The 72089-nt window shown below is 42.0% G+C and overlaps 2 protein-coding genes across 2 annotated transcripts in view; both read left to right on the top strand.

Annotated features, from left to right (window-relative positions):
- Positions 1–1247, top strand: part of hs2st1b (heparan sulfate 2-O-sulfotransferase 1b) — an 11829-nt gene extending 10582 nt beyond the window's left edge. The window contains exon 7 of the mRNA XM_079157646.1: positions 155–1247. Coding sequence (XP_079013772.1) covers positions 155–381 — 227 coding nt within the window. The 3' untranslated portion in view covers positions 382–1247. The remainder of the gene's footprint in view (positions 1–154) is intronic.
- A 32818-nt stretch (positions 1248–34065) lies between these two features.
- lmo4b (LIM domain only 4b) lies at positions 34066–45272 on the top strand. The gene is made up of 5 exons (XM_079157316.1): positions 34066–34525; positions 36239–36479; positions 41189–41285; positions 41925–42080; positions 44371–45272. Exons 2-5 carry the CDS (start codon positions 36244–36246, stop codon positions 44377–44379), a joined length of 498 nt encoding a protein of 165 aa, XP_079013442.1. The 5' UTR covers positions 34066–34525; positions 36239–36243; the 3' UTR covers positions 44380–45272.
- Positions 45273–72089: the final 26817 nt, after the last annotated feature.

Genomic DNA, 72089 nt, shown 5'->3' with positions numbered 1-72089 from the left:
TTTTTCAAAATAAAACTTCCAAAAAAACGGAAATAATATTTACTCTTTCTGCGCGGCCCGATACCAGATGACCCACGGCCCGGTACCGGTCCGCGGCCCGGTGGTTGGGGACCACTGGTCTAGACTGGCATTAAACCTCCTTCTGTTCCTCCAGGAAAGAAGTCCCATCTGCGAAAGACCACGGACAAAAAGCCCCCCACCAAAGAGACGATAGCTAAGCTGCAGCAGTCCGACATCTGGAAAATTGAAAATGAGTTTTACGAGTTTGCACTCGAGCAGTTTCAGTTTGTGCGCGCCCACGCTGTCAGGGAGAAAGATGGAGAACTCTACGTCCTGGCTCAGAGCTTCTTCTATGAAAAGATCTACCCCAAAGTCAACTAAAAACAGGAAGCCGGGAAAGAGACCACTAAGACTCATTTACACTGGGAGGAAGTTCATCAAGTGATGCTGCTGAAAGCCTGTTCTCACCCTGTTTCAGTGGAGGAAACCCCTCTCACCGTACTGTGGACTCTCTATGAGGAATGTGTCTACCTTTCTTCTTTTTTTTTTTACTGCGGGAGCAGCTGTTGAGAGAACTTAACATGGATATAAACAGTCAGTCTGAACGGTGAGAAAGAATTCAAACCCAGATGAGGGTGAAATGAGAGACTTCTCAAAAGCCAAACCCAAGCAGCCTTTTGATTCGTGCAGTTCTGTGTTCGCTTTCTGATTGAAGCGTCAAGATAAAAGCTTCAAACCTCAACTAGTTTTAAAACCATCGTTAAATGGGTTTTTCTGTAACCAAAAAAAAACTAATCAGAGCTGCGTTTGTACATCCTGTATTACATGTTTTGTGACCAATTGGTAGAAAAAGAAAGAAACATTGGACCATTGCATCCTTTTGGTGCGTGACAAGTATTTTTTATCCCTCTGAGATGTTCGCAACTTTTAGACACAAGTATTTAATCACGGAGGCAGTGACGTGCGTCTTTGATAGAACGGATAGCTGCTGTTGTAGCCGGTGAAGAGAGCACAGCGGGAGCAGCAGAAAGGTGCTAATGTAAAACAAATGCAATGTTTGGAGTGCAGGGCTGAGCTTTGACGTGGTCACAGGGTCAGAGGTGGAGGTCGAGCTGAGTGCCTTTATTACAATGTTGTGGACTTTTTGTTAGTGTTCTTTTTCCAGTGATCCCACAATCATGTTCTCTCTGTTTGTATTCAAGTGTTCTGTTTCACACCTCATTAACAATCTAAACATAAATGCATAACTGTAACTTTCCTGGCTCATGTTGTCCTTACTGTATTTGACTCTGTCTAATGTGTGTACTACTGATGAGGAGGAAGTAGCTCGTAACGTTGATATCCCGCCATAGTTATTACTGATTAAGAACTGTTCTTCCATTTAAAGCTGCAGTAGCAGAGACTCGTATGGATAAAGCACATAGACTCTACATAATGATGATCAAGCTTTAAAATCACTGCTTTCTACATTTCCCATTTTTTACGTTTTATTTAGTATGGACAAATACATAAACAGGGAATAGCACAACATTATCCAACGCAGTGTATCGCAGCATATTTAGCTACTGCTCATTCCCTAGAAGGGCCTTTACAATAACAAATAATAGACTATTTGGCATATTTTGTTATCCTGTTGGGATCAAAATCACAACTTGTAGACCTACTCATACAGTATGCACTCATACAGACATGTACGCTCACTATGAATTTATTAGCTCAATGTTTTAGCTCTTAAAAAGGACGTCTGGCCAAAGGAGGTATTTCGGTACAATACTCTGCAGTAGTATTCCTAGTGGACCTTCCCTGCCTGTAAGTTGGCGTCTATGGAATGTTTGTTCAGCGTAAATATTATCATTCTGTCCAAACACTAAGCAGTTACTGCAGAACCACCACATACAGTATGGCTATTAATCACCTAATTATAGAAAATATCCTGATGAGACTGATACAAATTTGACTTTACAGTCAAGTCCTATGATGAGGTCTGTCTGAGAAATATATTGCGCCCCTCAAAGGTTTATCAGACAGAAACCCTGAAAAAGATAATCTATCCTATTTTATAGCTGGCTTAAATTCTTCATGCAGATATACTCACCTCAACGTCTACTAACGTCTATGGAAAACAACAAAGTGTGTTATAATTATGATACGACACACAAATCTACATGACTATATCACCAGGGGACTATAATCCCATACGAGGGCTGCATTGAACATATCAACAACTGGATGTGCCAGAATCTTCTTCAATTAAACAGATAAAACAGAAGTCATTGTTTTTGGTACCAAGGACGAACGATTGAAAGTCAGCGCTCGGCTTCTATCGCTGACATTAAAAACCACAAACCAAGCCAGAAATCTAGTTGTAGTTCTGGATTCAGACCTCAACCTGAACAGCCAAACCAAGACAATTCCAACATGAGCCTCCTATCACCTGAAGAACACATCAAGGACTAGAGGACTTATGTCTCAACAGGATTTGGTGAAACTTGTCCTTCAGTAGACTGGACTCCTGTAACGCTGTGTTTACAGGTCTCTGTAACAAGTCAGTCAGAACGCTGCAGCTGGAGTCCTCAATAAGACCAAGAAAGTGGATCACATCACTCCAGGTCTGAGGTCTTCGCACTGGCTTCCTGTCCAACAAAGAATTGACTTTCCAATGCTGCTGTTGGTTTATAAAGCACTGAATGGTACGCCTCTGATCTGCTGCTACCTCATGAACCATCCCGACCCCTTAGGTGGTCTGGGACCGGTCTACTTCCTGTTCCCAGAGTCACAACTAAACTTTTAGAAGCAGCGTTCAGTTGTTCTGCTCCACAGATCTGGAACAGAGTCCCAGAAAGCTGCAGGTCTGCTGAGACCCTCAGCTCCTTTACATACAGACTGAAGACTTCTCTGTTTGCTGCCTTTAATTCAACCACATTCAAGGATGATAATCAATTTCTGCATTTTACTACTGCATTTTATTTCTTACACTGCTTTTTAGTGTTTTAATGACTGTTTTTAATGTTTCAATCAATGTTCTTAATTGTTTTTACATTTCCTTTGCCTTATGTTTTGATGCTTTTAATGGTTTTATGTGAAGCACTTTGAATTACCTTGTTGTTGAAATGTGCTATACAAATAAACTCGCCTTGCCTATTAGTGCTTTGAGCTAAATGCTAATACCAGCATGCTATGGTAACATGCTAACGTGCTGATGCTAAGCAGATGTAATGTTTAATATGTTAACCATCTTCATTTAGCATGTTTGCATGCTATTATCTGCTAGACACAAACTACAGCAGAGGCCTGATGTCATATTTGGTAAGCATTTCATCTTAAAACCAATTGAAGTATTGGAATATTGACCTGATGATGGCGCAAGAGGAAATATAAATGGAACAACAAAGTAATCACAGTTCACACTGATGTGTGTAGGAAATGTCACGGCAATCCATCTGACAGCTGCTGAAACATCTCACTAGAACCAGAAATGTCAACGTCGGGGCGGCACCGGAGAAAACGGCAGCAAAAAGGCAAACATAGAAACATCTCAATTAATCTCATACCAAAATAACACAATATGTATAATATATTATTATATATATATGCCTGTCACACTTTCATGAAGCCCATGACGACATCTTCAGATTGCTTGTTTAGCCCGAAACAAAAGATATTCAGTTTAGAATCATTTGAAATGACAAAAGACATGAACCCGGGAACGTTTTTGCCATTTTTGCTCGTAGAAATGACTGCAACGATAAATTGATTATCAACATAGGTGCCGATTAATTCTCCGTCAATCGACTAAACAAACAATTGTAAAGTCTCCTGTTGATTACGTCGGGATAGAAGCTTTTATTTTGTATAAAGTGGCTCCGGCTACAATCAGGCTTGTTTTTGCACCCTCGTCGGGCCTCCTGCAGTGACTCCCATTCCTCCCAGTAGCTCTTGACTTCCACTTCTCCTCTTTTGGCTCCATAATTACAGATTAATTGCCCCGCTATATCTCACTCAACATGGAGTACTTAACCACTGAAACCGTGAAATAACAGACTGGGACGGGATGATCTGTAGTCGGCGGTATTAACCAACTCCTGCCTCCTCTCTGACGGCAGCGCAGACGGGAGGGAGGGGTGTCTGCGGGGAGACGCTGCTAGCACGCTCCACCCGTCCACAGCCTGTTCTTGTGTCGACACAGAGACGAGCACAAAGGCCCCAAACCATATTTGACGCTTTGTGGCCATGGACACAAGGAGAGAGGCTGCCAGTCTCAGAAAATAGAAACTCAATTAACAGTTTAGCTGCAGGCCTATTGGAACATTGTTTCATTAACGAGATGAATACAGTCTGATAATTACTTCATCTCAATTAGAAAAAAAAAAAAAGGCCCACACTCTATATCGATTGTGGCTGATGAGCTTGAAGGTTAATTAGGAACACAATAATTCAAAAGTCTATTCTGCTTTGTTGTTCTTTGACAGTTCTGGGATCTTTTTTTTTAAGGACTCTGCAGGTGTTCCTGTCCACAATAAGAGACTTGATTTCATCTATTCAACAAAAGGGTTGCCTTTTGTTTCCTGCTTCTCTCCTAACCTTGACTCCAGCCAGTAAACACTTTTTGGTTTCTGCCCCTGAGCCACAAGAGGGAGCCGTGGTCCTTCCTAAAAGCCTCGACAGAGCAGCGAGGGAGCGTGGACCGACTGAAACGGTTCACCAAGCCCCCATTAATGCACCTGTGCAAAGCCAAATGGAACAAACTAATAGCGCATTACCATTAACAATACAAATGACACCATTAGGCACACTTGGCTCTCAGGCCTTGTGATAGCTATAAATAGTTTCACTTGGTCTTGGACAATTTGTGCTGTACTTGCATAATGACAGCACTCAAATTAATTCAGGGTGTGCGAATGGAGAACCCAAATTGCTGCATGTTTTGAAAGGGGACATTTTGGACTTTTTTTTTCTTTTTAAATGATGTGCCTCTTCCTGTACAGCCATCTCTACAAGAGGCCAGCAGCCCTAACATGAGCAAAATGTCTCCATTACAGCCCCATCCAGAGCATTTGATCCAGTTATTGCTGTAACTGTGCACAGAGTAATGACCTCTTTTTGTCAATGAAAGTTGGCTGGATGACTAGGAATGGCCCTCTGGATCGGTTTTGGACCCGTTTCCGGGCAGATCATAGGAGACCCAGCACAGTTTTTTGCAGCTAGCTGACCCCAAAGTGGTTTCACTTTCTGCTCCATAAAACAAACAGAGCAGAGCAGAGGCAGCTTGACTGCCCCTCACTGGGACTGTGGACAGGACCTTAAAGCGCTTGGCCGAAGGGAACTATTATGTGTACTATACTTTTCGCTGTGTTTTATGTAAATGAACCACACTCAAATGGAAGGTAAAATTAAGCCACCATGTCAGAGGCACTGAGACGTTTGATTTGATGAAGTGAAGAGGATAGTTAGCCAAGACTAAGGATCTACAGCCGTGCTAGAAGCTCGATGAGGCTTTTCTTAGGCGCAATGTTGCTCCAGTTTCTGACTCTACATTTAAAGCCTTTATTTCTCTAAACTATAAATACCCGCTAATGTTTGAAAATGCCTAAATGTCATCTAACATGACTTATTGCTGCTCTGAAAGGATATCTGGGATCCTCAAAGACTCTCCAAACCATCTGGATGAGTACATCGTCTGTCCACTGCATGATAAACTCCTAATCCAAACTAAATGTGTAGCCCTTGGAAATGATTTAAAATAATTTTATATCATGCAGCGGATTGGACTTTTTTCTTCTTAGCCAGATTCTTAGAAGAGTCTTCCCATCCAATTGTTATCAAGACATTTCACTCAAATTTACAAACGTGAACTCATGTCGGTCAGGGAATTGCCGCAAACAATAGGATTCACCCTCAGGGGGCCATGAATATCACATTTTCACAGAAATCCATTCAATGGTTGTCAAGACATTTCCCTAAAAATGCAATAATGTTAACCTCATGGTGGCGCTAGAAGAAAAGCCAGTGGATCCTCAAAAGTTATTGCAGTTCATCCTCCAGGGACCATGCACTTCTGTTTCAAATTGTCATAGCAGTCCATCAAATAGTCGTTGCCATATTTCAGTTTGGACCAAAGTGTTGGAGCGACCGACAAACCTCAGACAGCGCTTAACCTGAGCAGTAATCCATGCATATACATACTGCTTGTCAAACAACTACGCTCTTATCAATTAAAGAATAATGTGGACGGGGGGAGATCACAGCATCACATCCATCATTTACATGTAGGAGTACATGATGTAATACATAATGGGCATTATGAGCCTGTGCGCACAACAGGGAGGATGACCCTGTACAGGAAACTCTCCGATACTCTTAATTAGATTGCTGTATTGTAGTTTGACCTTGGTGGGAGACACTCTACACGGCTCTGCCTCTCTCTCTCTCTCTCTCTCTCTCCCTCTCTGTCTTTCTCTTGCTCTTGGTTGTTCTGGCAGGCTGAAAGCGCATAGTGGAGCATGGGCATTTTCTCCTGGAGGGTAGGAGAGAAATGCAATCAGCAATTCAATCGTGGCCATTGTGTAGCAGTGCTGATGAGCTTTGCAGAGTAGATAATGGATTAAATTATTTATCCCCCCCCCTCTCCTCCTCAGTGCTTATTGTTGCCCCCTCTTTGTGCTGCTACAGCGGTACACAGACGTAGGTTGAAGGCCTAGATCACTTGCTGCCTTTCATAGATCTAATTTTTCCAATTAGCGCTTCAATGCAGAACGTTCTCTCCCCCTTTACCCCCTGCCTCCGCCGCAGCGTTCATTGTCAGACGCGTCCCATGAGGTGAGCGTTTGAACCTATCAGCATCCAATTCAATGACGGAGAATACCTCTGTTTCACCACATCGCTGTCACTCCTCCCCGTACTTCTCTCACCGAAACGCTAAATGGTCTTGATAATAACGTAATCAAGGACACTTTCTTCAAATGAGTGCTATTAGACTGCAGCAGCTGTGCACAGGACTGGCTGATCCGGGATCAGGAGCACAGTGACCAAAATGTCACTCCTCTTAAGTGTTTTCAATTATGTGGTGACCATATGGGGGGAAGTAGGAAAGCTGCTGGCTCCAGATTATGGTGAAAACATGTGAAATCCATACATGATATTGATTTTGGAGGCCGTCAGTCAGAAGCTCTGTATACAGTATGACTGAGATTCATTCACGTTGCTGCAGCAGCTGTCAGCATCATTATCGGTGGATTCATCAGGAGTTCTTTTGTTGTAACGTCCTATAGTGATTATTTCAGGTTCAAGAACACTTTGTCAACCTTACAAAGGTAACGACAGCAGAGAAGAAGCAACAGCCGAGCATTTCAGAGTCACAATTCAAATTGTGAGCGTATACTTTATATGATCGGGCTTGGGTGCTGGAGATACACCTGTACTGTAAATGAATCAGTGTTTTGCTAAATCGAAAATCAAGCGGCCTAGAAGCTGAAACAAGTGATACGTTTCAGTTATTAGTTTGCAAAAAAACAAAAAAAATGGAATAAAAAACTGACAAAAAGCAGTTACAGCTTATTAGATGAGTCAGATATGTAATCAACTAAATCAATAAATAACACTGTTGAAAGTTCAAAGTAAAGTGAGTAACTCAAAGTGTTTCTAGAAATGAATACAGTTTTAAAAAGTCTAAAATAAAGTTTTAATTTTATTTATTTATTTACTGATACAAGGCTTTATATTCATTTTTACACGGTATTATTCAATGATGTATTCTGTTATATGTTTCACTTTCGGGGCTGTAACATGTAGTTTGATCCTTTTATTTCCCTGAAGAAGCTTTAAGGTTAAAATCTGCATCATCTTGGTCCAACTCTTTGTTGAAGCCGTCTGATGTTCAAACCAAAACGTTTTATGGCTGCATGATGCCATCTAATGGAAATATTATCACCCGGACATATGTGTTCTCTTTGGAAGCTTTGCGACCTCTGCATTTAGAATAAAGTTATGTGGGTTTGAAAAAGGTATGTTTATAATGACCGAGCCACAGTGGATCAGTTAAGTTTAAAACAGCATTAAGCAAGTTTAGATTTATAATCTTTTGACTAAAATATGTTGTAATGATTAGACCCTACCTTCAAAAACATTTATTTTATTTTTTATAAGCAATGAAAACAAATCCAATAAAAACAAGAACTTTCTGATTTCTCTACCATGTTATTTGCACTCAGTCCCAAGTCACAAACATATTTTTATCTGACGACTCAGCAATTTACTAAAACAGCTGGGCCCTGTAGTTTTCAGCAAACGTTTCTCAGACATAAGTAAATTGGGACTATTTTCCGCTGCGGATTAACACACGTTTAGTGAGAACATCTACAGCAGCAGGACAGTGTGCGTGGGACTGATTCAGAATAAGCTACGGTGTGTGTTTTCATAGTGCTGAAGTAACATGTCACCCGGTGCAACAGTGTGGCTCATTCATGTGTTTTTAATAGTTTTTGGAGAGCAGTGAAGCTCTGTGGCAAAGAGGAATATAGCAGGCGTTTGGAGTGGGATCAATTCAGTGTTGGTTTTGGTCAGATTCATGTTGACAATATGGAAAAAATAGAAAACCACCAGACCTATGCTATAAGATATGTATATATTTCAAATTCCTACTAAATTCTAATAGTTGTAAATATTCTCTGGACTTTTTAAGAGCCTGGAAGACACAAAGAGACACTGTTCACTTCTCAGAAGGGTCTTGTAATATATCGGAGTAAAACCGTTGGAGACCATGTGTTACATGTATTAGTAGCACCAGCACAAGTAGTATACCAGCGCCTTGTACATTTGCATATTTGCCTTGTGTCTCAGTGAGCACGCAAACAAGCAAAACCCCTTTTTCCACAGGTGGTTTGAGGCCTGTGTGGCAGAACCCTGTTCCTCTCTCCAAACAGCTACTACTGGCCCACTTTAGAGTGTTGACAGTCGAGGCAACTGTTGTGGTCACATCCGAAAAAAGATTGTCAACAGTGTCTCACATGCAGACCGGAGTGTTACACAGACTCCGTGTCTACAAAGACTATTATTCTTGTGGTGGTCGACGGAGGCTTGCATGTACTGTAAGTTCCAGAGCAATGTGGCCTGCTTGTGTTACATACTTTTGTGGGCCGCCTCCCTAACAACTGGCAACAAAGGATCCATTGAGTAGAGGCAGCGACGAGGGGCTTTGATGGGTAATCTGCATGCGTTTGTAGAGGGAAACTGGAGCTGGGTTAAAGGAAACAGGTGCAACTAATTTCAATATCCCCAGTCCTCTTCCCTCTGGATTTCCTCCTGCCTTCTCTCCCTAGTTTTTTTTCTTTATCATCCTTGTTTTCCGTATTGCCACCTCTTTTGCAGAGGTAACATTCCCTAGTGAGAATCAACTTTATCTACACACACACACACACACACACACACTCGCTGCAATGATACAGAACATGCAGCTTTACTCACAGGTCAAACAAGATGTAAAATCTACGAGGGCAACAGGAAGGTGTTTTAGTTTTGGTACAACACACCGCACGTGTTCTAGCTGTGGTCGTTGCACAGAATGAATGAGCTTCACAACACAGGGCAGGATGACACACTTCTCCGTACACTGTGGCATCTTTTTTGTCAAAGTGCACTTATTCTGTGTGCTTGAAGGCGCAGTGTGCAGTGCAAAAATAATGGATATGTGGGAGGTTTCTAAAGCACCTGGCACTCAGCATTACCTCTACAGTAGATGTGATTTCCAATTATTTATGTCAGGCTCTATTTCTGAGTCTAGCCCCAGCTCTCCAATCCATGAGATCATTCTGTGTAGACACACAGGATATAAATAAAAAAACACGATCCATGGTCAGACCTTTTCCTCCGTTTTCCTCAGAGCTTGATTTGAGCAGAGGGCGATTGGCCAAATCCATACAGATAAATTATAAAAAATAAGCGGCTCAATACACGTGACATGTTTGGCACCGTCTGTGGTATTTCAAAATCATAAGCAGATATTTTTTTTTAAGGGAGTTATAGGATGATCTTGAATTTGGCAGCATGTACAGCAGAAGCCATTTCCATATTGATAGTTTAGCCTGATATGAAATTCACATAAATTGACTATTTGCTTGCTATCTTAGAAACTGTGATTAAACGGGAGGTCTGCCATATGTTGGATATCTCTGAAGGCCGATGTGGTGTGAATGTGACTTTGGTGCTTTATGTTATAAAAGATTTCATAACATTTTAAAATAGTTTAGTGTGTCATAATACATTTAGTATAGAAAGTCGAAAGAAGTATGAAAGATCATAGTATAGTTTATAGTCTTAAAAATGGTGTAGTATAGTGTAGTATACAGTGTAGTGTATTGAAAAGGGTAATACAAAGTTGTATTATAGTATGTTGCAAAAAGTCATTAAAATGCATTGTATAGAATGTCCAAAAAGAAAAATGAACTGTCGTATTATATGTTGAAAAAAATGTGTAAAAAGAAAATACAGAATATCAAAACAATCAAAGTGTGCAGAAAAAAAAGTAAGCGAAAAGTAATATTATGGCATAAACACTCCTAATGCCAGGTGTATGTAGGTGCGTTTATATAAAACAATAATGTATGTGGAAAAAAGTCATATTAGAGTTTGTCAATATAGTAATAAAAAATAGTATAGTATGTTAAAAAATACAAAACCCCACAAAATAGTATATGGAAAAAAACCAGAGTAAAGTATGTCTAAAGACGTCATACAGTACATGAAACATATCATATAAAGTTGTGAAACAATTCATAATAATGTAAAAAAATAATAATTTAAAGTCTCATTATCGTTGACAAGTAATAAAAAAGCCAAGGTATATGATGTTGAAAAATATAACATATTGAGTTATACTATATTATATTAGTATAGTATGTAGTATAGCCATGTGATTAGCATGTAGAAAAGTCATTTGTCAAAAAAGTCATCATATAGTTTGCTGAAAAGAGTCACAATGAAATTCATCTAATGAAAAAAAGTCTTAGTATAGTATGTCGAAAAAGAAAAAGTGACAGCATATTATGTCATACTATATTATATTAAATAAAAGAAGAAAAGAAGAAGCCTTAGTATAGGCAATGAAAACAAGTAATAAATAATCCTTGTAAAGTCAAATAAAATCATAGAAAGTCAGAGTGGAGTGTGTTGAAAAAGTCTTAATTTTGTGTCAGATAAAGTAATAAAAATCCTTTGTATATTAGTAAAAGGTCAACAAAGTACTGAAAAGTCACAGTATAGTGTGTCGAAAAAAGTGATTGTATATTATGTCAGAAAGACTCAAAAATAAGTCATCTGTCGAAAAAAGTCACAGTATAGCATGTCGTAAACATTCTTATAAAGTCATAGTATAGTATGTTGAAATAAGAATACAAAAGTCAAAGTATGATATATATTGTGGCACCTTGCATGGCAGCCCCTGTTATCGGTGTGGTGATGGGCGTGTCGTGTTCGAGCGGTTTGAGTGGTCGGAAGACTAAACACTATGCAAGTACAGTCCATTTACCCTCGTATCTCTAACTAAATAAAAACATCAACTTTTTAAACACAAATTGAAGTTGTCTGTTAACATAATATCACAAATAAAAATGTATTAGAAGCCAGAATTGAGCTCAGAACCTTGTCATTACCAGACGACTGCTCTACCTCCTGAGTCCAAAAGAACAAAATGTCAAAGATAAAATGAATCCGTGTTAATAGTTTGCAAAACCAACAATTGCAAGTCAAGTGTCTAAGCCTCCCTCCTGCGTACCTAAGACCTTTGCATCTGACAGAAGCTTCACTCAGCAGTTCTTCAGAAAAATCAACATTTCTGCTTTCTCAGGTAACAGACAGGCCCACTTCTGGCTGATAGTAGAACTCGTCTGCTCTGAGGGTGTGGATGATGCTTGCACACAAAGATACCCGCTTGTCAAGTCTGAAAGTCTCGGCAGAGTGTCTGCCATGTTCCACCACCAGGTCACTGGACTCACTGAGGTTAGAAATATATCTCTTCCTGAACCTTCTCTGTGGGCCTGACAATGTCCTTTGTTCTCATTTCAATTGTCACGTCCTCCTCAGCAACACAGCTCCTCATGGGCGCAGAACTTTGGCTGCTTCTGCGAACAAAAGAGAAAAGGAAAAAATGGATGTGTGTATATTTTATTTTACCGGTGTTGCTTCTGCAGCTGTTCCGTCTTCATCAGATGAGTCGCCATCACGGTCGCCCGCTGTCTCTTCACGGTCTTCTTCCATCTACTGGGCTCTATTCTGTATTCAATAGACTATGGGAGTCACATTGATCGACAACGGAAGATGAGCAAAAGATTACCATTAAAGACAAACTCTTGTTGTGAGGTCCTACTCATCAACTCTTCCTCTCGCCTGCTCCACACTGCCACCTTCGTCTTGAACCTTCGGTCCGAGGCTGTGCCCTCCTCTGAGAACTGCCTGATGCTCTCATCCAAAAACACAGAATCGTCTCTGAGTCCACCTCATGAAAACAACCGAGTAATCAAAAGGATTACCCACAGTGGCCTGGCTGTACGTGTTCATATAGATCTCTTCAGCTCTGTAGAGAATACATGTGGATGTGGGTATTCTGGTTGCAAATACTCAAGGTGTCCTGGGGCCTTGGGGTATCTTTTCTTTATTTGGCTGAACTAACCCGAACAACCGCCATCACGCTAAACGGGCCCTCAACGTTATCGACTCGGTTATCAACTCGGCGAGTTTCTCGATCTGGCCATGAGCGCGTTCACATAAAAGGGACCAATCACAATATATGTTCCACATGAGGCGTAAACCATAATATTAGATGAATGCGAAGAGGTTCAACAGATAATCAAGGCTAAAACGCAATGCAGTTGCAGCTGTTAAATGCAGGAAGAACAGCTGGTAATGAATCACCGACTGTGTGAATGTGTAAATTAGACTTACAATATCTCTAGATATAGATCAGTAGATCAGACTATAATTACATTTGTGTATGCCATAGAATAATCCTAATCTGTCATCGGCTGCACGCATAACGGTGTGACTCAGACTTGGAAGCAAATAAAGAAATAGCATGAATATAAAATCATAATTCAGAGTAATGAGGAAGGCTTACTTTAAATCACCCACAGCATACATAAAAGTACAGGAAGCAAAGTAACGCAAGGCGATGCATACGGTGTGTGGGACCGTGAGCGTACGACCCCGATGTGGTGCAACACAAATAAGTGGATATGATATACATATAGAAGAACATTTATACAGATTTTAAGTTGAGTTTTTTTTTTTTACCTTAGTAAAATATGGATTGAAGCAGCATATTTCTTTATAAAAAATCCTGTTGTGAATTTTGGAAATTATCTATCATTTTACAGTAAAACGTGACTTTTTTTTAAGATTTACAATTTCTGCAGTTATTGGAATCACACCTATAATCCTACAAGTTCTTAGATGTTATTGTTGTATGGAAAAAATAAAACATTTGTGAAAAACTAAAAAAAAGAAAAATTCAGAACATATCCTGTAAAATGTGCACTGAGCATAATATAATTGACCTCTATGCTTTAATACAATTTTATTTCAATACTGCTTAATAATATTGACTCAGAGACAGGATCAGGCTTTTAATTAACACTCTTACATCTCCGTCTCTTGTTCTACTATAACTTGTATGTCTAGTCCTTGAGCTCTCCTTTATATCAGCGCACAATCAAAATATGGAGTCATTCATTTGCGGTTCTGTGTCATGTGGTTTTAATTTGCCACAACTACAGTCAAAGACATTCAATTAAACAGGGTGCTGAACTTTCTCTTGTGTTGGTTGGAGAGCTCATATGTTGATTCTTACAGAAAGGTGACGCCCTAAAGGAAGAAAATCTGTTATTTAATGATCCATCAAATTCACGATGAGCGTCTCACATTCAGACAACTCGAAGCCTGCTATCTTGCAACAACACATTCCACAGTATGTTTCATGTATGGTGCAATATCTTCTCCTGCGCTGCCACACCTCCAGCACAGATTATCTCCATCTAAATGTGTGCAAGGGGGGGAGGAAAGGAAAACAGTCTTGCACTAACAAAACCATTATTAGTTCATTATGAATTAGAGAGCCACATCTGCAACCAATATACGGCCAGGTGGGATTTGTAGAGAGAGTACAGTGTAGAGTTTGTTCCACTAATACATTATAAGCACCGTGAATACATGTGGCCTTTGAGGTTATCGTTACACTGAATATGGAGCTTGATGTTTCTCAAATATAACGTTTCTCACATGGGTCAATGTTTTCCAATAAAACAATCTGGGATAAAATGAAGCGGTGCCCTTGTTTTTGCTCACAGGCAGCTTTTATTTCAGCGCTTCATTCTCACTCTGTCCACTTTTCAGGGAATTGTAGATCCTGAATGTTCTCCTTTTTCGGTGTGCTTTTTGTGGCAGACTTTGTCTTTTGTCTTCATTTGTGAATGAATAGTGCACGAATCAAATCCAGTGATGAAGGCAGAGAAATGACCACAGCTAAAAGACTCCTGATGAGTTTTTGTCATCCAGGCAAACTAGACAAAAATATGTCTATGAAGCAATCAGGAGCCTATTCATCGCAACTAGAATTAAGACACACGCAGTTTATTTAGTCTCAACATTCATCTGAATTCAATTTAGCTCTTACTCGTCTTCTCATCTCTGTGACAAGGAAGGTGAGTAAAAAGCCATTTTCCCAGGCTGCTCAACCAGATTTGGGCTTGAAAGAGAAGCGCCGCAATGAGAGAAAAGGGACATCAAAATTGGCCTCTTGTCATCAGGCCGCGGTATGATCCCCATTTGCCTTTCTCCGGGCGATCCGTCAGCAAGCCTTGATCAAAAAGGGATACGTCTTCCAGCATTACCCCCCCTCCCCCTTCCAAGAGATGAGTGTCCCTCACTGTCCCACTGCAATCACTTCCTGTGAGCCAGGAAGCCCCCAAACAAAGGCCTGCCTCTTTCCCCCTACCAGCATGAGTGCAGAAAAAGAAATACAACACATATTTATGAGATTATCCGACATCTCATGTTTCATTTTAATGAAAGAAAGAATTGTTTCTGCCTCACAGAGTTGAAACATGTGAGACCAGGAAATGGTTTAGTGCTTGTCTTGTCTGTGAGGAGTGTCATTTCTGTTCTTCCTAGTGAAGAGGGGTACATGATGATGCTCCTGGTTGGACTGTATGGAATCAGCAGGGGAGAAAGGCAACATGCTGTTTGGAGAACTTACTGCAGATACAATATATGTCTTCAACTGTATATCCCACAAATAGGAGCAATAATGCTGTTATCTTAACACAAAGTATATTTTGGACGAGTTAAGTGAACTTTTACAAAGGCAGCAGTAGCCTGAAAGTGAGAGAATCAAGTTTGTATCTGTTGGACTCCCCACACCAGCTGGGACATTCTCGGTACTGAAAAGGAATGAGTAATGTGTTCGCCTCCAAAAACAACCGCTTTTTGCTCCCATTTGTTCCGCTAATGCTGCTCAAAGGCCAACATCTAGATGTCTGCGGTTACAAGAAAGGGACATGCACGCTTAGCAAAACCTTTCCTAAGATAAATAAAAGGTAAAACATCAACAGCCGCAGGGACAGTTGCTCCGTCTGTGTTTGCTCTGGGCGTTTCAGTGGGATTCTGAGGCAAAATCCTAGAGGCACAGGGCAAATAAAATGTCATGGAAATGTCCCTATTTCGACTTTGCTCTAAAGTTCAAACTGATACTTTTGATGCTAGTAGTAGCATCTACAGTGTGTGCTGATACTGCTATACGAGGACCATCTTTTGCACTTAATTCTTGGACTTTATATATTTACCTTTGATAAGGTGACTCAAATAGCAGCTCCACCATATGCCTAATTTATACTTCCGTGGAAAAGCTTGTGCAGAGCTTCCGCAGAGCCACAGAGATGGTTTGCTGAGCTCGCAGAGAGCTGCAGAGATGTGCACCTCCTGACAAATGGGCCTGCTCACCAGGCAGCATGCGGACGCTGAAGAACTTTGATTCAGACCCCGGAGATGGGTTTTCCAGACAAGTACCTCGCAACCTGTTACAACAACAGCAACAACTGCCTAATTAATTCCAAGGAAAGGAGCGCCTCCTCGTCATCCAACCCTTCCATTGTTTCTTTTCTCCAGCCATCATATTGCGTTGGGCCAAACCACTGAATCAGGCCTATCAAATAAATCAAAGAGCACCTGACAAAGGATTTAAAAACCACGGGTCCAAATCAAAAATAAATGACATCCACCATGTATGGCTGAGAGATGCCCGCACGAGCATGCACAGGATGCATATGCACAACCACAGGTATTTCAATCAGGCATTAGAAGTCGAGTTAGGATTGTCCTCCTGTCATCACAGACGTCCTGATGTTGTTGAATCAGTGATGGAGTTCTTTGCTTGTCATCTTGCTGACAGACCTAACAAAGCATGAATTAAGGCTTTTTATAAATCTGCATCATTTTTGTGATTTTGGCATCCCTTTTTATTCGTTTCTTGCAATGAAATCACAGCGAATCTGTTTATTTTGTGTTCATACAGCTGTAGTAAACCAGCCAACGTGTGGCGTTCTACATGCAGTGACTACAGCTCTCTGAAATTCTCCGAGCGCCTCCAGATGATGTTATGAACCCAGACAAGGACGGCGTTTGGTTTCCCGGCATATCTAGGACTTCCAGAAAATGTACAAAGCAGCGATAGTGATTATTTCGGCCAAGATTGATGAAACGTTTGCCTTGAAACATTGTAGGTGTCCTGCAAACAGTTGTTCAAAGATCTCTCCTATAATTGTGGTCCAAAGGGGACGTTTGTATCGCAATATTGCAAGTGGCCACTTACACAAATTGACAGAAAGGCTGAGTTGTGTTGTGTTGCGGCCCATAACCAGCTCTCCAAATTATGAATTATGAAAATGATGTCCAAGTTGTGATGAACCAATAGTTGCACCTCTAGTTGTTGTGGTCGCGAAGTATGCAACATCTGTGTCCTGAGTCTCCGGTGGAACTGAGAAGGTTTTCCTTTGACTTCTTGACACAAGTCGGTGCAACACATGTGTTTCCATTTCAACAGTCCATCTAGCAGAAGGTCAATAGTCGAGATTATAGATATAGATCTATAGGCTCTATGAGTGGAAACTACATACACAAAACCATTTCAACAAAATGATTTGAATTTTTTTTCAGTGACCATTACGTCATGCCAGGTGTTTTCTTTATATTTCCATTAAAGATGTTGACTATAGTAGAGGGTTAACTGTGACATTGGAAGTATAACTGCATCTTTACCTAATCTTACATTAGGTCCTTTGGGAGGAGAAATGGTTTGACCAATGGGGGGGCTCCGTTTGGTGTGTTGAGGTAAGATGTTTACTTTCTATAATCAAAAACTTACACTCAGTGCTATTCATTAAGACTCTCATAATAGAATTCCTTTTGTGACTGTGATGTGGCAGACATAAGGTCTCCGTATGTCCCTTGAACACATGTAGTCGAGGTTATTCAGCTCACAGAAAGTAAACTTGACATCCTAAAGATTTACAGGATACAGTATGTTTTAAGTTCAGAATGAAACAGAAATTGAGAAGAGACAATGCAAATCTCTCTGCAGCTGTACTCAGAGAAATATGTTATGGGTACTCACAAGTCACAAACATTAGTGAAAAATAACTTAACACATTTACTCAGTTTTTGCACTTTTTTAGAACATTTTTTGTTACATACTAAACTTAAGTTTTTTTGTTTTTTTTTTTCATTTACAGCGAATTTATACTTTTACCCAATTAAATAGTGTACTTTTTACTCTCCTAAATTTATTCTACAGCGATTTGGACAATCAGACTAGCTGCCTCCCCGGTATGACATTTTTATGCTAAGCTAAGCTAGCCAGCTGCTGGCTGTAGTTTAATGTTTACTGTACTAATATGAGAGTGGTGTCATTCTTCTCATCTAACTCTTGACAAGAACTTGAATAAGGATCTCTCTCAAAAATGTCAAACTATTCCTTTAACATACAAAAATCATCTGATAAAACACGCATTTGTATCAATTAAACTTAAGTAGAACAGGATGTGAGAAGTTAAAGTCAGCTCCACCTCAACCAGCTACAACATTAAAATGTTCCTTGTACATACATTTAATTCACTAATCTAATCGACCAATATGTATAAAGATAACACTCTGAAAGGGGCCTTTCGTCACAGCATGGTAACCTTTAACCTTTGACACTCAAGTACAATTTGATGATAATACTTCCGTACTTTTTACTATAGAGTACAGCCCGCTATATATATAGCGTAATTCTTCCCAATTTGCAGTGTAATTTTTTGTAGGTCATACTGTACCCCTTAATATTAGAATAGGTACTTGTTAGTTAAAAACTTACCTGATACCCGCTTATTACCTAACTTCACATCTAGTTCCTTTGCACCCATTGGAACTGTACTGGTACACCCTCAACAATGACACTGCAGATTGGGATGAATTGCGTTGCACATGTATTCTGTAGCGTGACAGAGCATTCCCACATTATAGTGGCCTATTGCAACTTTGCTTAAGCAAATGATCCGAGTACTTCTTCCACCACTGGTCACAGAGAAGCTGCAAAGCCCACATCCACCAAATCACAGCAACACCTTGTGTTCTGATTGGTTGGTCTGAATCCAACATTCTGTAAACCAATCCTGCTACGATTCACAAGTTGACACATTGTACATTGAATACATGGACTACCACTGATATATTTTTTAATTCTACAAAAGACAAATAGGCTTATACTCTAAATTATAAAAACAAATAGCAGATTTTTCATATCAAATCCATTCACTTTTGAACAATGTCATTCATTAGTTTTGGTAGTTTTTAATCATACAAGGTTGTCTGTTCCTCCATGTAGAGGGAGGGTTATTGTTTTCTGTGTGTGTGTGTGTGTGTGTGTGTGTGTGTGTGTGTGTGTGTGTGTGTGTGTGTGTGTGTGTGTGTGTGTGTGTGTGTGTGTGTGTGTGTGTGTGTGTGTGTGTGTGTGTGTGTGTGTGTGTGTGTGTGACCAGCAGCAACATCTCGGATATAAATTCACCACACAAAAGATGTTTTTCCTCCACTCATTGATTTTCCTTAGAAGCATTAATCTTGCCTCACTTATCCCCATCAGAAATCACACATGAAATAGAATCCTCTCTCGGGTGACTAATTGCACTTTCTGACACGTCGTCTGATTTTCCTACAAATCCGATGGAGCATTAATTTTTGATGTGACACAACAAATAATAGTCCAAGGCTCCCAGAGGATGTTTTCCCTCCATCAGAGGAAAGTGGTGGAAGGGTGAATGTACACTGTTATCAGCTTTTCATCACACGCTATAAATGAGGCAGGGCAGTAGAGCTTTGCAATGGTAAATAGGGTGTCTGATTGAAAGATTGGCCCACCTGGCCGTGACTGTCAGGAGGCCTCATCCAAACGCAGGCAACCACAAAGCTCATGCAGCGTCGTCCTGCACCCACTTCCCACTCGGTGTCGCCCAAATAGCCTGGGAAGGGAGATTGCTTTCGGAGCTATGTGACTGGACCCCGATAGAAGAACACTTATCTCTGGGTAATTACCCTGTGTGCACAATGAATAAAATGAGAGACAGCTCCATAATCTAAGGTCTGGCAAGCTCGGAGATTACACAGCCACTCATATTATTCGCCAAGACTAATATGCAAGAGATGATAAACAAGTGAGATTTTCTTTGGCTTGTCTTGATTTAGAGTGGGAGATTTATTTGACAGTGAAATATATTTTGTGTTAATTAGTGGGGCACACTAAGCACTCTATTACTGGATCTGTTGAGTTCCCTTGGAAACATAAAATGATGTGTTAAGGGAATTGAACCTGCACTGTATAGTTCCGAGTCTAATTTCCACCCAAAAAAGAATGCATCTTTGATTTCACTTACTAGAAAGGGGAGAGTGTTTTCGCAAAGTCACTCCATGCCTATAGATATTTTGAGATCTCCATAGTCTCCCGTCTTTGTGGAGGGTATAAGACTCCCCCACTCTATTGTTGAGCTTTGTAATTGGCTCTGTGTTCATGACAAAAGAGGCTCATGGAGGGACCCTGATGAGAAACTGCCCCAATCCGGCTCTTCTCTTTCTGGATGGGCTTAATTAGAATTGCTGCATAGACCCTAAGGGCCAGAGAGAGAGAGAGAGAGAGAGAGAGAGAGAGAGAGAGACTATTTCATTTTCCTGTTGTCTTTTGTCATCCTCACATCGTCTTCCCTAATTATTTCAGAGCCAAGCAAATCTGCTCGAAGGATTGGGTAAGTGTGTGAAGAGGTCAGTCTGTTAGTTTACCCAAAAATGCACCATTATAACCGGGAGGGAATTCCAATAAGGAATAGAATATACATGTGCAACATGTATGGCTTGATCTATACCTCACAATCCAATCAAAATAATTTAGTGCCAAATATATTCATTTCATACTAGACTTTTGTGGTTAAAGGAATAGTTTGACATTTTGAGAAATATGCTTGTTCGCTTTCTGGTCGAGATTTAGATGAAAAGAGTGATACCCTTTTCATGTCTGTACAGTGAATATTAAGCTACAGCCAGCAGCTAGCTAGATTAGCTTAGCATACTTTTTAAAAACAGGGGGAATCAGCTAGCCTGGCTCAGTCCAAAGGTGGAAAAATCCTGCAAAAGCTGATAAATGAATGTGAGGTACTGTAGATGTTTCATAGCAATCAATATACATATTTCTAGTCTTACTTACTAAGATATTTTTTAATCTTAATGATGCAACCTAATTTAGTCAGTAACCACAAGCTAGTTTGAAGCTAGCAGTAATGAATAAGACCTCAGCAAGGACTCAACACGTACACTCATGGATTTATAGCTGCTGCAACTCAAAAAAGAATTCCTCAGTTCAGTACACAAAGCGTGTTTAGGTAAAACTGTAGACAAGAAGACACAGAGAGCAGTCAGCACAAATCTAGTCACATATGCTACATCTGCACACATGGGGGGGAAAACGCATGCTGGTAGAAATAGTCCCTGACTTTGCAATTTGGATCATAAAATGTCACATTAGATGAAAGGTGGGAAAGAGGCCGCAGTGCCATTACTGTACACAATAAGACTCGTTCAGAGAGACTGTTAATCACTTGACATGAATAGCCTTAAGAGTAACAATTTACCTGTCGAATTGTACATGTAAAGTCAATCACTACTCAACATACTGCCTGTACTGTAAGCTGTTTAGCGGGGATGTTGCGCTGTATGAGGGTGATAGGAGTAATCAAGGAGGGGAGGGGGCTTCTCCATAGGAAGTTCCTGCAAACAGAGTGCACCCACTTTTTAAACCCCATTTGTCTTGTTAATGCTCCCCTCTGATTACCTGATTGCACTGGATGACTGTGGAGAAATCTGATTGCGTAAAATTATATAGAGCAAACTTTTGATTGGGGAGGGATCTGGCGAGCTTTGCCGCCACCATTGACAGGCTTTGTGAAATTTGGCCTCGCTGATTTGAAATCAGCTAAGTGTCACGTCCCGTAATTGTAATCAGAACTTAATTTTTTATCCTTGTTCTCTTTCACGGCACAACTTTTCTCACGCAAACTTTTGAAGCTTGAACAATACCGCAGCTATGTTCTACATACAATAACCAAAAATACAGTCATCCATTCTCAAAGTGACCTCTGAATGGGTCAATGACAATTGATACTCATTATGTTCAGTGTGTGCATAGCTCTATCTTCAACATAGCACATAATAAATTCATTAACTTCTTCACCGCTCTTTAAACATATTACTTTAATCATACACACTGTAGATGTTCCTTGACAATTTCACTTCATTTTGCATTTTAAACCATTTATCAAAGCCTGAACTTCGTCTTGGCCCTTCTATCAATCAAATACTGATCAAAGCTGTTTAAATGTCAGGAATATATACAGAAAAATACCATCTTTATTCATAGCAGTTGAATCATATATTTGAATAAAATGAAGTCAAAAGGCTCGAGATAAATTAATGTTAAATCAGTGATCAGAGATAAATCAGTCATGACATGTCACAACATCGCTCATTTGTTCGTTTCTTCAACTCACAACAATACAATACGTGGTTGGTTGAAGGCAAAACTACATATTTTCCTTTATTAGAATATAAATTGAAGGTAATTTAAAGGTGGGTTTATTTTTTCAGATGTAATGCTGGTGACCTTTCAATAATTGGAACACAATCATAAGCATTCGGAAATCCATACTTCACAACATTGCATGCTCCTCATTAATTAACTTCCTATTGATCGCTGACCTCGCCAATTCAACTTATTTCCATTTCACACTTCATCTTACAATTAAGTCAATTTGTATTCCGGTGAAATACGGTGCACGAGTACAAGAAAGTGGTGAGGGCAAGTGGAAGTGAATTTAATGTCATTATGTTCAGAATAATGTAAGTTTAGCCAGTCTTATCTCCCATTTGGAGATTTCAAATTCCCTTTTTCATTAAAACTGTTGTTGATAATGGATTTTTCAGAAATCTAAAGTGCAGGCTTTAGACTTAGGCTCAAGGACCCACCCAGCAGCAGGCTCAAGAGGCTGGAGGACGTTATGAATTCTTTGCAGGGCTGACACTGTTTATTCACTCATGATCGGAGCTTGATTTTAAAGCTAAACATGTTGAGTTCTATTAGAGCAGGAATCTGGGAAATACAGGTTATGCTACATATATACAGTATGCAGAAATCTCACAATAAGGTTTCACTTTAGATAAATCAACATGGGTTTAAAAAAAAGAAATCAGCAAACATGATAATGTGGTATAAAAACAAACCAAAAAAGTTATTGTAATCATAAGCTATGACATTGTGTGATGAAACAGTATGGGACTCTCTACACTCCACATACCAACATCATGATGAGATTGATTGTCACTGAAGAAATCAGTAGCTTCGACCAGTGACTGAGAGAACTGTTGTCGTTCAGCGTTGACACACAGTACATAACCTCCTCTTTAAAAGCTTACGCAAAGACGGCGAAAGACACTGAAACAACCATCATGTTCTAACTCAAATAGCTGATATAACCTTATTTACAGGGCTTGTGCTGTGTAGGCCTAGTTTTGCACTGGAATGGAAACACACTGAAAATATTCGGCTACTGAAGCAAAGTCAGGCACAATCAGCGCAGAGCTTCGTGGCCTGATGAACGCAGATGCTGTCAGTTAAACTGATACGTACTGAGGTGCACTTGAATTACGATGCAGTCACTCCGCTTACAAAGAAGTGAACAAACTACATAGTCAGCGACAACAAATCTTTGATCTGAAATAAATTTAAAAAATTTAAATTAGCAAAGTACCCCTACGCTCCCGAGCCACTTCCACTGTTTGCACGTTCACGTGGATGATCCGTCATATTGAGTACCATCCCAAAGCAATTAGCAGGGAGTGGAAGTGGGTTATAAAGCTCTCCAACGGGAAGTCTACGTCAATGCTGACTTAGCCAGCTGTCCTTACCGACCATGTGGAAGGCCATTTTGTGTTAGCCATAAATGCTATTTAAACTGCAGCTAATTAGCTATCCAGCCTGTAAAAGTTAGCAGTTAGCAGTGCACTCTTCAACACTTTCGGCTCTTGTGTTGTGATGAGTCTGCTGCCTGGCTCGATGAGACTGTGAGCTCTGCTTATAATACAACTCTGATGTAACTTCTTTACGCAAGATTTGATTGGCTGTATCGAAAAAATTTTCCCATCTACATTGATAATTACCGGAAGAGTATTCTGTTGAATTTATGCAAAACTAGGGGGCGCCATCATGTAACCAAAGAATATAAATTTCTCCCTTTTGGTTTCTAATTTTTTTTCTCAAAGATGAACACAGAACATTTCATTTACAGAGCAGAAATGGTATGCTTTAGCAGACAAAGCTAATTTCAGTCAAATTTTTAAAGCATTAGCATTAGCGGCATCTGGAAACAGGGTTGATAAGAGCGATGGGAGAGAACCAAAACAGTAATGCTGCTACGAGCGAGCACTTTAACATTACAAACATCAGGCTGTTGTCATACACTGTTCGTAGCCATGCCTTCCACAAAGTAATGCACTATAAATCATTTATAACCCACGTAATCAAATTGTATGTAATCCACGTAATTGCGAGCCAGGACAGGTGAAATAGTAAAAAGAGTGACAACGTACGCTTTGGGAGGTTTGAGTGGACAGGTGGTTCAGACAAGACTGGCCTTTCACCAAGGAGACTGTTGTTCATGTCCAGATGTAAAAACATGTAAAACCAGATGTCAAAGTTGACCTATTTGTCACGTAACTTCCATACTTAGATAACCCCCTTCCATTGTTATGTTATCCCAATCTCTTTACCCAATCCGATCTTTTCTTAAACTTAACCAAGCAGTTGTGTTGCGTAAACACTGCAGAGGCCTGCGCATAACTTTTCATAAGGTATCATACGAACTATAACAATATTGACTTGTGCAGCTCTAGGATTACACCTGTACCATAGCTATTGAACCTTACTCTTGAAAGTGTATAAAAAGACAACTCAATAAAATGATATATAATTTTTCTAGCAAATTTCAAATTGAGGGCAGCTTGAATATGTTTTGTAGAAATTCTTGGAATGCCAAAATGGTGATGAAGCTGCTTGCTGTGAGTCCCCAAACTATACTGTGGACACTTTGGCAGCATGTGCAATTTCCTGTATTTAGGATGGAGTTAGCTAGGGCTTACATAAAGTCGTAGCCTCGGAGCCTTTAATCTGGATTTGTTCACACCTTAAAGTCAAACATCTTTGTTGAGTAGATTGCAGCATAGTGGGAGGCAAATGTAGGAGAACAAAAAACTTGTTTTTGTCCAGTGTGCCTTTTCAGCTATTAATAATATGTTAGTTGAGAGTGTCCTAAATATATTGAGCCATACTGCACAGAGGTAACACCACTATGAACTCAACAACTCCTCAACATTTTGGACCATCTCCATGCGGCATTCTTTTTGGCTCCTGAGCCTCCAGCCACCTGCACAACTTGTAATAAAACTGTCACAAATGAATGAAAGTGGGGGGGTTGGGTTGGGTTAACACAGATGTCCAAATAAAGTGTGAATGATTCATTTTGCCAAGATTAGTGGCATTCTCCAGCAGAAACTTTCCCATGGCAAAGGAACTCTGCTGCTTTCATTACTGCCCCGTGGATTGTCATCATAAATTGATTTTCTCTCTGAAAGACAAATTAAATTGCATATGAAATACAACAGAAAGAACAAGAAAGTGTCTGTTTCTCCATTTTCTTCCACAGCTCCCCTTCTCTCCCTTCTCTTTGTTGTCCCCTTTTTGTCAATTTCCCATGTCTCTCACATCTAAGTGATCCAGAGTGTTCAAACTTAAATTAAGATCTCTGGCAAGATAAACAGTTAAAACCAGTTCCCATAGTTACGGCTCACACAGCGTGGTGATTGCATTATAATCCGACAGCAATCAACTCTAAATGAAACAGGGATGATAAGGGTGCTATTTTCTGTGTGTGTGAGCGTGTGGGTGCGTGCGTGCTTGAATGTAGCTTATTTCTTTCCTTTGTTCGACTTAGATTTTTATTACCTTCCAATCAGGTCAGCTCCAAAGCAAGGCTTTTTGGACAAACATGGCCATGATGTGGGCAGAATGAGATTAAGACACTAAAGCAAGGCCTCGGTGAAGGGCCTTCTGCTGCTGTGGAAAAAGTCAGTGTCCTTGATAACTTGATAATACTTCAAATGAAATGTATGAGAGTGAGTTTGCCCTTCAAGCTTGAACTATGTCCGTATACTTAAGAAATTCTAAAATATATATCCACCTGAGAAAACTAGCGGCTAACATTACTGTTTCACACAACTATGATTACTAGATCACCACAAATACACCGTCAGTACAATGTGCCTCTATTGAATCTTATCAGGAAACTAATAACAAATTTGTATGTATGTATTCATTAAAACATTTTATCACAATTGACCCTTCACTTTGCCCCCTGGCTGCTGCTCCATAGAGCTGTCAAAGCAGCCATGGAGCCCAGACTGTCACTAACTCCGCTCCCTGAAGAAATATTATCGAATTTTTGGGAAAAAAACTAAATTCAATTTCATAGAGAAGCATACAAAAAGGTTTACAATATGCAGTTGAAGGATGTATCCAGGATGCCAAACTGATTTAGCAGTGAAAACAGGTTGAACATATAAAGATAAGAGCAAAGGTCCACAGATTACAGTGTAAAAGTGAACCACCACATTACCCGGCGATCGAGACAGAACACAATAAAACACTGTTCCTGTAAAGCTGGGTAGGTCTTTATTCACTGTTACAATCATTAAAAGCAGTGTATATATTCAGTATACCTTCAGTAACTGGATAGCATAGAAGTGCTAACACTAGTTAACGATGTGCTAACGTACTCTGCTAATGTTAGCTACACAGGTTTTGACTTTGAGTATCACTATTGCACAATGTTTAGCCATGTGACTAATTCCAAATCCACAACACCAGCCTGAATATATAAAAAAACCTGAAACAATTACATCAGAGTCTAACTGTTTGTAAGCAGCCACCTCAGGCCCCAGTTTTAACCGTTTTAAGCCAAAATGGCTACCAAAGATGCACTCGGCCATCTGATCTGCATAAACGCAACTTTTGCTGGTCAATCCACCCACCTTGGGCCAAATAGGCATGTATGAAGCCATGGAAATGGCAAGAAAGTGCAAAAAAAAGCCAACTGCCATCAAGTCCATCAAACTAAATCAATGAATATCTAAATTTACCAAAGTCTTGGTTTGATTAGGTTTAGGGCATAAAAAGTGAAAAGTGTGCACAAAAACAGAGACCTTGTAGGTCAAAACATTGAATCAACAAAAAATAATAAACATTACGATTACAATAGGTCCTCCGCTCCGACTACGTCGGTGCTCGGGCCCTAATGACATTTTTTGAATTGTTTGTTAGGGTAAGGCAGAATAGAATATTTTGCACTTGGTCACAGTTATAATTTGCAGAGCCACAAATGGTCTTTGTCGGGTAAACGTAAGGTGTTCTTTAGGCATTTGAATAAACAACCAATACTGTATTTTTTACAACAGTTTGACTGCTACCAATTTGTTTTTGGTGCGTAATCTTCACAGATCCTGTAGCTCGACCAACTCCCAAACCGCCATCGAGTGCCACTCTCCGCCATCAGTTTGGCACTAAACAGAGAGGTCTTCCTGTTCATTCTTCCGTGTCTGAGACTTGGTGTCTCTGTGGGAAGAATGCCGCTCATCTGAGATGTCTGCAGGTTGTCAGAGCAAGAGGGAGAGGAGCGAGGGTAAGGCGAACCCCGAGGCAGCCCCAAGACAAACAAGAGAGGCATCTGTGAGTGGAAGCCATCATCAGTCATCCTAAAGAAATTATCCCCTCCACCGTGTGCCACTGATCAACAAGGAGCTGTATGCTCAGACCATGGCCTCCTCGGAAAAAGACAAAACCCTCTTTCATCATTGGCTCGTTTTAATCTACATTAAAGGGAGCAGATATCATTGCTTCTTACCACTTCTTTCATTGGAAGTTTGAGATGAATCAATGAAGATGGACCAAGTTGATTTGGCACGGTGCCTCACTGACAGAAACATTAGCAAATTCTGAGACAGCGAAGTTGAAGGTATGCCATTTCTGAAATAAACAAAAGAAAAACATCATCTCCCAAACTCTATTGCATTGTTTAACAGCGACTGCATGCACAGTATGCAGCACGTCGCTGTAAATAAAAAAAAGGAAAAGAGCAGTCATTCAGTAAAGTGGGGTTAGAGCTAAATGAAATATGCTCCCAATTATGGCAATGTGTGTAAGGAGCTAATAAAGTGAATGCCCCTACAAGACACTGAACCCTAATGGATCCCAACTAATTTGCTTTGACTGATGAATTTCCCTCTCCAGTTGTGTGGGGTTGAATAATTATGAAATTTATCACAAGACATCGGGACTCGTTAAGGATTCATGACATTTCATTAAAGCAACGTTGTTAGAGGCAGCACATGGTGTTCTGTTTGTGTTTGTACGTGTGCGCACGCAGAGAGTCTGAGATAGTGTGTAGAAGTAATTATCCAACGATTAAAGCACTTAAAGGAAGGGCTGTTTTTTCCTCCTCTGTCATTTAATTTCTGAATTCCATCACTCCAAATCTTTTTCCTTTTTTTTTCCATCGCTGAGATGTTTTCTGGCTCTGTTGTGCACATTCATTGCTGTGAAGGGCTTCTGCTGTGTTTGAAAATGTGCACCCTGATCCATCAAAAACCTACAAAATCCATTACATTTATATGAAACTGTCACAACAGACTAGATGGGTTCATTATACAGGCCTAGCTTTACAGGAAAAGTTTGCCCCTGGAGCCCAAATCATGTGCAGACAGGAGTGTAACTAGTTAACTATGGGGAACAAAAGTCCCTTCTTGTTTAGAATGGTCTCAAATGAGAAGAGCTTTGTGCATTTTTTCAACCGGTTCGAATGTTATCAGCCGATTGACTGGGCGTGAAATCAGTGGTTATCACTACCATTCTAATGCTTCAGAGGGGCTAAACTGCACCAATTTGTAAAATTGAAAGTGAAAGTGAACTAAAACAAAACAACTTATGTAACAAAAGTACAGAAAAATAAGTCTGTGGTCAATTTTGGTTTCACTCAAGACACAAACCGCAGTCTCCTGGGTGAAAGTCCTGTGTTTCGACCCCTCCATTGGTCTTAACCACCACACCTTGTGGCCATGACACTTTTTACACTACATCACCTGACTTCCGTCTTTTGCTCCCGTCATAATTACTACAGCCACTAGAGGTATGTGTCATCTTCTTGTATTCATGTCGATGAAGCATGTGAATAATTAATAACGGCCTTCTGAACCTACTATAGGTGTAACAGGCCCCTTCAAACCCATATCTATCAGGCTGATAATATGCTGATAATGCCCATTCAATCGGCTGATAAGATTTGTAGCGGGTGTAATATGGCAAACCATCTAAAAATGCCACCACATGTAGAAGAAAGAAACATACAGACAGCAATACTCTGATGATTAGCCCATGTGAGAGTTACAATGACCAGTCTTGTCGAAAGCATTGTAACTCTGCCCATTGGACACTTTTTTCCTTTTGAAATCTTGTCGTTTGCCTCACTATAGATATTTGCGTCTTTCTTGCCACAGTAAAGCATTTCAGTTCAGTCCTGTTTCACTAATGGATGCGTCCGAAAATCAGCCCCAAGCGCAGCATATCTAACCCCACACTGCAGTGACGTGCAATCTAAAAACATATTGGAAAAATACGTAAATGATAACAATATTACTTTAAACTGCTGTAACACTGGAAGATGATACTACAAGCAGGCAACTTCAGAACACTTTGTACTTGAAGGAATAGTTCAACAAACAGCAGACACAGAAAAACATTCACATTCATTTGGTATAGTGTTTATTTAGCTCTATTTGAGTGGAAATAACTGGCTCCTAAATGCTAGGTTGTTTTACGGGTTTGGTCCCATTGTGTTTGTCCACCAAAACCAAAACCATATGCTGTTACTATATTCATAACTGTTGTTTATCAAGGAATATTTCTAGCTTTTAACTCCCCTTAAAGTCAGAAATCATCATTTTTACATTTCTATTCATGTGTAGGTTTAACAACTGAAATACACTGTTTAAATAAGACCGCTTTAGAAGTGTTTTTAGATTTTTGAATTCTCGAACAAAGCAAGGCTAGCTGTTTCCCCATGTTTCCAGTCTTAATGCTAAGCTAGGCTTAACGTTTTCCTGACTTCTTGACTCGGAAAGAAAGCAAAATAGAGTATTTCCCTAAATGTTGAACAATGCCTTTGAGGCCAAGAATTGCTGCTAATACTTACTTGCTCTCTGCTGACTAATTTGTATTGTGTGCATGTGATGTGTGTCTCAAACACAGGGCTGTTCTGGATCCAAACATTACTTTATCTCTTGATCTCCAGACACTGTATTGGCCCTGACATATATTTTCAGAGTTGTTGCGTTGCCCGGAGCTTGTGATATCATCCACACAGGCTTTTGAAGAAAGCCACTGCTATACAGGGGTTGTTTATTGAGGTGTTGATTACTATTTACTTAAACTCACTTGTTCTCTGTTTAATTACTAAACAATAAATGAACACGATCAATACCGCCAAGTAAATGAAGTGAGACATATTTTGAGAGGGGAATATTGAGCAAAACACTTTCGGCTGCTTCATTGTTTCGTGACCCAAGTAGAGCTGGAACCACATGGGAAAGTGGCAGGAGTACAGAGAACATACCACAAGAGAACGCGACACCGCCATGAACTCAGATTGAAGGGTTTGATTACACTAATTTGAGTCATTCTGAATGTGCTTATTTTCATGCCATCTCAACTAAACATCACATCTCACTGGGGTGTATTGATATGTATTCAAATGAATGTGGTCTTGCAGCATCTCTCAAATGAGCCAGAAATGTTGTTCTCTGCTTGTTTTAAAATTTACCAGCAGACTTTTACAGAAAAACTGCCATTGTTTTAAGGAGTTGAGATGATTTGCGTACATGTTTTCTTGCCTAGTTACCAAGAGTTAGATGAGAAGATCGATACCCCTCTCATCTCTGTACGGTAAGTTTCAAGCTACCGCCAGTAGACGGCTAGCTTAGCTTAGCATAAAGGCTAGAAACAGGATGAAATCAGCCAGTCTGGCTCTTTCCAAAGGTAACAAAATCTGCCTTCCAATAAATATGAAGCTGTCTAATTAACACAGTTTGGACTATTACCAGGTGACAACCTCCGGATCTTAATTGCCTTAAACTTGCAATTGTTCTACTGGCCATCAGGGGGCGACTCCTGTGGTTGCAAAAAGATGTCAGATTGTATAGAAGTCAATGACAAAATGACCCTACTTCACACTTATTATTGTTACCATTTATTTATGGTCTCAATCTAGTTTCAAGTCTTCTACAATGCAGCATGATGTTCATTTAGTAAATGATGGTCCCATCTAGAGTAAAATAGACATTAAGCAGGGCATGCTTTAGGGGGGGGGCTACCTTGCGTTTGACAGATCGCTATCACGGCGTTGTCCAGTCTGGGAGTTGTCTGTGTTATCATCTTTCATCTTTTACACTTTAACAGTGTGTTTTCACATCATGAAAGTTAATTGTAACATTTTGGTCGCCTAAAAATGTCTTGTTCACTGTTTGGTTGTACTTAGCTCCACCCTCTCTTTTCAATTCTGGTTGCAAAAACCAAGGAGGCCAAAAAGCCTTACTTGAGGCTTCAAAATGGCAGTCCACAAACTAAAGGGTGAAGTCACTGTGACTACGTCCACTTCTTATATACAGTTTACGAGTGTAACCTTTGGACATAGCCAGGCTAATGCTAAGCTACGCTAGCCATGTCCTAGTTTCAGCTCGCACCTCAACACAGACTGAGTCTGATATCAAATAAGCTTTTCACGCCTTTTTCCAGTCTACCCCGGTTTCCACACTTTATGCTAAGCTAGGCTAACTGAAGGTTGTGTTTACATATTTAGCATCGGCTACAGACATAAGAGTGCTATTGACCGTGTCATCTAACTCTAGGCAAGAAAGCAAGTAAGTGTATTTTCCAAAAATGTGAAACTATTCCTAATGTGTTTTCAGGTAAGTAGCCAGTTACTCATTTAGAAGATTTCATTTGGAGATCTTTCTGCCGAGTCCGCCATCCTCCGCTCAGTCATGGAGTGGGTCCTCTCTATCTGTAGATAATCTGAACTCTAATCTTCCCTCATCAGTTGGCTCAGCTAACTGAATATCGCTCTCTAAAAGACAGCGCGCGCGCACACACACACACACACACACACACACACACACACACACACACACACACACACACACATCAAGTAAAGCGAGTGTGACGCTATTTCACAAACAGGAGACAAGGCCAAACTTTGCTGTGGTAAACAATGCAATGTGATCTCGTGAAATGACTGTGAGAGAAAGTGACCTGCATGTTGTTTAGTTTGAAGATTGCCTGTGGTGTGTAAACTTGCAGATTGAAAGCGGCCTCTCAGTGTCATGTTAATAGAATATATAGAGTGTATAGAGTGAAACCCAATCTGAAGTTAACCACCATGTTGAATGTGACTCTCTTGCTTTTTCCCACAGGGCAAGCAGCTTCATTATGAGGCACCGTGGTCTCCTTTTCATCTCGGTGAGATCACCCCTGTGGGGAGTATCAACACAGCGAGCCACGTCTGACGCTCTCTTGTCCCTGTTTAAACAGTGAAATAGTGTTGCGGCACATTGTTGTGTGCCGTTGTGTTTTTTTTTTGTCTTCATCTGGTGGGCTTCATAATGCGGCTGCTTGGAAACTACCACAGGACTGAAAGATCTCAGCGGAGAAAGGAGATGATCAATTTCTGAGGGACCCCCCCCCCCCCTCTCCCCCATGCATGCAGCTCCCTGACCCCTCCACCTCCTCCTCACTTCAGCCAGCCATAATTATTTTGTAAAAGAGCTCCAGAAGAAGAACACACAGTAATTTCTCTTGCCCAGTTATGAAAAGCTCATTAAAATAGGCCTGGAACAAACAAAGCTTTTCCTGTGAGGCCCCTTTTGAAATTCATTTCATAATTTCCCTCTGTTTTAATCATTTATATCAATTAATCATTCCTTGGTGGAAAAGATATTCTTTGCCATCTTCTGTGTTTTTTTGTTCTAGCGAGTGAGAGGCTTGATGAGGATGTCAAGAGAATGTGGCTCAAACCAAGGTGGAGTAGCATCGGCTTTGCCAAAGGGAAATCAGCTTGATGCAGCACAATCTCTTTGGAGCTGCAGGAATAATTAAACAATTAAAGTCAAGAAAAAGATAATCTTTATACATCTGATGTCTTTCTAATGAAGCCAGGGGCATCTTATAATGAAACTGTTTTGTCATGTAAAATCGGTCAACCCGGTGAATCTCAAACAACTTTTCTCTTAGGCAACTTTTCTCCAATAGCAACACTTTTTTTTTTTAGTTTAACCCAAAGACTTCACTTGTTTTTCACAGAACAATCCGAGGCTGCTACACTGCAGCACTTCAGGTTTTTTTTTTTTCCTCGTAAAAGCTGAATATAAAAGAGGAGGATCTCCTTTCTCTTTCAACACCATGTTCAGCAGCATGTCAACACCACATTATTTGTATTAGGAGGTGTTGCCATCGCTTCCAGTTCGTCTCGTCTTTGAAGTCTCACGTGATGGTGGAAACTTAAAACTGTAAGACTCAATGAATCCGAGGATCTCAGCCAAATCGAGGTCTTGCAGATTAGCCTTAATAGGTGTTGAAACCAATGACCCGAGGCTTAATGAGGTTGGACACGACAGCAGGCCTTGCGATTATTTTCAGTGACAGACGATGGCGCCACTACGCAGCTATTAGGCCTGGATATTTCCCAGAGGTTGGAGTCACCCTCGGTAAACTAAGTAGTTATTGAATGTCAACTAATTAAACTCAGACGTGAGATGAATGCAGCTTACTGGGTGCTGCCATGCAGCTCGCATTTATAAAAAATGTTCAGTCTGCCCTGGTATGACACGGATCAAAAAGGAGATCCATCCGTTTTTATTAGGATAACATTCAGCTATCACGGCCAATCATTCCTTTTGTAGTATATACGATAGAAGAAGATAGCCAAATCAGTGACACAATTTATTGTTGCAACTAATTAAACACGTCACACCCTAAGAATGACTGTATTATGTTTATTTTTTTACTGGTGCCTTGCAGCCTCTCCTTCTCCCCGTCAGTGGTTTCAAGTGTGTACATCTGACACTCGTCTTTTCGCCGTTTCTTTCGCACCTCTCCAGCCCGTCTCTGCCATTCACCTCCGTTTCCATCCATCTCTTGCGTGTCCACGAGTCAATCTCAGCCCCCCTCTGATTGGCTGGATTTGTTATTCCTGCTAAATGGACCGGGCGCCGATTGGCTGCGGCGGCGCCTTCGTCACGCGCCTAAAAGGGGTTTTTACTGGAGGTTTCTTCCTGTCAGCGACACATGTAGAACAAGCAGCTAACGGGACCCAGCGAGCAGACCGGAGGACAGTCAATTATAGCCCGTGTGCCAGCCTCGTTATTGCGTCTCCCTTTTTCTTTTTTTGCTAAAGCACGCACTTCTCGCTCTGATGACAGCACGGCATGCGTAGTCCTGTAATTACATCTGGCAATGGACTCCTTTTGTTCGAGCGAAAAAAAGAACACTAAAGCAGCAACAGTAAAACGGGAACCGTCCAGTGGAAATACTATCTGATAACTCCATTTGCTCGGCGCTCCGCTTGTTGCCAGTGAACGTACGAGCTCGAGTCCTCGCTGTCGCGCGGAGCCGGAGGCCGACCGCGCACGATAGTGTATCCGCTTTTTACCTGTACTTTTCTTTTTGGGAGGGGGGGGGACTGTTGCAGCCTACCTGTTTACGCTGCTACCCTGCAAGTCATTAACTTTACAGCCATTACTCTCAAAAGAGACAAACGAGGTAGGTGTCCGCTTCTATTGCCGCTATGTTGCATGGTTAAAAATCCGTCTTTTATCAGTTGTAGTTATAGCTAGTTTACACCATGAAACTAGCCTCGTCTCGTGCCTCTCTCTTAAGAATGCTAGCGGTGATATTTGATAGCCTGTGTTATTCTTGCGACGTTATCCCCCCTCCTCATTATCCCCCGTTCACGCGTTTGCCCCTGCAATAACACCAATGTGATGCTACATTTCTTTATTTTCCCACTAAAAAGCAGCAGCCAGTGAACAGGACCTTTTTAGCACATGGCTGCCTGCTATGTTTTCTCTCTCTCTCTCTCTCTCTCTCTCTCTCTCTCTCTCTCTCTCTCTCTCTCTCTCTCTCTCTCTCTCTCTCTCTCTCTCTCTCTCTCTCTCTCTCTCTCTCTCTCTCTCTCTCTCTCTCTCTCTCTCCCTCCCTCTCTCTATTTCCATGACTTGGTCTCTGCGCCCAAATTGCCTGCCCGTGTAATTACTTGAGTTAGCCCATTTAAGTTAAAAGCCACCCCCCCCCTCCTCCCTCCTCACCCCCTTCCCCTCCTGTCCCCTTCCATCTCTCAGCGAAAAAAAAAAAAGGAAAAAGAAACTCCTCTCTGAATGAAACTTGACGATGGTCCGTCTTGTTTATCCAGGGAGTCACTTCCAGGTCGCTTTTTGATTCATCTCCCTTTAGATTTAATCAGCACTAAGGTACGCTGTGGTTTGTCCCTAAGAGCCATCGCTAATGGGCTTACTGAATGCTTTTCTGTGTGCACCCCCCCCCCCCCCCCCCCCTCTCTCCTCCAAAACTCTAATTAGCCTACCTGCCTTTCAACAAAGATTTGGCTTTATCCAGGCATGTAGTCTGCACGACCAAATTGGAGAGGATTACATTTGAAAGACGCCACATTAATTTTGCGGGTTGAAAACAAATGCCTGCATCGCATTCGATTAGAACAGTTCAGCATCATTACAGGGGACCTGTGGTAGATCAGTTCTATGTGTCCTGCTGCTACATAATGTTTTGGGTTTTTTTTGTTGCAAGTTCATCGATCGGGGTCAAAGGCCTGCAGGCATCAAGTTGTTGGTAAACACAGAGCCGGAGAGCCAAGCGGTTTCGCATGTCAGTTTGAAGCCAATTCTGTTTCAGCCTATTCATACAGGACTCCTTTGTGTTTTAGCCCGTAACCACCACCTCCCAGCCATTCAAACTGCGATAGAGTGAAGTATTGTGCTATTTAGAATTTCTTAGGACAGCTCAACAAAAAGCCCACGCTGCATAATTGTTCCTTTTTGGCTCCCGGGGTTAACAGTTAGCCGACATTCATCACGAGAGAGATCCAACGAAGCAACAGCACAGGGGATGAGACGGAGATCAAGGGCAGATTAGTTCACCGGATGACTCGTAGCTCGCTTGTAGCAGAACAGGACTCACAACTGTTCCTGTTATGAGATCAGCGATTGTGTTTCGGTTCAATTTGCAGCCTATGGAACAGAATGTTCAAGGGGCTTGGAATTTCTTAAATTTGATCATTTCTAAATTCACTTGTGGCATGTGGTATAGATGATGTTATTAGATCGGACCCATCACATATCCTGACCCAATTGTATACAAAACAATACTTGCCTGGAAAAAAAGTATGCAACAGCAACTTTCCTGGCGTGGCTGTGCACCCAGCGGGACTGTTAACGTCATCTGTTGCGGGTGTGTTTCCAGGGACGATGGTGAACCCGGGAGGCAGCAGTCAGCCACCACCGGTGGGCACAGGTTCTCTGTCCTGGAAGCGGTGTGCAGGGTGCGGGGGCAAAATCGCAGACCGCTTCCTCCTTTACACCATGGACAGCTACTGGCACAGCCGATGCCTCAAGTGCTCCTGCTGCCAGGCCCAGCTGGGCGAAATCGGCACGTCGTGCTACACAAAAAGCGGCATGATCCTCTGTAGAAACGACTACATCAGGTAAGAAAATCACTCTGTCACGCACGCATGCATTACTTAGATCAGCACCCATTTTCAGGAGATTATCATAATCATTATTACCACAGATTATCCGATGCAACTGTTACATTATAAGTGAGATGTTTCCCTTTCACATCTTGCATGATTTATTTATTTTTTTAATAGAATTGTGTTTCTCAGAATCCAGATACTTTTAAAAGTGCTGGAATATATTAAGAAATGTTATTAGATCAAGTTCTAAACAGACACAAATAGGGCCAGTCATGCAATGATGAACAGGGCCGGGGTGTATTTCTGCAGAACATGTGTCTCATATCATGTAGTGACATCATCGGCGGTCATTAAAGTGTTCCCGGTTGAAGTCTCCGTGGTCCAGCCCGAACGAGGTCACACACGCTGGCATGTTGACAGAGCACAGAGCCAAACGTGTTGTTCTGCCGGGCCGTCTGCATGTCTGTCCCGTTTGATGTTCATGGTCAACTGAAGGACACAACATTTGGTGTTGTTGTGTTTGTGTGCTCTGCGAGACATGTGTACAAGTGTTCGTGTCGGGCACAGATTATCGTTTCAGTTTTTTCTTTTTTTTTACGTAACAGAAAAGCAGCATTTAATTAGCAAAGAGAGCCTTTTTAAATATTCTAGTAGGTGTGCCAGACACCCAACCAGAGCTTATTGACGACACTCTCATTCTGGTAATGTAGAGCAGTCTGATGTTACGGCACCAGGCACAGTTGACTGAAAGTTCAAATACTTTCTTGACTCACCCTGGGGCGCAAGACTGGTATATATTTTAGCCCTATTAATGAACAGTTTTGACGATTAATATTTAACACTTATATCAACGCGAGACGTGTCGAATTTCTCTCTTTTCAAAAGTAAAACTCCATGAAGCTGATGTACAGTTAATTTGATTTGCTTTTAAAAAAATCTTAAGGATGTTATTGCACTCACGGTAAACATGAACATGCAACACTGCTGTTAGATCCGTGCAGATAATTCAACATCTAAAGTGTGCCTGTGCGCTTTCACACCCGCCTCATGAAGAGGATGAGGAAGTCAATGGGGTACTTCATTCATAATGGGACTATAACGTAATTAAAATTGGAAGGGGGGGGGGGGTGTGGATACACCTTTCCACTTGAAATGAGAGCATGCTTCGTGGAAGAGCTAAAACGCATATTATGGAGCCACGAGATCTCTGCAGAGATAAAGATAGGAGCGTGGGGGGAGAGAGAGAGAGAGAGAGAGAGAGAAAACATCTGACAGTGAGTCTACACAATTAAATGCTTTAATTATAGTCCCCCTCCATTTCCTTTAGTCCTGATGGGTTTTATCTAATGAGATCTGGTCCCTGGCTTGTATCCGCTCCCAGTGACGTGTCCGAAATGAATGAGAGCCACACTGCAAACAAAACATTTAATTAACCAAATTGGCTTTTGAGAGAGAGCAAGAGAGAAAGACAGATAGAGAAGAGGGATTATTGCGAAGGCCATTTGACGCCCCCCCCCCCATCTTAAAGGGCCAGGCTCATTTTTTGTCATAGACTGCTATACTGCCCATACGACATACATGTTAAGCTCCAAACTGAGATTAATACAGCTGATAAGAAAAGGCTCATCTGATTGATCAGGAGTGGAAACGCATCACATCACAGCTATAATGGGATGTACTGCCTGGTCTGGGTTGATACCCATCTCCCATCAATCAAGTGGGAGATATTCACACACACACACACACACACACACACACAAGGCACCATCCCTGTTTTTCATGCAGTGCTGCCGGCAAAAGCTCTAATGTTGAACTTTTAAGCCAAAGTTGCGTCTGCTGCGGGGGGGATCATGTTGTTTTAAGCTGCAGCTGATATTATTTCTGTGGGCTGCTGGTGGAGGGAGAATTAATTTACTTGTGGCTGCTGGATTCAGTGAGAACGCTGTCCCCTTAATTGAATAAGCCTAGGTAATTAAATGGCACTTTTCCAATAGAACGTGTGAGGTAAATCTAATAGTTGGTTATTTAATATCACTTTGAAGTCTGCCCACTCAAGCACTATGACAGCACAAGAGAATGTGAACTATTAAGCCAGGGAAGAGAAGAAGAAGAAAAAAAACGGGATCTCAGAAATTAATTAAATCGCATGCAATTTAGGGGAAACGTTTATCTTGATTTGTCATAACAGAATTAATTCAAGGCCTTCAATTCACTTGGGGCCAGATCTGTTACTCTGAATTAACCAAGTGTAATTTGGCTGATCCCCCACCGCAACCGCCACCCAGCCCTACACGTCTCCCCACCCTCCTGTTCCCAAAACACATGCACATACACAACACAGATCCACGCGCGCCCTCCCTCATCCGAGCAATCTCCCCACCCCACCCCGGCCCCTCCCCCCTCTCTCTCTCTCTCTCTCTCTAATGCAGCTCTTGCCATTATGCAAAGCCCCGCTTCAGTATCAATATGGCCTAGTGCTTTTAAGGTGCTTTGGCTGCTGATGTAGAGAGGCATTTTTAATGGACTGTGTTGCAGAAATCATTGTTGTGGGGTAATTTTACCCTACTCAAAGGCCTTGGTGAATGAGGTCTGCATTTACCAGACAGTCTAGCAGCAAGCCATGCTATATTTCACCTGGCAGTCAGTGCTGAAATGAAATCCAATAGTCACTGCCTATATAGACAACAGACAGCTCCCAATGTGTTTCTTTTTGTGTTGTTTAATTGAATCAAACGCGTCGGTCGTAGGAAAGACATCCTCCAGAAGCAAAGAAAGAGCGTCTGATTCTTTTTCTTTTTTTCTCAGAAGGAAAAAAAAGAAGCTGAAACCAGATGTGCCACTGCAATTAAAGAGTCCCTTGGCCCTAATTATACTGACCTGGGGGTGTCTACTTCACCTCAGCACTGTAGGTCACTGGCGGAGGAGGCCATTACAGCCCAAGTTCAAACCCATATAGCAGCTTAATTCAGCACCTAAAGGCTTCGGCTCCTTAAATCAAACACTATCAAGAGCTCTCCTCTGATAAAACAATTAACCTGGTATGAGTTCCGCACTGTGGTGAAACATAAAAGGCTGCGTTGAAAACGTTGTCTTTGTTTCGACACCCTCTCTAAAGCATTCCCTCGGAGGGGAACTCCTCGGGGGGAATAAGTTCAACGGGAACACGAAGAGCATATTTTCAATTTCAGCAAAGTTTGACTTTTCGCCGGCTTTGATGTGGCTTCGCGGTTAAAGAGTATTTTTTTTTTTGCCTTTCCCCCCAGATTGCACGAGTCTTAAAGCGACGCCTATATGGCCGTTTGCACCACCGTGTTTGTCCCAGTGAAAGCAGAGAGTTGGCAGTGTTGTGACGACAGTCTCCAGTTAATTAGTTTCTGAAATTGAGTTTTGATGGAGCCTTTCCAAATGATGCCAAGACAAAATTTGCTGCTGTCTTATTGAAAGCCATTTCTGTGTCCCTTTGCGAAAGAAGCTCTGGCTCGTTTGTTCGTCAATATATCTAACAACTGCTTGGGTTATGGTTGGGATTGGTCGAGGCATTTATTCCTTCGCTCAGCCTCTGCGCAATTTTGTTAAATACTTTTCGTGAATTTCTCCATAAGAATGTCGGAACAGAAGAAAAACAACGTAATTCGTACAGCACTTTCCCCCTGTTGTTTCTTTTTCTTGTTAATTTTTTTTTGGGGAGCCCAACAACTTTATCTGAAGCACACACACACCAATGTTAACCACTCCCCCCTATCCCTTTCCTTTTTTTCCCTCCATCCCTCTCTCCCCTTCTCTGCGGAGCATGTCAGATGCCGTGGTCTTATTTGATTGCTTAGGAAAAGTGCAGTGATAGAGCAAACACCCGGTGAGATATGATGACAAATGGGTCCAGATCCCAGTAAATTACTTTCTGCTCAAATCGAAATTTCATTCAGTTTGCTGCTCACCGAGATGAAGTAATCTAAATTGTGGACTCAGAAGGAAGATAGAAGGGAAGCTGGAGCAAGCATTTCATTATCAAGAGGCAGAGGGGGGAGAGAGGGAGAGGGAGGGAGAGAGAGGGAGAGAGAAGGTTAGGGACGAAAGAGATGAGCAGAAGCAAATCTAAAGTGTTGACACCATGATTGAAAAGGTTAACCCATGCACATTATATATCAACGCGAGTAGCTACTGGCTTCTAATGGAAACACGGCACTGACAGAGCATTCACAGGAGTCCTAATGGCAAAAGCACTATGTCTCCTCCTGGATGTACAATCAAATCCTCTTAGGTCCTGATTGCTTATGTTCCAGGTTATTATTAGGTTGCAAAAAAAAAGTGCACCAAAAGTAATATGCCGTTTCAGTGCTGGATGCTCGCGGAGAGCATGAGAGCTGGAGGGATTCTCTCCGACATTGTGATGGTTTTCTATTCCTCCGTTCTGTTGCTCTCCCCTCGGTTATTCCCTCCTGTATGTTTTTCCCCCTTCACGTTAGAAATGGCGCTGGTGAACAGTGAACATACTGAACAGACACAAGAAGCGCGGCTGCCACAGTCCATTACACAAGGCTTAACTCTGTGAAGAGGCCTGCTGTGGTTCCAAAGTAACACTTGCTCTTCTTCTTCTTCTTCTTCTTCTTCTTCTTCTTCTTCTTCTTCTTCTTCTTCTTCTTCTTCTTCTTCTTCTTCTTCTTCTTCTTCTTCTTCTTCTTCTTCTTCTTCTTCTTCTTCTTCTTCTTCATTTTTCTCAGATTATTTGGAAACAGCGGAGCTTGCAGCGCTTGTGGTCAGTCCATTCCAGCCAGTGAACTGGTGATGAGGGCACAGGGCAATGTGTACCACCTCAAGGTAAACGCACGTGTTCTCCATGAAGCCTTCAACTGGTAAACTCAAGAACATTACCCACAGACTGCAGCCTTCAGTGGGTTTTGTGTTTGGTTTTGTTACAACGGCCCGTACGGGGATGAATAACATTGTAGTGAATTAAATGTTAAATGTGTGTTTAAAATGATGAGCAAAACATGAAAGCGACACGTTTAGCTGTCAAGCAGTAATCATTGTACTTAGAGCAGCTAAAACAGGTAGGAAGATAATTAATTGCTGAAAGGCTAGAACACAACATCAACAGAAACTGAATCTATTTTATGATTTGATTAATAAATTATCTTGCTGCAGCTTCTCCATCGTAAGAGATGCCTGAGAAATACACTAAATACCTTGGATTTTTGGACTGTTGGTTGGAAAAAACAAGACATCTGAACATCAACTTTGGCTTCAGAAAATTGTGATTTTCATTATTTTCTGACAGTTTATAGACCAAAGTGTTAATATACTAGTGCAAAATTGCCGTTTAGTTGTATTTTGCACCTTCAACCACTACTAACACACGGTTCTGTCTCCGAGGTGTTATTACGTAATAGTATTGAGTACTACCTCGTGTTCCTGGTCCTGGTTGTGAACTGTTGTCTCTCTGTTCCCCCCCCGCAGTGTTTCACATGTTCCACCTGCCGGAACCGGCTCGTCCCCGGGGATCGGTTCCACTACATCAACGGCAGCCTGTTCTGCGAACACGACAGACCCACAGCGCTCATCAACGGCCATTTGAGTTCACTGCAGACGAACCCGCTACTGCCCGACCAGAAGGTAAGAACCTCCACCCTCCCCACACCACGCACCACTCACCGGAGACACGACGGGGGGGAGCTCCCGAGTTCTCTGTGGTCTCATTTCAAAGTATTAGAATGGTCTGATAACTCCAGAGTGAAGGACAAGTCTGTAAAAGCTCGTCATCAGTCAGTTGGAGTCCACAGCAGGAAAATGAAAAAACATCGGTAATTTCCACGGCAACATTTTTCACTCTGTTTACGTTGATGTCGTCGATCCGGCTCCACTGCAGGGCAAGCAGCAGATAATACATCTTACAGAGCAGATGATGAATTTCATTCTCAGACAGCCAATGGATTTTTCCATCATTCTTATTGAAGGACACGCACTCGGAAACTCTGTATTAACCGTCAGCACAAAAGTTTATTTTTTGTACTGCTGTCCTCACACTCGTTTTGTTATGAGCAGATACATAGTTGACTCATCTCGAATGTGTTTGCCGTCCCGAGCCACGCCTCCAGCTGTGCAGAAGAAATGACTGACGCACGCTGCCATTAATACCGAGTGTTTAAAAAGGCAGCATTTGACTACTGTATCAACAAGACTGGCATCACCTGGGCTAAGCTATCACTCCAAGGCCAAAGAATATGTATCCAGGGCCCCGAGGTTGAACACAGGCAGCGAGCTGCAGCAGCCAGTAGATCATGAAAGCTGTCATCATGGCTTCCCCTGATTTGATCTTGAGGCCTCCAGTGAAAGCAAAACAGAAGGCCTAATCATATACGAAGGATAACTTCATTCTTCGGGATAGCTTCATTCTGCCTGTAGGAGATATGATCATTTTTGCCTCACAACAAGGAGCTTTATTGATACCTTGTCTGCACACACAGCACACTGAGAGATATGTAGGGGGGGGGGGGGTGTTGGGAGTGTGTCAGAGTCTGACTGAAAGAGGAATTATATTGTTGGGAGCATGCATTTCACCTTGAGTGGTTTTGTGAGTAGAGGAGAGGTAGAACTCCATTAAGCCCCCCTCGCTCTCCCCCCCCCCCCCTCCCCCTCCCTCCCTCCACGTCACAGGCCTTTTAAGAGCTTGTCACTTCTACAAATCAGCTCTTAGAGCTCTTAGAGCTCCTCACATTTAAATTGAAAGCCGTTGCATTATCTAGCTTAATTTTAAATGTCTGTTTAAGTCCTCACTCCCCCCCCCCCCCCCCCACCCCAATGTCTCTTGCAGCATGGCTGGTGTGGTAAATATGAGGCCTCATTGTTTATTTATGCGCTAACATCAATTGTAGTGAAAACTGCTGAATTATTGATGCTAAAATGCAATCTGAATATTGGCTCCGGTGCTTTAATTATAGCGGAGAGAGAATTATTAAATACACAGAGACACATCGCTCAGTGGGAACAGGCTCAGGATGCTTTTGTTTAACTCCGCGGAGTGAGACGAGGAGAATTAGCCCGCTGCCGAAGCACAAAACAACATTCTCCTTTCTTCTGCTAAAGCAGAATGTGTACGGCCTGAACTAACAGAGACTTACAGTGGGATACCAGCGCTCCAAATCAATACACCTCGTGTGTCCTCAACAGCACAACACAGATTGAATACAGGAACAGGGGCGGGTTCAGCAGGGACGAAATGAAGCAGTCAGCTCATACACGCAAACGCGGCGTTATCTACCGACCACTGTTTTCATTATGTGCGTGGTTTTTGCCCCGACATAATTGGCGGCGTCCACGTTCACAGTGCGGGACATTTGATGCTCATTTATTAGGCTTTTCTTCCTCGCTTCTCCTTAATCTCTTTGTTCAGAACAGACAAATTACCTCCCTCATACGGAGCTGCTTTGACCCAGGGGAGCGAGACCCTCCCAGCGTCAGTCACTTTAATTAGCCCCCAAGTAGGAGTTTGCAATTACTAATAGACTGAAGCCCTCCTAGTGATTCGAGGGATGAAGGGAAAAGTAAACCGCCTCCAAGAATCATAAAGAAGAAAAAAGGAGGGGGGTGGGGGGGGGGGGGGGGGGGGGGGGGGGGGGGACGTTTTTTTGGTTTCACAGGACTGAACACCTCCTGCAGTTATGTCAGAGCATGGTTATAATTATACCAAAGAGAATCGCTTCATGGATGCACTTTTAACTTAATGCAAAGTAAATGGGACACCAGATGGGTTTCAAAGCCTGGCTGATCAATAAATTAAACACTGGAGCTGGTGGAAAGTGGATTCATCAGGGTGAAACATTCATGGCATTTTGTGAGCCGATACTCTCAAATGATGGACTCAATTTTAAAAACAATGTTTTTCTTTTTATCTCTCACTATTCAGGTGTGTTAGGTGGGAGCCGTGCAGGAAGCAGGATGTGTGCCTTCATTTTAGCCCTTACTCATTGTCACCCGAGACAGCGTGGATCAGCAGCACCCCGGCCTTTTAGCTGTGCTCCCAGGCCCTTCGTTTCCCAAAAGGAGTCCTCCGCCCATCCTACCAGTTACTTGACTTTTATTTCTGCGACCCATACCCAACGCTCAGCCTTTCAGCCTCGGCTTTTCCCCAAATATGGGTGGATACTTGCACTTAATGCGCCTGAATCGGGAACGCTGAGGACTCCATGACCTTGGAATTTTTAAAAGAAGAAGGAGGAGACCGATCAGAATCCAAGAGGACTCTTCAGGAAGCGAAAAATGAAATAAAACACGAGAGGATGTTGTGACTGAAGTGAGGGGAAGAGAAAAAGGACTAATGATGTTGAAGAGATGCAGGCTTTTTCCACTCTGCATATTTGTTTAAAAGACATTTTGGGGGAAAACCTGGGACCTTTTCATTTTTCCTTTTCTATCCTCATTCCCCAACAACATGGTGTTTCCACTTTATATATTTTAAGTGTTGTCAAAGGGGAATGTGTTCTTTTATTTTTTTTTTTGGTGGTATATATAGAAAAACGATGGGTTTAAAAAAAAAAAAACGAAATAAAAAAAATCTGTGGCTTTTTTGTGATAAACAAATCATGAACACTCTCTTGGTGTATTTGTAAAACTACCATGTATGTACAGTATGCATGTAAATGTCGTCGTCCAGGCGTGGCTACAGTACATCCGACCCTCCGCACTCCAGCCCCCCCCCCCCTAAACCCACGGCAAACAGAAGAAATTTGCTCATAGTCAGTAATGTAGAGATCATCACCAACATATAAATGCTGAATGAAAGAGAAATTTATTTGTGATATTTTCCGAGACATTTGCTCCAGTATGGTGTATTTAACTAATAAAAATATTGAAGATTTAAAAAGCCTCTTTAAAGTCATTGTACAGCCTCCGAATCTGCACACAAAGTTACATTTTGTTATTAGGGCTGAGGACTCCACTTCACACACTTACTACAAGTTCAATTCATCAAGTGCCCAAGAATTCATCTTTGGTGCAAAAGCCTGATAACAAAGCCTGATTTGTCCGCCTCACCATTGGAAATCATCTGTTGACGATCCGGCAGCGCTGCCATTCGATATCCAGCCCGGCAATCATCAAGGCGCATGATGAGCGTCTAACTGAAAATGGATAAACATGTATCCTCTCTTTCTGTTCAAATGACCGTTTGCTATTCATCACTCTAATACCTGACAGAAATAGAGGAAAATGTCCCTTTGAAGATTCAATTACTGCAGAGGGGGAGAGAGGTGTCTCTCTTTGGCAGGCACAAATTGAATAGGCTATTTGCAGAACAAATTGGTGTTTGAAGTCCTTGCAAGACCTAATAGGTCTGAAGGAGGAACCCGGTAATGGCTGATGCGCTTATCTGTGGAGTCTGGGGCCCCTTCGTGAAACAATGCTGCAGTACAGCAGAAGACTTTTCATGCAAAATCAGCTCCAATAGAAGAGGAAGCGAGGCCGAAAGAGTGGACTGACCTGTGTGCTTGAAAAATGAATTTAAAATGCTCCGAAAAAACTTGCAGAGCTAGAAGAAACTGATCTGTTTTGACCGCCAATACTTCTGAAACCATCTCCAGGAACACCAACCCCTAACATGGTTCATTCCTACATTTTTCAACACGAGTCACATTTTGTTTTAGTTTTGTGAATGTAGGACGACAATGAAGTTGTATTTTGAGTTGCGGTGGATCTGTCCACAGCTCACGCAATCTGTGTATATTTAGCTAAAATAGCAATTCGGTGACGTGTGAGTCAACATGCAGCAGGTCCTCATGTCTGGCGAGTGGAGACCAGACATTTTTTGACAAGTCACAGTAGGAAAAGCACCGGTTTAAATCATACAATGAATGATGGCTGAATTCCATTTAGCTGCTATTGTGCGTGCAGGCTCACTGACACGGTTTAATGGGACGCTGAAATACAACAGAGCCATCTTTCATTTTATTAGCGACACCTGAGCTTTTATTTGTGGTTGGTATGAGTAGTCAACATGTCTGCTGTATTTATTCACACATTACAATGAAATGATCAATAACTAGTAAATCAGGGACCCGAGGAGCAGACAGCGGACCCGAGCACAAGACCTCAAGAGTTCTAGAAAGTTCATAGGAAGTGATTTTGGACATGTTGCAGTTGCCAAAGAGCTTTCCAACTCGCTCGAGGTAAATACGCGGATTAACTTTTCAAGATCCTGTTTAGACAAGAGTCTTTATTTCAACAGTCGGGAGTTTTTAGGTGATAAAAGGCTGACGCTGAAACTGATTTCATAGGACTACTTCTATTTAGATCGGAGTCCAAGACAGCACCTGGCCCCGACACACGGCCGTTACAGATGAAGAGTTACGGTGAGAGAGGCTCCGCAAACGGTGGTACCAACATAAAGAAAACCACAGTTTCAACTCAGTACATTTAGGATCATAAAAGCAACTTGGAGCTCAATATCGTAGCAAATGCACAAAAGCAATATGGTCAGATTTGCACAAAAAAGAAAAAGCAACAATCTCGAGGGGTAATTCCGCTTTTTTCACGTGACATTTAAATGGAGCTTTGGCTGGTGGTTCTATGAACCACTTAAAACTGAATTTGTTGGGGAACAGCTATATAAACATCATCAAAATGTAGTCGGCATTAATGCTTAGATGACTGCGAAATGCTTAAAAAAAAAGAAGCATGATCCTCATTTAGCTTAACTGCTGATTTGATTTAAGGTCTTTAAGGATGATTCGAGTCTGAATTATGAAACATGTTAACAGTCATCCGTGGTTGATGCTTGGGAGGTGATGACCAGAGAACCAGACCGTGCATTCCACTTCCACATGCTTATTATGAAATGACTCTCGGTGCCAAAGAAGCCTTTGAGTATTAGATTTTTCAATAAAATGAATTATCCTTTAAGTTGATTTTGGGTTTGATTTTGCTTTTAAGTGTAATCCACATCATAACAACACTATTTCGTGCAACACTAACGTTGGCCTTTTCCATTATGAAATCCGCTTGGTTCCATTAAGCTGTTTACTCACATACACACACACACACACACACACACACACACACACACACGCGCATACACAGATAAATATACGTAAGCTGTACACATGTGACACACACACACACACACACACATTTCATACGTCTCCCTTTTCAACTTATTGAACAAGTCAAATAGGTCAGTTCCAGACTCGCTGACATTATATAAATAAATAAATAAAAAACACTATTTACACATAATCCATATGTGAGAATTTGCTTTGATGTGGCAAACCAGAGTGAGGGCTAATGGATCTCACCCACAACAATGGAGCACACTTAAATGGCATGTCTGCCTGAGGGAAATCACTTTGCCTCAACTCCAGCTCCTTCCTGCTCTCACTGGGGAGTCTGCTGATGCACCACAACTGGATTACTTATGATTAGTCACCTAGTATTTATTGGTAATTAGTTTATGTCTTCATTTCTGCCGCATGCTTTTGATTTATCTCTGTGTGGTTGGGAGATCTTTATGGAGCGCTGTGCTGCAAACCCAAGGAGTTTTATTCAGAAATCTGCCAAACCAGTTTTCTCTCTCTTGTTAACTGTATCAGAAACAATAAACGTAACACCTTCCAGATGCTTTATGATGACAAAAATGTCATCACATTTTTATAGATGTAATTATTGGATGAGTTTTATGGCTTTATGACCTGGGAACAGGCTGTGTTTTTGACTATAACACCTTTCTTTAATTGTGTAACAGGCCTCAGTGCTTCCAACTTCATGAACTGAACCAAAAGCCTATATTGAATATTAAGCCATTGTTTTCCATCATAAGCCCCATTCATTTAAAATATGATCAACATACAGAAATAAATCTCATAGTGGAACAGCAGCTTGGCACAAAAACAAAACAATAAAATTCCAAATATTTTCTTTCAAAAGAATAATTATTGATACTTAATATTAGGCACTTTCTTATACTCTGAACCAAAATCAGATGGGGTCAGATCAGTGTCAATATTCAAAAGGATTTGAAATTTTCATCAAAAACACTTTTGGAAGTTGACACATTTGTAGACAAACTGCTTCTCACGTGTGCTACTGACTGCTTGGGTTTTTATTGACTCCCCTGACGTCGCTTGATTCACAAATGCATTTCTTTCAACAGCAAATTATCTGTAGCCAATCAGATGTCTCCTCCATTTTCAACCAATCACATGAGCGTGCCTCCGCACAAGGGTACTTAAGTCATACTCAGGAGGGGAACAGGGTGCAAAGCAAAAGGAGGGAACATGTCCGACAGCTAACGTTAGCTTTGGTCGTCCAAACATTTGACTTGTGAAATCCAGCTAAGTGTTGAAACAACCTGACACTGGTGACAGAAAATGAGCGGATTCTGTGTGCCGGGTGGTCAGCGGCAGCGCTGGGTCCCCGCTCCCCGGCCCGAGGAGACTTCAGGCGGGAGGAGAGCAGACTTAGGCTAAGACCTGGGGCTGAAGTTTCTTTAAACACTTTCAAATTTGTCGTATGGAATCAGTGCCTTGGCCTGCAGTGTCGATATTACAACTAACTATTTTCTAAGTGGAGTCATGACCAGCCTGTATTAGCTTAATACTGACAGCTGGCTAAGGCTAGCTATCGTTAGCTAATGCTGACGTTAGCCGTGTGTTTGTTTGCCGGGTGATATTTGTGACTTTGCCACTAGTGCTGCTTCCCTCAACTTTGACTGGAACTAAAACGAAAGTGTTACACGCAGTATGCCGGCCTCATTCAGCAACCAAACGCAAATATCAACTGACTAACAAACATGTTGCTAACTTAACGTTAGCCAACATTCGCCAACGCTGGGTGCAAACATTGAAAGTAAAACATTAACTCAATCCGCTCAGCTTGCTTCATGTCATGGGAGACATGATCTGTTTGGTATACTAGTAAAATAAGAGCCTACGTTAGCCGAGCTATATGTTTGTTTCTCCAAATGATTTTCTTTCCTTCAACTTTGTGGATGTAACATTCAATCCAGTTGCTGTATCACTTTATGTGGATTGTTTTGTGGACACCCACAGACCTATCAGGCCTCCTTTGGTCGTCTGGGGTCAACAAGTGAGGTCTGGAAGAGTCTGAGTCGTTTCCAGGAGAGTTCTTTCGACCCCATTCCCAGGTTCCCACCCTGTGCAGGACCAGGACATAAGACTATACCCTTGTGCGGGGCACGCTCATGTGATTGGTGGAAAATGGAGGAGACGTCTGATTGGCTACAGATAATTCCCTGTAGAAAGAAATTCATTTGTGAATCAGGGGAGTCTCAAAAACACACACACAAATGCAGTGAGGTTCACACATGATAAGCAGTTTGTAAATGCAGGGTCAACAGTTTTTATTTATAAATGTAACAACAACCAAATAGGTTTTTGATGACATTTTCAAAAATCCTCAGAAATATATTTGTGTATCTTATATTTTTAAATATATATTGACTTTTATTTACAATTATATATATTTATTTAACTATAATATAAACACATTTTTATGCATTGAAATAGTCCTAGAGTTGTTCATAAGTGGGTTTGCTCGTGGCGGGCGAATGACACAAAACGTGCTAAAAGAACTGGTCTTCTCATCATTGAGTACAGCCTTGCAACTGTGCAGAATACTTTTATTTTGGTAAAAGTTTCAGAGAAAACACATTCAGTGTTGTTTGCTTTGATGGCCAGATTTAAATGAAAAGAACTTGACGGTTTTTCATCCTCAATGGAGTAACATTTGTAAGAAATGACAAAATATTGTTGGGCCTTGAGGCCTGAATACAAAAGTGTGTGACAGGAAGAAGATCAATATTCTTTGAGTCTCCAACAAAATTTAGAGCAGGCGAGAAAACTAAACAAAGACAGGGTGATGTAAAGCAAAACGGCTGCTGACTGTGAATCACCGATAAATGTTAAAAGTTAGTTGGTATTCAGGGAACCTGGTTGCATGTGTGAGTCATAGCCAACGTCTGCCAACTCGAGGAACATTGTTTCAAGTTGAAGTTCACAAAAATAAATCAGCTCAATTGAAATGTTCAGGATCGAGGAATAAAAACATATAAAACATTAACGCAAATCTTGAATTCCAGTCTGATTCATTTTTCTGCAACATACAATATTTATTCCTAAATACAGAGAAGTCTACATTAAAGTTTGGAAATGAATACCCTTAGCTGTTATTTATCAAAAGTTCAACACAAAACCCCTTCATCTCCTCTTGTCCTCAGGATTGTGTGGTTGTGGTCCATCAGATGTGACTGACATTGTTCTGGCAACACAAACAACAACTGTAATGGAAATATTTGACATCGAGCTCAGACAAATGACGAAATACAGAAAATCTCTGGTTAAAATCACCGAAATAGTTGGAACTCCGACATAAAATGTGCTCATGTAGGACTCCATCACACTGAAGAAGAAGGTGACTGAGAAAATGTGTTTTTCGGGGCCTTAACACTGTTCGCCATGCTAACGGCTATAAAATGGCTAAAGCTAACTTAGCTGTGTTGATGATATACTAAATCAATTCTTACATTGCTGCAGCCTTAAAGGGTTGATTGTTCATTTTGTCTTATCGCATGTTTCTTAGGATGTACCTAAAATAAAACGCATGCTGTCTTGGCCGTTTCCCCGTGCTTCTTAAATAGAACCTCCTCCATACCATCAGTCAACGGTCATTTCTTTATTCGCTCCCTCATTCGCTCATCCATCCATCTGTTTTCTTGGCCAGTCTTGATCAGATTTTGCCAAAACCTGTGAAAATTATGCATCTCACCATTGTGTTCCAGCATTTCTGTAATTACACTGATTAGGTCCAAGGGGTTTTGTCTGTTCCTTTGTTCATTTGTATCTCATAAACCCATTATCAGATTCTGACAAGACTTGGGCAAGTGATGCTTCTCATCAGCACACTCCAGTTTTCTTAGATTTGAATGAATATACAACATTATGATCCAAAGGTATATATATAACTGATTGGCCAGAGACCAAGAGGCTCTCCTCCTTTTCACTGTTTGCATGTTCTGTCATTTTAACGATTACGACTACATCTCTCTCTTAACACAAACAATAAATGAAGTATTGTCATGTTGTTTTCTAGAAAGGTCAGGTCTAGATGTCGGAACATGAGGGTGGTGTTCAGTCGGCCACAATCCAAGCTTTCAATGAAACCCGAAGCCCCGTAAAACACCATAATGGTGTGAAATGTGCCTCATAATTGTCTTGTTTCAGTCCACCGTGGAATCAGCAAACAACCTAAAATAGTGCCCGGGCCGAAGTGCTCAGTTACTTAGCAGGGTGTTCAATAACACAGAGAGGGACATGCAAATATTGGTAAGGCAATTATTGGCAGTCGTGTTTGGCCTAAAGTAGCAGGTAACTCTATCCTCTCCATTATGTATGCTGTGAACTGTGGTGCAAGGAGCGCCGTTAAAGCGTAGCTTTTTACTGTTAAAAGGCTTACCTTCCGACGAAAAGAGGCTCACTTTACGCTCAGATGTCCTTCGCAGTGGAAATGCACTCGTAATGCAACGAGGGAAACAAAGCACCTCCCGCCCTCAGGACTCCGGTTCTTCTTGAAGCTACATTTACTCAAAGGGGAATTTGTTAACATGCAGCTCTGACTCTTAAAAAAAAATAAAAAGACACAACAAATAAATACAACTTTGCACATTTTCACGTAGGAAACTTTGTCTCAGGTTTCCAAAAAAAATATAATTTGATATATCAATTTTCCTGTCTTTTTTTAAACAGAACTTCCATACAATACCATGATGACATCAGGAGCAAGATAAAGAAATGTAATCGTTTATTAATCAAGTTAAGCTGCATCATCGTTTTCACTGAACAAATAAATACACAGAAGGAATGGGAGCCACTCTTTCTCCGTTGGCATTAGTGTTTATTTCACTAGAGAATATTACAAACATGACATCTGGGCTCAGATGGCTTTTATGGGACGCTATTGAAAAAGTGAGCATAAATACAAAAAGAATGAGATACTCAACACTCTTGTTTAACCCCCCCCCCCCCCCCCCCCCCCCCACACACACACACGCATTTCCTCCACTTTAAATGGTTTGACTCTTGAAAAGCATTCCTTGTTCCATTTTCCCCCCATTCTCCTCAAGAATGTAGTAACAATAATAATGCATTAAGTGGGCTGAGTACTCTAAACACTCAGAGCTTCCTCTCACAGTAAGTGCAGAACCAGTTTGTCTGCTGTTGAAAGCATCTTACACAGAGTCCTAGAGAGAGTGGGGAGTTGGCCTCCACTCCCCCACCCCTCTCTTTCTGTCTCACACACACACACACACACACACACACACACAAAAGACTCCTACACACTGTCTGTGACTTCGCATGATGAGCCGAAAAAACACCGTCAGACTCGCACTGTCCGCTGAATCAGAGGAACTCAACGTGTGATATCGTTGTTTTTTTTTGGGCAGGCATCACAGAAAAAGTCCCATCTGAGTTCCAGCGCACATCGTGCTCCCTGTCTGCTGGAGCCACCAGCATGGTGCAGCTCTGAGCAGGGGTTTAAATCCCCCATAAGAACTCCAAAAGGTCACCAAATGCTGTTGTTTATCAGCCATCCTAAAATGAAGCGCCGAGCGTCATTGTTGTGGATTGATTTTCAGCCCCTTTGTGCCTGCAGCATCGCAAACACACACACGATGAGGATCTCAGCGCTCCCTTTTACTCAAACACTGCGTAAGTAATGAGAAAGACGTGAGAAATGCCAAGGAGTTTTAATGTATTGATTATTGAACATTGATTGTTAGCGAATGACACAACACACGCTTTTCCAGAATAACAGAGTTTTTAAATTACTGCTGTGACCCACAATCAATTAAAGTCAAAAAAGCAACGTCGTCATTTAAAGTTGCGGCGCTCCAACTCCCTGTTGTCATTATTTAGCGAATGGCCAGAAAAGTTGAAATATGTAAAGAATCCTTCACAGCCGCCAGGCTCCGTCGGAGGACACACATTGTATGAGATTGAAGATGTTGGGCAGATCGAGCACTCACAAATAGTCTAACCCCATTATTCTCTCATCAACCAAAAGGACTGTAGCTTTCAACAGTAAACGGCTGTTACCAAGTAAATGTAAAGCGTGTTACGTTGATCTCTCGGGTTTTATTCAAAAGAGATTTTAACGTTGCACTTCTTGTCGTACACTGTCATTGGCGAACATGTAGTTCTAAAAAAAAACCCATCTTCCTTGCCAAAACATGGCGACTACATTACCCACGATGCAACTTGTTCGCCAACAGTTTGGTAGGAGTTTCGGGTGTCAGGGTCTCCAGAGGTCTGATAAGCTCATTTATTTCTAACTCCACACCCTCAGATCTCTTTTCATATATCATGCTCGTAGTCTTTAGCCCCAACCGATGCCGAGTCACCTGAGGAAATTTAACAGACGTCACGCAGCTTCCTCTGGAGACACAAGAGGCTTTATTCAACTTTACCAGGAGAGTTGCCAGACAACAACTGAGTAGGACTCAGTGTTTTGTATTTTTCACGACTCCTGCTACCTCTTGTTGATAATAAAAAAGAAGTGATGGGAAAATGTGCTTGCACCGAGGCCTTTTCTAAATGGAAGCAAAAGAAACATCATTTCTGTTGTTGTTTCCAGCTCAACTGCACAAGCAGAAACAAGGAACGTCTCAGTTTAAAGCTGGAGCCATTAAAGAGCACTAAATCAAGTTGCCAGTTGTCTCAGCAAAGGACTGTGTGATTTGGCATTATCTTTGCAATTACAAGGAAGGGAGTAGGATCTGCGTAGGATCTCTCTGTCTCTGCCCTTTATACAAACACACACACACCCACACGCACACACACACACACAAAGAGAGAGTGAGATAGACAAGCCCTCCAGAGACAGAAAATATACCTGAGGGATATCCTCTGTCTTAGTTTGCATAGCTCTGCACTGCCTTAGTCCCAAATTAACTTAAATGGCAGAGTAATATAAAAAAAGAGGGCGGTGGCTTGTGTTTGATGGTGGGGGCATTTTGTGTTCATGTAAGTTAGGTTATGTCCGTTAATTACTGTTATTTTTGCCCATAGTGTAATTTATTTTTGCTGCAGCTGTCATTCGATGTTAAAGGAAGTACATTATGAATGTAAAGAACAACCGATTTCACAAATACCCGAAGACGAAAAGATGTGAAAGTGAATTTCTATTCATCCCCCGGTCAATGACCTATGCATGTCATTATTGGACCAGTTAAAGTAGCTTCAAATATACCCCGAAGAATGTCCTGAACCATCACTCCATCGCCTCAGAACTGAAGTTTTTGTTTTTTTTAAGGCATTACAGCTCCCTGTTTCTTCATATGTCACAAAGATTCAGAATCTGCGACCTGAAACAGCCCGGGGAGAGCGACTACACAGGCAGTTTCCTCAGGGACTAATGTGTTTTCAGAGCAGCGACCATCTTTTTCACTGTTTAATGAGCTCAGTCATAAATAAATGCATGGCCTTAATTAGCCTGCGTGTGGCGGGGGCACTGGAATTAGCGCGGAGCTGTGGAGATGGAGGCTCCATGCCCGAGTTCTTCTGGAGATGGTGATCCGGGCGTGGGGAGGTGGCCTTTGAGCAGATGCTCTCGCTCTCTGCTGGTAGAGGCCTCCATGACTCCACTTCCTTTCATCTAAATCTATTAAGCTGCTTCTCGCCGAGCTCTCCTTGGCCGGTGGAAGGGCTTATATCGGACAGTGGGCCAAACCTGGGCCGAACTAATCTTTAAGATGATTGGATCAGACTTGTAAAGAACGACGAGGTACGCAAAGTGTGCGTGCAGTTGGGCAACGGAGGCACAACGTAGAGCGACAGCTTGTCATGCTATGCAAGGGCAAAAACCAACCAAAGATTCAAATGCAACCAGAACAAATAGACTTTCCAGATACCTGTGTGCTGTTAGAATAAAGTGGCAAACGGCCCAATATTTAGTGGCCAGATAACTAGTGTGTAACGTTACACCAGTAAGAAATGACGAAGCTTACAAGTACTTGGTCACATACAGAACGTCAAATACCATGACATATACTCAGAGGTTTGACTTCACGAGTTTTAAAGCGGGCGCCGCCGGTGTTTTGGTTTAACGAGTGACCGTGTTAACTGGTGACTCTCAGCCGAACGCGTCCGTGGTTGCTCGTGTTGACGGCAGCTAGTCATCTGCGTTTATTATCTACGCCAACCACTTACTTGAGCTGCTACAGTCCCTTGTTGAAAGCCGAAACACCTTTTTGCTCTGAAACGGTCGCGTTCCTGCCGGAATTCTGCAGAACTTGAGTCCGCTGTTGATTCTGAAAACCAGACATGTTGACTGTCAACTGATTTAGTTCAATGTTTAATTAAAACTAGCTCACTCGTCTGGACGACTGGGGCAAAACCCCACTTCCTGTTCCCAACATGCGTGCGCATATCTTTGATGACGTCGGCAGTAGAAGGGTCTATTTCAAATTTAAGCTACATGTACATAGAAGCTAAGGCCAGTAATGGGGGCAGTGTCCATTTGTGATAGTAAAGCTGTGACTGCAGCTGTCATCACATTTTCATGTCTTAACAATAAGTAAAAAAATGACAACCAAGAGTAACTATTGACGCAGTGTTGGAAGAAGTACTCAAATCCTTAACTTAAGTACCACAGTCTAAAAATACTCCTTTACAAGTAAAAGTCAGAAATTCAAAATGTTACTAAAGTGAAAGCACATAAGTATTTCAGATGTTTTAAAAGTAAAAATACCTTATAAAATATTATATTTAGTTTTTATTACTAACAAATGCACATAAGGGCATTTGAATTTTGTAGCACCAATTTGAGATACTTCGTATACCACTGGGTAGATTATAGTACTACTACTGCGTAATATCATGTGCTTTTATTTGTCAAAGGTAACTAGTAACTTTAAATGTCACATACATGTAGTGGAGTAAAAACTGCCATATTGATGCATACATAAAGTTGCCTAAAATGGAAATACTCAATCAAAGTACAAGTATGTCTCTTGCAGGAACCTCGGTATTATCTTTGACAACCACTTCAACTTTGAACAGTACATTTATTCTGTTGTCCAATCGTAGATCCAAGATTATCTTGCTGAACAAAACGTGTAAGTATCATAAACTTGTGTTTGCCACAGAGCTTATTTTCTGCAATAATCCAAAATCCTATTGGCTTTCAGTCGAGGGAACCAGTGTGACGCTAACTTCAGGGCTGGCCTAAAAAAATACATCATCTCTGCAGCACTCTATGCTAGTATGCCTCGCCTTACTGAGGGGCAAACATGCTACTTTTCCTTTAAAAAAAGACTTTAAAAGAAAGGTTTGAGTACGGAACTAAACATTAGGACTCTAGACGTCACATACTCAGCTCAGGACATTTGTCTTGACATTTAACGCCCACAAGTTAGGTTCCTGGGGTGTGCTTCAAATACAATTTATTGACCTCAGCGTCAAAACACTAGTTATCAGGTATGTCAGTTTCTCCTGAACCAAATGAGTCACACGCTGCTTTACAAGAAGTCTTTATAACGTCGGGGAGATTTCCTAAATATAAATGATTGACCGAGGGATTGATTGATTCAACCTGACGTCCAAAAGTGAGATGAGTCTCTTACTACCAGCAGATCAGGTGGGCGGCTGCAGCGAGAGACGAGACCATTTACAATATGCAGGTGGTGACAGAAACATCACTAAAGTGGGCGAATGGCTGTTGGGGACCTGGTGACTAATTCCCCTCTCATATTGCATTCTAAGTTACAGTGAGACTATGAGAAGGCTGGGGGCTCCTACGCTCCGGCACTGGCCAACACCCGAGCACACGCACACACACACACACACACACACGGATGACTAACCAGCCTCCCTCAGATGAAAGCAGAGAGGGGCCTATCATCTCTCTTGACCACTGCTCCTGACCATGTAAACAGCTCCAACACAGTACACTTTGCCATCTCACCACACATCAACATTTGTCCAAAACAATTTGCGGAGAGTGGATCCGGATTGGAGAGAGAAAAAAAAACACATTGGGAGCAGACATTAGTAATATTGCTGGGCCATATGTGTGGCAGACCACTGAGGTCACCTGACACTGAAGGTCACCTTTTCCAGTTCAAATTATTAAGTGCTTCGCCTCTAATCAGATGAGACGTCCCACATACCGCCCATGCTCATAGCAACCAATGTATTTATAGGCTCCGAACTGAAATGACCAGTTGGTTTAATTTAATAGTGAGCAATAGGATTATACATGGAAACAAATTACCTAAGTGGGGGTACACGCTACCAAAAATCTTTTAACAATGATGGAAACCACGGACATGATGTCTCCCAGTATTATTTCATTACTGGGTTTAGCCTCTGCATCTGTCGGCTATAGGCCTGGCTTCTGGATGGGCCCAGCTTGCGTCCAGACTGATGCACAGCTGCCAGCGGCTCACATAGACCCCCAACGCCCCAGCCGTCCCACACTCCAGGGTCACGAATGGGAAGGGCGGTGTCCTATCCCACCATGCAGCCACCACAGACGCAGGTCTGTTACCCAATTACAATCCGATATCGCAGCCCGCTGTGTTCAAAAGGAACAAGTCGGACCGTGATTTCATTTCATGTGTTTTCCCATTCTGTATGTCTAGAGGGATGTTTGCCCAACCAACGGTGACTTGATCTGCAGATCATGGTATCTGTTATTGCGTCTCCAGCGCGCTCCTTGTAGTGAACAGAGCATCTATTGTGACATTGGACCGCTTTAAACGTGAGTAAGTGCAGACATTACTTAATCTGATGGAGTACAAGGGGCCGACATCAGCATACGAGCAGAGAGCTTAAAGACGTAGTAAGACATTTGTCCTCTAAAAGAGTTGTGCTGGTGACAAGATTATTATTATATATATTTTTTTATTTATCAAGGAATGAAATTAGACTTCAGCCTATCTCAGAGGCTGTCTCATTCTCAAGCTACTCCCGCTATGCTTGCCAACTGCAATCAGAAATAACTGTCCCTTCAACTTAATGAAAAACAAGCACTTGGCTATAAACTTGTAGTCATCCTCTATCCAATCACATTGTCTTGAGTAATTAAAATGATTAGCTTAATTAGCTTAATTAACTAAATTTGACTACAGGACATGGCCATATGGTGAGGAAAAACAAAGATGGGAGCTAATTAAAGTTAAAATAATGCAGGTTTTAATTAACTCAACCCTTAGGCATCAACATTTTCAAATTTATCCAAGCTGATAATTAAAAAGTCCTCTTGCCCAAGCAACATTTCTTCTCTGAGCTAATTAAATCTGGAAATAAATTAGCAACATGACGCTCCAAATATTAATTCCTGCTAGAAGATGACTTCACTTTCTAATGAAATTAATTAGCTGCACTGGACCCTCAATCAGATGCCAGGCGCTGTCCATGAGCATAGACCTCATGTAATCTAGCGCCGGGCTAAGGGCCCGAGGGCAGAAATTTACAATTGTAATGAACACTCTTTAACTGTGTGTCTCTCTTAATATACCAAATGAACATGTAGATCTATTTATGCCAAAGGCTTCCTCATTTATAAAAGGGAGCGGTAAGACCGGCTAGTTAAAACTTTTGTGTTTTTTTTTTTTTCCCGGAGAGAATGTGTAGTGCGAGAGAGCACAAAAACCACATGGCTGCCAAAAGCAATGCCAAGACCAGCTTCAGCAGCCTGTAAGGTTCCACAGGCTGTGCCTGTGTGTGTGCCAGCCTATTACAGAAGACCCTCATGAATTCACCCCCCTACACTCTCTTGGCAGCTTAAGGGGATGACACTGTGGACGGGGAGGATGCAGTAAAAAATGTATCCGTCTGCATTTTCAGGTTCTGACTGTCTCCATTGCCTATGCATAGAATTGACTGTATACACTGGGGCAGTGTTGTAAAACAAACTTCATTATGGACCATTATGGCTCTGTTTAAACAGACGTCTGGCGTGCAAGACGAGTTCAAAAAAAAGAGAAGAAGAAGTCAACAATAGCAGGATTTTACCTCATATTCTTATATATTTTAGCAGACCGTAGAATAGGCACAGCTTACTGCATGGGTGGAGAAAAAAAAGCAGGTTACGACGTATTCAAACAGATTTTAAGATTATGATCAAGAAGATAAGATTAAGATGAAATTTTAATGATCCCCAAAGGGAAAGTGCATAAAAATTAAATAATTACTGCTAAATCCAAAAAGTTCTAGCATGCAGTGCCACGGCAACGAGTCAGGTGCGATACTTTATCAGGAGTTCATAAAGTAAAGTACGACTGCGGTAAAATGGCAATGTAGGTCGGCTTCATTACACACGTATAACAATTCTAATTCACCCAAATAATGCATTAATATGTCTCACGCTGCAAACCCACGGGTGTCAATCAGTGTCGAGAATGAGTTCATGTTAATGGGAGAATGTGCTCTAACCTGATATAAATCTGCAGTGCTGTGTGCACCTCCTTGTTAGCGCACTGCTTCGCTTTCATTAATTAACACCGTATACAAGTCTCACGCTCAGTGTCACTGATCAATATGAAGCACTTCCCTGTTATTCATAACTACATCAGCAGCCTGACGCACAAACAAAGACGCAGACTTGTACAGTAGGTGGCTCCCCAGAGGTTGCACCACGTCCTCTCTCCAGACGCTTGTTACAGCCTGTTGGGCGAACTGCGGCATGAAGGGTAAACCTTCATTTTTACTCTGGTGACAGAAGACGCCGCGGCCTTTGTGTCGAGCACGCTCTTTCTCCAAAATAAAGGAAAAAAAGCCTGCGATGTCTTTAAAATTGAGATAATTGTGTTTACTGGCCATGGAGCGGCTTTTTTTTCAGTCCGTGCAGACAACAAACTATGAAGAGGGGGAGAAAAAAAAAAGCTGCTTCTTTGATTCTGTCAGTTTTTCAATAATTAATGCCCTCCTCTGGCAATTTTGATCCGATATGTAAATAATATCTCATCCCATTATGCAGGGCATTGATGAATATGACAAATATCCAAGAGATGACAGTCCGGCCCACGCAGTTGTGGGCAAACACTACAATGCGCTAACGACCCCGGGGCCTTTAATGCCATCCCATCGGAGACATTAGAGAATTTGAAATTAAAGGTACAGTTGGCTCACGCGACAAAGTGGCCCTCATCTATGGGATACACACATCAGTCAGGATGCAGCCGTGATGCGCCCGCTCCGAGCTTAAAGCTAGTTATAGCTCACTTCAAAGGAACGTCATCATGCCCAACAGCTACCCTTGCCATTTGGATCGCACTGAATCCGATCCTTTAGTTACATTCCGCGAGCTATCTCTCCCCCAGCTTCTTCCACGCTTAAAACACCATTAAAATGGAAAATATAGTGTATTCGGCATCGGGCCCCGACCTTCGTTATTCCACAGGCTTCGTCCTTGTTATCTTGATCGCAGTAAACAAGCCGCATGCACTCCTCTGATTGCGCTGCTCTAGTGTGGAGTTGTCTGACAAAGTGGTCAAGAATGTAGACACAATTAGCGCTTCAAAGCAACGTCTAGATATCAACGCGGCGGTGCAATGACCTTTTAAAACAAAGGATGATAAACACGGGGATGATAGATATGCACTAGCTGCCATAAGGGTCCGATTCATTTATTTCAGGTGTTTTTGATAAGTTCTGCTTTGAAGAATAATAAAGCTCAATGCTCTAATCATGCTGTTCGTGGGCTGTGGTATTTCTTTCCCTTGGATATTAATAACACAGAACGTGAGCAGGAGCATCAGAGATCGGGTGGAATGCATACACAGCTTGTAGACAAAGACAAAGCTTCTGATGGCGATTGTTGATTTGATGTTCAGAGAGCTACTTCCCTAATTATCCTGCGGTGGATTATATCATGAAAGAGATTCATCCTTTTCCCCCCCTTTTTATCCTCTTTGAAACCGAGCCCGATTGTAATTAAATTTAAAAAAGTATATATAGAGATGTGATGGAACCTGGTTGAACGTCTCCAAATGATGTACTCGGGAGATCGAGACACCACACCGGTCTTGCTCAGCGACCCCCAAAACACACTTTTTATGCTTTAATAACCCCTGACAGCGTACAGACATCCTTTTTCCAGACCTCCCGGCACATGTACCTGCACAAGAAACATGCCTTCTTCGAACAAAAATACATCAAGATTCTCTTTAAATGAGTCTCAACATGTCTCCAGCTGCACCTTTCGTGACCCGCCGCGGACATGAAAGGTTAATCCCATGACAGGGTTAAAAACTTATCTGGCCTTTCTGGTCACATAACATCCCAATTACTTTAACAATCTCACATTGAATGTGTGTGTGTGTGTGTGTGTGTGTGTGTGTGTGTGTGGAGAGAGAGGGAACGAAAGAGATGGGAGAGAAGAAAAATACAATAGATAAAAGTCTGTCTCTGAGTAAAAGATAAGTTCTTATCTTAATCTAATGACTCCGCAGCCTTAATTTGTCAGACCTGGCTTGCCTGGAAGGAAGAAAAAAAAGTGTGTGTTGTACACAGTGTTAATAAGGGACATCTCTCAAGTCTCGGTGTCTGCGAGCAGTGGAGAAAGGATCATCGGCGGAACTCTCAGCGGCGACGGCGAGCTTCATTCTAAGCGTGGCGGGTTTTTTGTGTGTGTGTGTGTTTTTTTTTTACCTCTGCTAACAGTTGTTAATTAGCACCTTATCACCCTCCAAGTAGCTCCATGCCGTGGAGATGCCAAACACGGAGTATTTATAACCCGACTCCAGTGACTGAGCACATCAACGGCTCGGTGAGGCCACGTGGCCGCGTCAAACATTTTGCTGGAAGTTGTGAGAGAAATGTTGCTGCATTGTCCTAGAACAAGATGCGCGACTCAAAAAGAATCGATTTAGCTGCTCCAAAAGCCACTCAACCCTTTAATGGAGGAGCACGTAAGACGCAAATAAAATGGGATTAATTGCGCTTAAAATCACAATATGTCTCTCCGATGATGTTTCTAGCCAGGGCCACTCCCTGTGTTAGCGCCTTGCTAATGCTACGAGTGTAGACACGTATTGCATGGCTGGATCCCTTTTGGAATCGAACCGTTAAAGCTGGCAGTGTTTGGCGACACGCTCTGCTAACGGAGCTACACGGGACCAGACCGCCACAAACGACGCGAAGGAATGAAAAACATGGCTCGCGGGCGGCAATCCCTTCCACGAGACAAAAGGGGAAAGCAGAATGCGAGCATTGTGCGAGAGCAAATCTCAAAAGATTAATTTGAAGTGTTCACTGAATTGTGATTCCTTTTAATTAATGATAGAATTAACTGCTTTGTTAATGCGTTCCTGGAGGAAATGAGCTGCTGGCAAATTCTGCAGCGAAACAAAAGGAGGGCACATCTCTCTTGACATTTATACAAGTCTAAGTTTGCCAGTGTCGGGGTGCAACAGCTCATGCCGGGTGAAATCTATCTTGAAGGAATGCTTTCCTGCACTGTTAGGAGACAGTGATTCGGAAACAACGGCCTTGTTTGAAATCAATAGAGGCGGCGCTGCTGAAACTAAACGACAACTGGTGTTTTTTCATGGGCGCTGAAGGCGAAACATGTTGCACGGGTGTTGTTGTCGTTTTCGAATTGCACGCATGTTGTTTGTTATTCAATGATCAGCTGCCAACTGTGGTGGAAAAAAGCCCACGCCATCAGCTGAAGTCTTAACAAATCACCAATTCAAGCAACTTTCCAAAGCACCTACGTGAGCTAGCAGTATGCGCCAGAGGAACTGGTTTTGGTACGACGTGTAGTCCGACAGTCAGAGATCAGTCAAAGTGTTCATGGCGCTTCCAAATGGCCACAAAAGCCGACAATGCCTACGCTGGCCACGTGGCAAGAGCAGCGCATTAGCAGAGCAACCGCCACAGCTCCCAAGCCTCCATCTGTGCCGACGCACGATGCGTTTCAGGCACAGTATTGAGTGTAGTTCAATGACGCTTTGGCAGCACTCAGAGCCCAAAACACAATCACTGCAGCAACGTGCAGACGGTAAAAAAAAAATATGTCAGATGCGCATGAGATGAACAACTGAAAAATGCAGCTGAAACACCTGCTGTGTAGACTGCTAGAGAAGGGTGAGATGTGGTAATAGTTGGCTTTCAAACAAGTCCGTCCTCGAATGCATCAGACGCTGGTCAACAAGCACTGCAGTCAAACTGTAGCATATGACAAAGTCATGCTGTTGTCAGTCGGTGAGGCAGCACCAACGAACAGAACAATGTCAGTTCTAAGATGTGTTTTAACAATTACGTGGGTTGCATTGGAATTAATGCGAGTCAATGACATGTTAGTTATTCAAACTTGGCCCGACGGGCCTAATCTGTTGGCTTGTTTACAAGTCGTGTTTCGCCATCGTAGCTACATCGCCACAATTTCATCATAACCGACAGGAATGAAAGCAAAAAATGTAATAAACCAGAATTATCCTTTAAGCCTCTCCCCGTTGACTACAATTTTAAAAAAAAGACACTTTTACATGTGGGAACAGCCCAACAAGCAACACACAAACTCATGCAGTGTCGTGTAGGTCCACTCAGAGGGATTGATCTCACAACAGATCTCACCGTCCACTGAGATAAACACTGCCTTTTATGGCAAATGGCTTCTGCTGCTTTCCTGTGTGGCAATGTCCTTCTGATATCTAAAAAATAAATCATGATTATAAGGTATGTACAGAAGTGGCAAGTATATGAATAATGCAATGAATAATCTGCCGTATAAAAGTATTACAGCATTTTGTTTGATTCCCTTACGGGAGGCCTCACAGACGCCTCCGAGACGTAAAGCAACACCTTGAGACTTGATGCTCCGTCGGTGTAACACTTTGACAACGTCGGCACACCGCGTGCTCCCTGACAGCGGCGTCGGGGTGTGTTTGGAGTTGATCCTAAGTTTCAGATCATTCTCTCTTATGACCGAGTACTTTGTGATGATTTTGTCTTCGGCAAGACGCGGAGACAGAAAATCACTGAGATATTTCAGGAGCAGCGATATTGGAAGTGGAATTGAGTGAGTCTTACAGGCTGCATCCCTGCTGCGGCTTTTAACACGCACTAAATTACTCTGCGTCCACGCCCGTACTCGATATAAATCCATCAAAGGCAAGAAGGGTGGGAAGAGAAAAAAAAAAAAAAAAACGGTGTGAGAAGTGAGCACAGCGCTATATCTTTTCATCCAGTCATTCAAGGCATTTAATGAAGTATTTGGAGTGTGTCTCTCCGGTGAGCTGGGCTATGCATCCTTTAGTAAGAGCAGATTTCAAAGCAGCATGTTCCTCGAACCCCGGTCCGCTGTGTATAATGTGATAGTACACATGCTCTTCTAATAAAAAGGACAGGTGACCCATGTAGCTCCAAATTGAAAAAAAAAAAAGATTCTAACTTATATGAGCTTTGGCGTAGGATTTTCAAGGAAGCAAAACCATTCCTGGCTCTTTCTGGACCGGTCAGGCCACGAGGGAGCACACACGCAAATGTCACCTTGTGTGAGTAGTGCTACCCCCACCGACCCTCCCAAAAAAAAACAAACAACAGCTGCATATTCTATTCAAGAGCTAGGGCAACGGGGCATCCAGAGGAGCATAATATCACCGAGCAGTCGATTCCCCCTGCACGGGCCTGTCGGGCATGATGTACGTAGCGGACCGGTATCTCCCCCACCAGAGCTCAGATTGTTTTGATATTTTTATGAACATGTCCTCAATCATAAATCACCCCGATGAAGTGAGGCCGATCCCTCCGCTCTGTGCGGCATCAGATTACAGGTGGGAGACAAAGTTATCGGACACCTCGACCACGTGTCTTGCGTTTAAGCTACAACACTTCCTCCTTAAAGACTTCAATTCAGTTTACATTCACACATTAGAACGTGGCGGAATACAATATACATACTATTATGTAAATGGCCTCGCCCCGTATAGTGGCTGGGATTCAAAAGCAGCATTTCTATCCATCTGTTTTTTATCAAAAGCTTGAGACAAAAGCAGCTGCACAGGGCAGGGAGAGCGTCTCGCAATGTCAGGATTCGACATTCGATCGCTTCAAATAACCTCGGAGGACGTCATTTTGTGTTATTGTGATGTTATCCGCGCAAAAAGTGGTGTATTAATGCATTATTTAAGCACAACACTATGTCCATTTGTATCACAATAAGACTCCATTCTCCTCTTCTTCCTCTTTCTTGTGTGACTTCTCAGCAAGCCAAGTGCTCTGTGCCCCCCCCCCCCCCCGCAAAACTGTCAGGCTCTCTTAAAGGCCCTGGATGCTATGTGTAATTCCTTTAACACAAGGCCATGCAGATATCCTCTTCATTGTTGTAATGGCGTGCTCATGCCACCCTGCATCCGGCGAGCCCACACAAGGCAGCTGGTAATTCATTTAATTTATTCAGCCCGACCCGCGGTGGAGCCGAGCGCGCCTCGTGTTGCGTTGACGGCTGGAGTACGTGGCCCAGACACTCGGCAGCCTGCGTCCTTCAGAGGTGATCTCAGGGTCATGTGTGATTCTATCACAGGCTCGAAAAAAAACACACATCATTTATGTCTTCCTATCTGCAGCCAGATGGGATGATTTCACGAGGAACACTTGGAGGAGAGAAAGGTCATAATCAAAACTGTGACGATTTATGAAACGGTATAGAACCGGTGAATAACAGCTAATCTGCGTTCTTCCACTTTGAACTAGGACCTCGCTTGACGAACGCCTTTTTCCGTCATCGTCGGATGAGAGATTTGCCTTTGTTTGTTTAATATGTAAACGCCATCTGCATTTCGTTTAATCCTCCTCAACAGGTAGCCAACTCTAGAGCAGAGCCCCCCCGTCACTCACAACCTAGGACATTTGGCACTCTGGCACTCTGATGCAAATCTGCGTATTGGTGCTTCAAAGCGAATATCTCGTTCGCATGTGGTTTGCGCTGCGGGCATGTTCAACTGGGTCTCAGTCAGCGCAGAGCGGGAGGTTTATCTCTCCTGATGGATCTGGCCACTCATTATGAGGTGGACTCGTCTAATGAGCTCTGATTTCACAAAGGCCTTGGCTTGAGTTCAATCTAATATGAGGTGTGGTGCATTAATACGTTGTGGAAGCAAGCTCAATGCCAATTTTTATTTTACATTTTTATTTGTGTATTTTCAATTTGCCAATACACATACGTATAGTCCCATATTTATACACACACACACACACATATATAGATATAGATATATATATATTTTTTAAATCTAGATACACCTATTGACTCTATCACATACTGTATCAGTGTCATAATGTGGATATTGTGATGATCTGCTCATCGCTGAATTAAATGAAATGAAAATGTCAGAGACAGGATGACATTTCTGCTTTTTATGCCTTCAAAAGTAATGTTTGTCAGTGTAAGGGAATAAGCAACTGATAATTACTTGAAGCCATAAACCTAAAGGTTTTCATAAAATCTTAATCAATTTTGGCTTTTTTTCCCGCAGCAATGTCAATCCAGTCTATTTACAATCAACAATAACCTCTCTATACAATCCGGTCTCACTCCAAACTCGTCAAACACCGACAGTCTGTCAGTGCCCATTGCCGTCTGATACTTTCAATCTACAATGTAAACTCACCCGGGTGGTTGTTAGACAGTCAGAGCTGCTGACTTCGTATAAAGAGTGAGATAATCAACAGGGCTGGGTGGGGTGGGGGGTGGGAGGGGGGGGGGGGGGGGGGGGTTTAGCTGGGTCAAACAAACACAGGACCTTCATCCAGGAGACTGCTGTTGGTGTCCCGTGCTAAGCTAAAAGTAAATATTAACATGTCGTCACCAGTTGTTAGTGTTGCTAGTCACATGAGTAACGTGAGTAGTTACGTGACTCTTTGTCACTCGCTGGTCCCACCAGTTTTTAGTCAGTCAAGTTATCAGCACTCTTTATTCTAAACCTATACTAAGCCGTTTCGTTGCCGAAACCTAACTTCCTGAAAAGACGATGCAATGTGATGAGTTGAAACTGACAGATCGTCCCTGCCACGTCCAAAACGGACGCAGGCAGCGTACTTAGAGCGTCAAAGTTTGACGTGTAGGGACTCTGACAAATTGTCAGTATTTAACAAGTTGGGAGTGAGAATGCGTTGCTCTGTAAAGTAGTTTTCATTGTTAAGAGGCGGAGTCCGCCATTCCCATGCTGTGTACAGATTCCTACCTGAGCACAAGGGATTCACAGGAAATGATCAGCTTTAAATCCAGTGTTGCCGTTTGTGATTCTATTTCATTGATATGAGCCTCACTGTTTACTCTATAATACTCCTCTAACAGTGTATTAAAGCTGCATTAAGTTCCTGCTTTTGCAAATTGAACATCTCTTACTACTGCCAGTTCACATTAAGATGGGGCCGTTTTTACTGTAAGCAGTCATAGAATGAATTGTATTTGTCACTGAGGATAAGCATTTTAACTATTCTTTTCTTTGTCTAAATAAAAGATGCACTAATCAATAATTTTATTTTGTCAAATGGGTCAAATCACCATGTGTTATGGGAAAGGTGTGGCTTGTAGTGATGAACCCTCTCTCTCTCTCTCTCTCTCAGCTCCGTGGGGCATTTTTACTGTCTTTCAGCTCAATGTTTTGGCTTAACGGCCCACAACTTCTCAGTTTTGGCTCAGTTTTACCGCTCTCATCAACCTTGTTTCCAGTAACAGCAGGCAGCTGTTTTCAGCAGAAAAAGCTCTGATGAATGGAGTGCGATACCTGCCCGGCAACAAACAGCACATGCAGACAATTTGAGCAACTATAGCTGGTGGACATAGTGAAGCATTAAGCAGCTAAAGAATCTAATATCTGTCTCTGGAGTTGGTGGAGACCAAAACATAGATAAAAGGAGAGCGTATAATGAACCTGGATGGACACGAACGTGACACAAAATGATAAGTTAGCAGGAAACTGTTCACCATATCAACAATATAAAGTGTGCCAAGAAAATCAATGATTACTGCTTTAAATGCTTCATCAATTATTAAAACTGCTGTGTGTGAAATGTCTGTTGCTTGACTAAACAATGAATCGACTACTTGTTTCAGCCCTGGTGTTTTCCCATGCCGTACAGTATTACTTCCTATTGTCTGCCTGTTAGGTTGTCATATGATCTGCTTGTTTGACCCACTGATGAGCCCTGACAGCAATGAATCTGATCATTATGCGCTAATGTGTTGGTGGTGGTGGCCTGTTCATATTATGGGCAGCTGTAGCGAGTAGGTAGGCCATTAATCATAGGAGTGGCGGCCAAATCCCCGGCTCCTCTTGTCCACATTACCAAGTGTCTTTGAGCAAGACACCACGCCAGATATTGTTGTGTTTATCATAAAAAAAAGTTTTGGACAAATGCGTTATGCCAAATAAAGGTTATGTAAAGAGCACTATAGTCGCGTCTGACACCTGGAAACGGTGAGCTGTTGCTGCCAGACAGGAAGTTAAGGACATAAGCGGTGTTTGCCAAGAGAGAAGCATTTGTCTTGCAGGATTGTCTAGTAACCTTTCGGTCTGCCATTTGCGGCGATGCCCTGTCGGTGGGTATGGATGTAAGAGAGCCCAGTGGAGGGATGCTCTCCCCACGTGCCCACCTGCCTCTCTTACCGCAGTCTGCTGTACCATGTGGAGCCCCAGATGTAGCACGCAGAATAATCCACACTCATACACTCATGAAAGTGTCCATCTGGCCCCACACGCACACATTAAGCCCCCGGAACCATACAGGCATGGGGACACTGGGAAGCCTCTGCAGTCCTGTCGTTGTGGCATTAAGCAGATACAGGAGCGTGAGATACTGCTGTACTTCCTCTGTTGTGTCTACAGAAAGGGCCCAGCTGAGGTGGCGCACAGCTGAGAGTCACTTGGCTGTGACCGAGAGGTGAAACGGAGAGGGACTGAGCGGGATAAGCCCGCAGAGCTCGCTGCTAGCAGAGCAGAGCAGAGTGAGGAGGATCTTTTTACATTAGCTGTGCCTCAGGCACATGCAGATAACAGCAAAGCTCCTGCCTGGCAGGAGAGGCACCAACATTACAGCCCTGCTTCACAGCTGGCAATGTTTATCCAATCAAAATAAAATACTTTTTTTTTTTTTATATCTCAAGGTTTTCTTTTTGCAGATCTGGTAAATATCTTATGTATCTTCCTGTGACTCAACACAGAGAGACCTGAAAATGATTTAGTGTAAACATCAGAGAGGCCTGCCTCCGCTTTTATTTGTTCATATGGAAACGTTTTTTAACGATATAATAGTTGAATAATTGTTTACAGTAACACAACATTCAGTTATTTGTATGTTATATATTCCTATGTTTATAGAAGAGCATTTATTTATGGTACATGTTAAGCCAAAATGTCTTCTGTGGCTCTTGGGGAGCAAATAACCCAGATGATGTCATCAGGGGTATTTAGATGACGTCATTCGCCTTATCTTCGCATGGGCTTGTAGACTCAACTTAATTAATAACAGAAAGGCTGCAGTAAAAACATTTGAACCAAATGGTGTTGATGATGTGGTCTGATCGCTTGTGTTTGCATTCAATTGAACAATTGGCTCAAGGAGAGCGCTAAGCCCTTAACCTATAATGAAAGAGTTATAAGTTACAAGACTGATTTCCAAAAGTATGAAAACCTTTCCTTTAACCGTGTTTAAAGGATAAGGCTGCTGATATTCTCTATTTTTTTCTCACCGTCAACGAAAGCCACGAAAAGTCCAAAACCAATAGTGAAGCGATGCCTAAAAAAGTACTGTGTGCGTATCCACAGCCTGATATATCTTATTCCTTTGTGCCATAGAGCTCCGCTGTTGTCCAAATTCTAGTAAAACACAAAGAGCCACACTGTTGACATGTTCCTTCATTAACATGAAAACACACACACGTAGTTTATTTTGACTCAATCCCTCAGACACCCTCCTGCTGCCCCACAAGCACCAAATGTGTGTGTTCATTCAGTCCCAAAGAAAGAAACAATTGAGATTCTTCAAAAGTAGTTTGTCCCCCAAAAAAACACTCCATATTTCTGACCTCTTTGAGGATTGATGTCTTCGGTACCGGTGGGTTTGGGGCTGACAGCAACAGACAGGGTGGTCCTAGGTTTTTGACATAGATAAGAATACAAGTTTATTGTCCACCTGAACAATAAACTTGTTCTGTGGCGTACCAAAACATAAAAGAACAGGTAACATAAAGCAAGTAACAAACATAAAGCAAGTAACATCTAGAACAAATGGAGCAACGAGATACCACTGAGAGAGGGAAAAACAAACGGCTTACACTACAGTGCACGAATACAAATGACAGATAAAATACCTAAAAATCTATGTTTTAAGTTTAAAACGCTGATTACACTTTGAATAAAAGACTTCTTAATAACTATGTCTGGTTGTGTGACGGTTCCCTGCCTTGGTACTTTGTTGGTGTGTGTGTTCCTTTAAAACCAGCAGGTACCTGGAGATCACTAACGGGAGACACCTGGGCCCGGTGCTCCAGTATAAGGCTCCTCCTTCCTGGCAACCGTCGGCGCTCTCCTATCACCCCGTGGAGGAACGAGGACGGCTCGTTTGCACCACCGTTGCGAGTTAGATGTCTTGTGATGTATAATAAACTCTTTACTTTTGGTCAACCGTCTGCGTCTCCCTCGCTAGTGTCAGGGCTTCAGAGCCAGGTCGTGACAGGTTGTTGGAGGAAATAAAGGTTTTATCTGTGCTCCCTGAATGCAGCTCGCTCATCTTCATCTGGGGCTTCCCAATTATTGCGCTCGCAATGCCAACTATTCTTGCTAGCTTGTTCTTCGGCCTGCAGTTCAGGTGGCAAAAGTCAAGTGGAAGGTTGAAACACTTTCAATCGGGGTTTTGTAAACAATTTCGGAGACTGACTGACTCACTCGGAAAAGTCTCCTGAGAAGTTGAAGCCGTGCATTTCTTCAAAATAGACTTCATGTTTTCAGTTAAACTGGTAGTCCAGGACTGTGCCAAGACATCTGAACCTTTCAACCGTTTGAACAAGTTGGCTGTCAAAGACATCAGGCTCTGTTGTGAAATCTGGCACAAATTATAACATCTTTAGTCCCATCAACACTTTCATTTCCCAATAGCTACTTTGGCGCCCCGCCCTGAGAGCGTGTGTTTTCCTAAGGCCAACTGAGGCCATGTCATCTGCATATTTAAAGGCAAACTCTGCTCTTTTGATCTTGAATTCATGTGTGTACAGGGAAAACAGTACAGGGGAGAGAATACATCTTTCGGGAGCACCTGTGCAAACAGGGAGCGAGTCAGACATTGTTCCACGGATGGAGACTCTCTGTGGTCGGTTAGGAAGAAGTCATCATTTGTAAACGGACACGTGCCTTCATAGAGTTAAAGGCTGAATAAAATATATCCAGTATCTATAATACAATATCATCTGTACCACAGAGGAAGTTAGAACTCTCTCCGTGGTTTCACAAAGGGCGGAACTGGTCGAAAAGCATACTTGCGTTTGGCTTTTTGGGCACAGACTTAATGATCCCCCTGATTTAGACACTGTGCGTCTTTTTAACAAGTACTGGAATAACCTTGTAAAGACTCGTTTTAATTGGGTCTTTAAGGACATGTGCCTGTAGTCCGT

The sequence above is a fragment of the Pholis gunnellus genome (genome assembly GCF_910591455.1).
Source record: "Pholis gunnellus genome assembly, chromosome: 4".
Lineage (NCBI taxonomy): Eukaryota > Metazoa > Chordata > Actinopteri > Perciformes > Pholidae > Pholis > Pholis gunnellus.
The sequence above is the reverse complement of the archived record's forward strand: the minus strand, read 5'-3'. Positions and strand labels throughout refer to the sequence as shown.

Coding starts and splice junctions, on each gene's coding strand:
- lmo4b (XM_079157316.1), top strand. CDS start 36,244: ATGGTGAACCCGGGAGGCAGCAGTCAGCCACCACCGGTGGGCACAGGT. Junction 36,480..41,188: donor TGTAGAAACGACTACATCAG/GTAAGAAAATCA, acceptor CATTTTTCTCAG/ATTATTTGGAAACAGCGGAG. Junction 41,286..41,924: donor GCAATGTGTACCACCTCAAG/GTAAACGCACGT, acceptor CCCCCCCCGCAG/TGTTTCACATGTTCCACCTG.